This window comes from Gossypium arboreum, chromosome 10, assembly GCF_025698485.1.
Source record: "Gossypium arboreum isolate Shixiya-1 chromosome 10, ASM2569848v2, whole genome shotgun sequence".
NCBI classification, from domain to species: Eukaryota; Viridiplantae; Streptophyta; class Magnoliopsida; order Malvales; family Malvaceae; genus Gossypium; species Gossypium arboreum.
In genome coordinates, this window is record NC_069079.1 from 111,584,209 (window position 1) to 111,656,297 (window position 72,089).

Here is a 72,089-nt window from a genome sequence, read left to right on the forward strand (position 1 = left end):
TACAATTTTAAAATTCATCTATTAAATTCTCTATGTCACATTTTGAAATAATAATAATAATAATAACACTTGATAGTCATATAACAATAAAACAATGTTGAAAATATTGATTAATATTTTTTCTTAAAATACTTATTAAAACTCGTCATGTTAAAATAATTATTTTTATGGAATAATGTTCTTTAAAAAATTTATGTCATCATTTTTATTGAAATAGTTAATAATAATTATTTAGATTAACCAATGACATTACAAAAGCGAGATAGGTCAAATTATGTCAAAAGTAAAGTAAGTTGATAAATCTCAAGTTTCAGCATAGTTTAGAGGCTAAAATTGAAATTTGACTATTTTCCTATAATGTAAAATATGCAGCACAAATCTAAAAGAAATGGGAAGTTATGAGTTAGTCTCTAAGACTTGTACATGACAATCAAATTATATATAACCATATAATATTTTAATAGAAAAGTTAAAAATATTAATTATTTGGACTAATTGATAACATTATAAAAATACAAAGACCAAATTTTGTTATAAATTAAAGTATTGAAATTAAATCTCAATTTGGACGTAATAAAGGGACTGAAACTAAAATTTAACCATTTCTCCAAATGTACAAAAAAAAAAGAAAAAGAAAAAAAGAAGGTAAACTACACTAGAGATGACCCTAAAACAACATTGTTCCTATTTTAATCACTCTAAATTTTTTTTATCAATTTAGTTTTTATTGTTAGTAAAAATTGACCAAAACGATCGCTCAATCGTTAAACCCTTAACGAATTGTTGGCTGGACATGCAAAAAAGGAAAAAAATTTCTTCTAATCCCTTTAAAAATTACAAAAATTTTAAATTAATCCCTTAAATCTTCATAAAAAAATCCATATTAAACAACATTAAGAAATAGATCTAGCCTCCCATATGCTTCCGCTTCCCCCACTACCTCCTTTGTTTTCTTCTTTTATCTCGACATTAAGGTAAATTTTTTAATTACCCATATTTTTTCATTTATTTATTTTCTAACTAAATAATTTAGTTACTATCATTTTTTCAAATACACCATGATTTATGACAAGATGCTAACTCTTCGCGCACAAATTATATGTAACAAGAAAAAATTTTAAATGTAAAATCTTTTATTAACTCAAACATTGAAACTACGTAATAATTAAAAATATGTACAAAATATGGTGAGAGGTGAGATATCCAAATATGGGTAAGTGAGTAAAATAATTGGAAAATATTGAAGGCAAAATCTAGTACTGGTACATCGATTATATTTACACATGGGATGACTGATTTTTTATTGAACCCCCGATGGCTTGGCACATGAGATGATGGCCACACCGACCAATCATCAACTTATGATATTTTCTTCATTTTATATTTTTATTTTTAAAATAACTTTGAAACCTTTTTAATCTATAGATAAAAAGGCTACAATATTGGTTATGGACCCTCCTCTCCCCCACCGATTTTATTTATGAAAACGATAAAAAAATTAAAATATGATACAAATATTCCAACGTGATCAAATTTACATAAAAATATTTATATATTAAATTTAAAAAATTATAAAGTAAATATTATTTTGAAAATTACAGTAACCAACTCAATTAAACTCTATCTTTATAATATTATATATATTAAGATTGATTTAGTTTTTATTATAGGTCAATTAAATATTAATTTAGTATTGATTGAGTCTAAACTCAATTAGCATCGGTATTGATTGATTTAGTTTTTATTATATATCATGCTATTTGAAGTGTATTATCTTCCTATTTATGGGTTGAGGAGGGACTATGGGTAATTTTAAGTATTGTATCAAAAACATTAATTCAGTTAAATAATAATAATAATACATTTATTCTACAAAGTATATTATGTTATTTTCAAGATATTTTTATTATTTTATTTTTTATAAAAAAATATATACACATAATAAATTTAAATCTGAACATTTATATAGCTTTTAATACCCGTACTTTATCGCTCAATTAAAGCATCATTTACTTTTTATATCGATATTTTATAAATATATTTATCACATTATTCTATTTTCCATGAATGTATGTATATATATGCCCTTCTAAATCAACATTTTATATATAATTAATTACACTCCATTGCTAATTAATTTATCTCCCTCAAGGTGAGGCTTAAATAATTCAAGGGTTTTCTTGATAATGTAGATCTGAGAAGTTAGTAAACTAAAGGAGGAAAACAAAAATATATTTTATCAATGTGTTTGGTAAGAAAAATAATTCTTTTTCACTCTTTTGTTAATAAAATTGTATATAGTCATAGTTGGCTTACACCTCTCTAATTTTTCTCACCTTCTATAATTTAAATTTAAAATAATTTATTTTTTCAATACTATATTAAGTGTAGGAAATGGAAAAATACGATTTGAATTCATGTTAAGTACATGTCTGATAAAAATTTTAAACACCGCTTCATTCAGATTAAGATTGGACATATTTTTTTTCCGACTCAAAAACCCTTTTTCTTTTTAATACTTTTTTCGCTCTATCTTCCCATTCTCCAATCAGTAGAATTATAACTAATACATTCATATAATTATAGAATCTTTACATGTAAAAAATAAAATAATAAAATTAATGAAAGCTGTAATGGTGAATTTGAATAAGTATGAAAATTAAAGTAATAAATGGAAATATATTAAGAAGAGCTTAGAGCAGTTGTAAGTTGTGAGAAATGAGATGTATTATGGGTGGTATAGTTATTATTCTCAGTCGGTGATGGGTTGAGTAATTCCAACACCACATCTTCATATCTCATCCAACCCTTTTAAAATATGAACATACAAACACGTGAATTGGACCCAATCTAATAACATTATACAAATCCAATACCAGTCTGTAAATTAGTATGTAGATTATCACACCAATATTATTAAAAAATTAATATTTATATTAAAATATGATTTAATTTTGTTAGAAAAACAAAATTTACAAACATCTTTATTTTTTAAAAGGAAATAAAAACTTAATTGTTAATCTTTATTTGTTTAGATGAATCTCAACTTACAACAATTTTACCACTATAAATGTGACTTCAGTGTTTAATTTTTATTTTATTTTAATCAGGCATACAATTTAATCTTCTCTCGTATTTTTATAATATTTTTAAAAAAATTCATTTTTAATGGTTAAAATGTAAATTTATCAAAAGTCTACTATGGTCTATTGAATTTTTGTGTGGTTTTAATTGTGAGATCAAATAAAAGTAAACACTTAAATAATTAAAACCAAAATAAAATAAAATTTAAAATTTGAGATAGTAAAGAATAATATATATATATATATATATATATAATTAAGCCCAAATAAAGAAAGAAACAAGCGTAAATAAAATGGTTGAAAAATAGAAATCAGGCGTAAATGGCAAAAACTTGGGGGAGAAGAATATAAAAAGGAAAAAAAATAATTAAAAGTGGAAAATGAAGATGGCGTGTAGGGGAAGCAACCACAAGAGAAGGAAAGAATATACCAAAACCGCGTAAAAGACCATGTGGTTTGGGAAGAGAAGGTGGCCGTTGGATGGGACACGTAGGAATGGAAAAGAGGACAAAAATACACGTGTAAATGAAAAGAGAGGCGACATCGGCCGTGATTCGGGGACCAAAATGCAGGGGCAAATGTGGTTTCACGAAATCATTTTTATTACAAAATTACAAAACCACTTTTTATGTAGCAGCACAGAATGGTGGACAGAAATTTGTAACTTTTTTTCCACATTTTTCACTTCCATTTTCCTTTTCTTCTTTTTTTGGGATTTTCTCCGTAGAAGTTTGGTTGTACCTTTGAAAACACGATTACTATATTTTTATTTTGTCGGCAATGACAAAAATTGAAAATCCCTAGACGAAAATTCTCACATAAATAAATAAAATTAATATTATCAGTGAGTAAATTTAGTTATGGTTAATTAAAATAAAATAATTAAGTGATAATATGAAATAGTTATTTTATCTCTAAACTGAATAAGAAATAACAATGAATAAAAGAGTTTAAATTTTGTAGAACAATTAAATGGACAAAAAATTACTTTCACTCATGTGATTAGATCAAATGAAGTATCTCAAAAAGCTTAGAAAATCTTTATAGATTTCTCTACTTGAATCAATTTTGACAAACACTATAGTTGCTTTAAGGAAAAATTACATTTCAATCAAGTTTAATTGCGGAGAAAAAGTTAAAAATTATTTTTGAAAAAAATTACTTTTCAATTCAAATCAATCGAAAAAAAAGATGTCCAAATCTATTTTAAAAGCAAACCATTACAATACTAGAAGCAATTTGCATCCATCTAAAAAGCAAGTATAAACAATTACTAAATTGAAGTAAAATAGAAGAAAAGACACAAATGATATATATTTTTAGTATTGGATAAATTTCAAGAGATTATATAACTTTTTTAACTCTGAAATTTGTAAGACACAACGTTTGAATTTGCATGATGGTATTATAATTAGTGAATTTTGGTCGAATGTAGAAAAGCCAAAGTTAATGAATAATTTGGAAAAAGAATTTCGGATTGAATGAAAATTGAAGAGTTATAAATAAAAGAAATAATATAGACGGAATTCGGATTGAACCAGGTTATTTGATTTTTTAGGACAATGTCTGGTGAGGGGTGTGGGTTTTGTCGGGGAAGAAGTAGGCGAGTAATGAGTTAGAAACTCAGCTGACGCATACATTGGCTCAGCATTTCATAACGCGCTTATTTATTACTTCATTTTCCAATATCAGTTATAAGAGAAATAGAGTTTTTTTTTTTTAAAAAAGAAAAGAAAAGAAAAGAAAATTTCAGATATGGTGAGGTGGTGGCACCCTTTTCTCACTTTTTTTTTTTTAAAAAAAATGATATAGATTTCACGTACTACTTTTTTTTTAATATGAAGTTAAAAAATAAAGACTAAAGTTGGGTGGCCTTTGAAAAGCCAAAAAGATGGAAAAATGATAGAAAAAACACCTTAATAAATTGAAAGCAAAAATAGAGAAGAGATGAGATTAGGTAAGTTAGATTAGAGGTAGTAAGTAATTAAAAGAGAAAATATTTGTTTAAAAAATAAAATAAGAAAAGGAGTAAAAAAGACGGCCCCCGTCAACGCGTACCCAAAGGTAGACCTAAAAGAGAGGGGGCGGTCCATAAACAATAAATGCGGTCCAACACCGGCCTCCGTTAATCGCCACGTACCGTACACTTAATCAACCGGCAAATGCCGGTTCTCTACTCTTCTCCTATGCTTATACTATAATCCCAAGCTGTTCTCCAAATTCCCAACCCAAAGTCTTTTTCACATACACTTCACCCCATTTTCTCACTCTCTTTTTCTATCATTTTTTTTTTTTTTAAGAAAAAGTCTCTTTTTGGTTTAATGCAAAGATAAGAACTTTGGGTTTCTTTTGTTTCTTAGAAAAACAAAAAATATGGAGGAGAATATGTGAAAAAGTGTGTGGAGAAGAAGAAAGAGAATTTCATTTCCATGGCGAATTTAATATTTTCCGATGAGAATCCGTCAGCGGCGGCAGCAGCAGCAGCACCAGAAGCGACCAGTTCCGGTGGAAGCATCTTTGACATGGCAACTGGAGCAGGGGCATGTGATGGAGATACTAAGTGGGGGTCTTCTTTAGGTTTCATGGACTTGCTTGGCATCCATCAAGATGTCATTGCCCCTTCTTTATTCGATTCCTTTCAGCCACCACCGATTCTTCCACCACCACCTCCCTCAACATCATCTGAACCACTTCTTCACCAACAACTGGACGCGAAGCAGCTTCAAGCCCTTCCATCGCCGGCCTCCACCCTGCCGGAATCTTCTGAAGTTTTAAACAACCCTGCAACACCAAACTCTTCTTCCTTCTCTTCTTCATCTAATGAAGCTGCAAATGATCATGAACCAACCAAAGCTGAAGATGATGAAGAAGAAGAGCAGGATCAAGACAAGACAAAGAAACAGTAAGCTAACCTTTCTTTGACTATCATTTATGGCTTTGGATTCAATACTCACTCTCTCTATTTATTGTTTCTGTTTTTGAGTTAGATATTTGGGGTAGTGTGGGATAAACTTTTGGTTGCTTTGTATTGCTGATTTTTTAAGTAAAGGTTTTGTTTTTTAGCTTTGCTTTTGCTTTTATGGGTTTAGGTTGAAACCCAAAAAGAAGAACCAAAAAAGGCAAAGGGAACCGAGATTTGCGTTCATGACAAAGAGTGAAGTTGATCACTTAGATGATGGTTACCGATGGAGAAAGTATGGCCAAAAAGCTGTGAAAAACAGCCCTTTTCCCAGGTATCAATCAATATCTAATCTAATAACCCCTCTCCCTTTTCATATTGGTCCACTAATGTTCATTTTTAGTAAGCATTGCTATATTATATGGTTGAAAAACAGGAGCTATTATCGTTGCACCAGCGCTGGCTGTGGGGTGAAGAAGAGAGTCGAGAGATCCTCCGATGATCCCACCATCGTTGTCACCACTTACGAAGGCCAACACAAGCATCCCTACCCGATAACTCCTCGAGGAAGCATTGGAATCAACATGGATCCCTCCTCTAGTTTTGGCCCATCTTTTGTTGTTCCTCAACCTCAGTATTTACATCAGCAGCAACAATTGCAACCCTATATATATAACTCATCGCCTTCTTTGAACATTACTAGTATCACTACTAGTGGCTCTAGCTTCAATGCCTCGATCCCTGATTTCCTTCAAGACAGACGTTTTAATACTTCTCCTACTTCTTCTTCAGCTTCGTTACTAAGAGACAATGGACTCCTTCAGGATATTGTTCCAACACAGATGAGGAAAGAGGCAAAGGAACAGTAAGACAGTATGGGTTCTTTTTTTATATATAATTATATGATTGCTGGTATGTAGTTTCCTAATCCTTTACTAACTGATAAAAAACCCAATTCACTATATCTTTTTTTATTCAATCTATTATCATCTGTATAAAATCACCTGTCTTTTTATAGTGTTTTTGCAGGAGAACAAGTGGTTTTGTACTTGGTTTTTCTTGTGGTTATTATTCTTTGTATTTAAGGAGAATTCAATTATGGAAATATTGGGGTTTTTTTATTATTAATTTCTTCCATTTGTGCTACACGTTAGTCATTTTCTTCTCCTTTCTTTTTCATTGTATGCATTGTCAAGAGAGAAAACGTAGGTACAAAGAAGACTTTAGGGTTAGGGTTTTTTTCATGAAAAAGTCGTCATGCAGACTAGTTGTTAGCAAAGCAACATTTTATTGGATGGGTCAAAGCTCTTGAACTTGTAGAAAAAGGAAGCTGGGAAATCTACCCTAGGAAGCTAGAGAAAGAGAGAGGGCAGGGCAGTGAAAACAATGTGTTAAAAGTTAAATTATTATTTGAATGCCATATGTTTCATTGATGGAAGTGCAAAGAAAAAGATGAAAAAAAACAATGACTTGGTAGTCTAATTCACATTAGCCCCTTTTAAAAATCATGGATTTTTCTTCCTTTCCAAGCTATGGAGATACAAGTCACTAATTTATGGAATGTGAACATAATATCTCTTTCTACAAGTCTTCCCCATATTAGCTCTTACCACACATGCTTCTCTACTTATCTATGGGCAGAAACTATAATGAAAGCGGAAGAGGTTAGGGATGTCCAAGAATCGAGGCTTAGACCTAATGTCAATTATACGATCCGGTTTGACAACATGAAATCTGGGTTGGGAAGAAAATTTACTTTGAGGAGTAATGGCATTGTATCATATTAAATATCCCATCCTTTAGCTTTAACTTAAAAAAGAATATTTCATGTCATGTACAAACTATAGACCAAGCATATATGCATATATTCTTTGTTATCGAAAGTGTCAATATGCACACTTGAATTTCATAAATGGAAACTAAAGAGAAAGTAAAATCTTTTTGAATTCACTGTATATATAGCAGTAATATATACTCTTTTTATTTATTATTTGTTGTTTATATAAAATGAAAATAAAAAATTACAGTATTGTCTGTTAAAGCATACTGTGATATGAGAGTGCTCCAGGTCAAGATACTTATTATATCATGCATTAGTTTGGGAGAACCGGCCACCTCAGGGACAAGACATATATGTATGTTCGAAGATGTAAGAATAAAGAAGAAGGTGAGGCAAAGAATAATGAAAATTTCCTGGATTGTGTTATCAGTATCCCGTTGGAAGATTTTTGCATACAACAGCTGGCTTGAAATTTAGACAGCATCTTCTATTTCTGCTAATGTTAATTTATATATATATATATATACACACACCATCGATCCAGAAAGGATATGTTTTTTGGGGGGGTTAAAATTCTGAACCACGTGCATGAAAGAATGAGTATATTGTCAGCAAAAGTTGGCCGTCCAAAGCAGCATAACTTGTGGAAACTATTCTTGTTTCATATATATATAGAGAGAGAGAGTGTGTGTGTGTGTTTGTGTAAATATAGGATAGTCACTGGTTTACTTAATACCACAAAGAAGAAAGAGTAGAGAGAAACGTTTATGTAATTATCTCAACATTCAATATTTTCACCTCTATCATGTTGGCTACCAAAAGGTTCTTGTACTTTCTAATTTAGTCACTAATTAAATTGGAAGGGAAAATGTGGAATGCATACCATTTCAATTTGCAAAATATGATATGGAAGATCATCTGTCTTACACCTATATATCCTAAAAAGTTAGGTCTAGTGACTTTCATTCACGATTCATGTTTAGAATTTATGATTGTATTTCTCAAAAAAAAATATTCAAAAACATATGCACTCTTACTATTGCACCTAACACTTATTGGCATATTAAACATCTAAGCAAGAAATAACATACAAATATTGTTTCTATTTGATTTTACAACCCAATATAATTCATATGTATATACTATTAAAGGAAGATATATTATTATTTATCATGTTAATTCAAATTAAAAATGATTTAGTATAGATAATGTTACTTGGACTTCAATTATCAAATAAGTATGAATTAAATATGTGATGACACTCAAATAATTAATTTCTAATTGATGAGTGGTTAATTAATAATTAAAATTAAAATGTAAAATTGAGAGAGTAACTTTTTGAAATATTTATGTGTTACTTTGGAATATCAAAGTCACAAACTCAATTTTTAATATGTTAGATTTCAGTATGCTTTTGTATCTAGTTTCTTTTATGTTTTTGTATCTATTTTTTTTATGATTTGATATGATAAATCCTAATTAATAAAATAAACAGTTAAATTGATATTATATTAAGGATATTGTGTGTATATATAGTGAGAGAGAATTATTTTTTGTTCTTTTTTATATACAAACAAGTCTGAATTGAACTTCAAATTTACAAGCAAAAGTGATGCATTTAATGGTGAGCCATCGTTGGCTCTCCTCTATTTTTTTTGGTTTTGTAAACCATTCATCTTTGTTTAAGTCGACCTCAAAAGGGATATGGTAGGTTACCTTTTATGGATATATGGTTTTCACTTTTGACCAATCTTTTCACTATCATGCAAAATATACTTTCCCAAAACTTAATATTACTACCATCTTTTTAATTTAGTCTTCACTAGACATGATTAAAGTGAAATAAAACATAAAATTCAAAATCATTAATTGTCCAAAAAGTCACGAAATTAATCGTACAAAAAACAATAAATGTATGTAAAATTATTTTTAATTTACATTATACATTATATTATTGCCAAATGAGACTATCGCATTTTATTCAAAACTTTTGAAGCTAAATTCACTCATTTCTATTTGAGATGATATGCCATCATCCTTTCGCTAACTAAAAAATTTAGTGTTCAAAGAAATCAAGTAAGAAGTTTTAATAAATGATGAAAAGTTGTCTCCTAAATGCCAAGAGAATTTATAAATAGTAGTAAAGGCATCTAGGGTGAGCAAATGAGGTTCAAAATCAAATCTCGTCATGCAAATATTAAAAAAAGAAATAAAAATTGAGGAGAAGAATAAAGCTTTTATCTTTTTGAATTTTGAGCACTTGGATTCTATCTAAAAAAGGTTGCCACTATCTGGACTTGACTTGATGGCCATCGGCTGTTTTGTGTACCACTTGGGACCAGTTCTGTATGATTAATATTTTAATATGCATATCAAATTTTGAAATAATCAAAAGGCTAATAATCAACTAACCATTGGTACAATGATACCCCTTCCCCAAAATAAAGAACTAATGACCAGAATCTAACTTGGGAGGGTGATGTATGTCGACATTTCAGAGCAAAAACGAGAGTTCTTTTTTCTAAGTATCGGGTTATTATAGGAACTTATATTATGTTACACAAATACAGATGGCTTTCATTGCCCTAATATTTAATGGCAAAAGCATAAAATGCCTGTAACCAAGCAAAGGCTTTTTACCACACTAAATTCTGAGAAGATTTACTATTACATATATTGTAGCTTCTATTATTACACATCTCATCTGCCAGGCATTTTAGCTTAAAATGGGTTGCTGCTGCATCCATGCCATTGCCATTTGCCATGACTATTTGTGTTTTTATGATCGCCCGGCATTCTTCTAAAAGAAACACGATTCCCCCTAGGAGACTCTCCTCAGCTTCCAATTTCAAGTCCCTTAACAAAATGATGAATGATGCATTAAGCATACAATAAAAAAGCTTCAACTTGAGACTGATATTTGCCTAAGCAATCCAGGCTAACCAAGTCTAAACCGAAAAGCAAGCAAAATTAACCACCTTATGGCTTATTCTTCCATGCTAAATCCTGTACCATCTGAAGCCCCTGCAGCAAATAGACCAAAGAAATTAATAGTGTTGTCTATTGAGACACAATAATGAAAATTACGAAAACTTATACCTGTTGGAATCGTGATGGATCATTGGGTGATGGTGCCACTGGTAATTGTCCGTAACCAAGTTCCTGTAAAATCCAAAGATACAAAAAATGAGACTTATGAGGCAATGAACTATTACAGGAAAGTGAAAACAAGAATGCTTTACAAAACTGTAAAAGAAGGGTTGGAAAGGAAAACAAAGAATATTTATTGTAAAACAATTTGACAACTAGTTAACCCAGTGACAATCAACATGTTTCTTGAGGTTTTCTCGTTTTTTGGCTTGGCTGTTAATATAAAGTTTACCTGTGTACTTTGTTGATTTCTAACTCCAGAAGTTTTGTAAAAGAGAAGGGTTGCCAAAGAAAAAGAAGAAGAAATAAACTACAATTTTATTGTAAATCAATTCGACAACTAGTTAACCCGGTGACGATCAACTTCTTGAGGTTCTCTTTATTTGGCTGGGCTGTTAAATATAAAGTTTACCTGTGTACTTTGTTGATTTCTAACTCCAGAAGCTGGATACTGGAATTCCACAAAGTAGAATTAGCATTGCATAACGAGATATCTAATACAATAAAACCCAGTTAAAAAAAGTCAAAAACCAACCGCTGTGGGATAGATAGGCTGCTGTAACTGGTGAGGATGGCGAATCTGTGTCTGAAGCTGGGTTTGCAGCTGTGCCTGTTGTGAAGCTTGCTGAGCAGCATGTAACTGAGTTTGAGGTTGTTGAACAGGTGGCTTTTGTTGTTGCTGCTGCTGTTGTTCAAACAAAGTTAATTCTTCGGGCTTCTCCCACTGCATAAGGATTCGAATTGAATACATTAGTTAATTAAGAAATAATTTGCCAACAGTTAACCGGAAATCAAATTCACGTCTCACCTTGCTTTCACGTGTTAGACTGTTATGATAGTATTTGAACCCGTCAGGTGAAGTATGCTCTGTCCAATGACATTCTACTACCGGTTTCATAGCAGCAGATGCAGATGAAGGAACATCTGTACCAGGTGTTTTGGCAGGAGCGCTGCCAACAGCCTGCGGCATCATACCAGCCCACTGACAATGCACCAACCATAATCCTCAGAGTAAATTAATTACAGCACAACTTTCACAAGGCATGTTGACATGAATATATGAGATACACATGAAGGAGAATTACCATCCAATGATAACCCGGGCACTTAAAATCCTTAAATTTTTATTGAAGCAGGATACTTTTAGAAAATATTTTTTCTAAAGAACTCTTTTGAGCTGAAATTAAAATTGACTTGGTTTTTAGAAGCCTCATAGCCTCAATTTACCTCTAAAAATAATATAATTCCTGTGTGAATCCAACCATTATAGCCCCACATACCTGATGTTTAGAAGCCTGAGAATTCTGCTGCAATGTCATATTTTGATTTGAAGGTTGCATCAGCTGCAATTGTTGCTGCAGCTGAGAAAATGCCTGCTGAGATGATTGGAAGCTTGCTTGCAGAGTTTGTGTTTGTTGAGACAGCATCTGCGCTAGCTGAGAAGGGGATTGCTGAAGTGGTTGCAGCGGCTGCTGCTGGTTAGGAGCAGGTAACTGTTGTTGATTTGCAGCACTGGCCGCAGAATTGGGCGGTAAGTTGACATTCAAAGGGTTTTGTAGTGCTGCACCAGATGAAACATTCGGCTGAACCAGTGGCCGAGACGCAGACAACTGGCCACTCAAACCAGCTAAATGTTGTGAGGGAAGAGCTTGACTGAAGGGAGTATGACTAGCAGGAGGAACTTGAAGTTGACCAACATGTGAAGTTTGTGTCTGCGAGTATGACATAGGTGCTTGCGGGTGTAGTTGAAAGGAAGGCGGTAGATTCTGTGGTGAACCAAGGGGCTTCTGTAAAGGTGAAATCTGATGACCAACAGTTGGAATTTGTGATGAAGATTGATTAAATCCCTGAAATGAAACAAACCTAATTCAATCTTAAATGAAACATGAAGAATGCAAAAGCATAAAAAGCATGTCAATTTTTCACAAACCTGTACTGAAGTAGATGAAGATGAAACTGAAAGGCCAGGAAGAGAACCATCTGAAGGGCCACCAAAAGGAGCACCCTAGTGTTTTTTAAGCATAGTTAGCCAGGGTTTGCAAGTAAAACAAAATTAGAAATAAGAAAATTTCCAAACAACACCAAAATCGATGATTGACAACCTTTCAAAAGGCCAAGCATAAAAGAACTAATAGGATAAAGATGAAGAGTATGACCACAAGCTCATGGCTTTCAGGCTCCAATTATCCAAATGACAGTTAAATCTAATTATAGGTTATTTACAGTTCTTTAGAAAGAATCTTGCTTTGAAGGAAAGGAAAAGAAATTTAGCACCTCAATGATAACTTCAATAATAACTGTCCAAGGTAGATTGCTCAAACTAAAATAATAACTTCAACATAACATCCACAAAATATGTTATCACATGCCATTAAGGAGAAATATGGCTGATTAACACAATTTCATAGTAAAAATTAGAAATGTGCCAGCCAAGCTTTCTTACTGGATTTAAAGGTATTGCTAGGTCAGCAGACCTAGGTAGCAACTGGTTCCCCATACTCCGAATGCCAGGATTAGAAGTTGGTCCCATTTTCTGTGGACTCATAGGGTGCCAAGCAGTAGGTGGAACACGATCCCCCATTGCATCACCAAAGTTGGGTGCTGGTCTGTAAAGGACGACAAGAAAACAGAAGTTCAGAAATGCAAGCCAAACGATAAAAGGAGATAGCTTAGCCCTTGAAAACATTATACTTTTCTTGGGTACCTAGGCCTTGGTGTTTGGAAACGAGGACCAAAACCTGGACCTCCAAATGCAGCAGCACCACCCCTGGAAAGGAAGCAAGTTGAGAAACAGCCTACAATTAATTCAATCAAAGCGTAACATAGGAAAGAGGCTAACAGTGAATTGACAAACAGATAGACAACCAACTTTCATCTATAATGCAAGGTAAAAACATGTCCTTCAAAAGAAACATCGATAGCAAATCATCAAAGGCTGGCCCTTTCCCATTTACATCCCACTGTACAAGTTTACACATAAAGAAGTGCATTTAAGGAAAACCTTGAGTCTCCAGGTCCTTGCCGGGGCCTCTTAGGATCAGCAAAACGGACAGTTAATGGTTGATCACAACCCTAAGATATAGAAAAAAAATAATGAATAGGTAGTTCAATAATATAATCAACAAACACAACATTAAAAAAAGAAGTAACGATGCTTACTCTCATTGTATAAATTCCATTGAGAGCATCTATAGCTGCTAGTGCCATTTCTCTATCAGAGTATTTAACAAATCCACAGCCTTCAAAATGAATGTAATAAATATTTGAGAGAAGAAAAGTGGAAACATGAAATTACATAAACATATAAGATCTGAACATAGATTACTGAAAATAAAAAATAATTCATCAAATCCAAGATGGTCATGTAAATATAGAACTCAAGGACACACCACGACTCTGCTTTGATTCATCACGCATGAGGTAAACATCTTCAACTCGACCAAATCGAGAAAAAACCTGCCAATGGAACAACAATTACTAGTTTGGTAACATATATAAAAATGAAGAAAAAAGAACTAAAATTGACCAGTTAATAATGGCAACGTACATAGGTTATGCATAACAAGAAAGAAAAACCATATACCAATTGAAGTGATACCACAAAATGTCATTAGAAATAAATAATTTCTTTCACACCAGCATGTAAAAGCAACAGCATAATTAAACAAATAAAATATTTATATAGCATACTTCCTGAACATCCATTTCAGTAGCTTGTTTGTTCAGCGACCCAACAAACAATTTGTACTCAACTGCACCTGTCATTAAGGAAAAAAGAATCTGTCATGGAGAAATTAGACTATGTATGATAAGCAGCATAACCATGGACCATTTTGTATAATATGCTTGGATTGTGTAACACACAAGAGGATGTGCATAAACACGTCTAGACTTTGAAAAACTTCCACTTGACAACTACGTCTTTACAAAGAGATTACACTGCCTCCATTCTGACTTTAAAGGACATCAGAAAAATCATGGTAAATAAGGGATCCGCGTTAACAAGAGCATGCAGCATCTAAATTCAAAAACCACACGTCACTAAAAGTGAGTGCCATGGATATTACATGCATAAGGCTGGAAATTAAATGAGAATATACTGGCATGTAACAACCAAAAAGATCATTTATTGACACATTCACACATATAAATTACAGATCAAGCTTCAAAACCCTACAAATATGCAATAATTACCAAGGCGTTCTCGCTCCCCATCAGCATATCTGACTTGGATAGGACCCACTCCCTGTGAATATGACAACGAGAATGTACAATAATTCAGTTGTAAGAGTTCAAAATCATTTCAGAATACATACATGGACAAAAAACAACGCAAGAGGCAAAAGACCTCACCCCAGGGAGGGTATGTTGATTGTGTAAGGCTCTGATAGCCCTATCGGCTTCTTCTAAGGTTGCATATTTTATAAAACAACATCCTGCACAACCACAGCGTTTTAATTCTGATTTTGTTAGATCACTTGCACCCTCACAGATGGTGCAGATAGGCAGGCACATAAAATATCACAAAACCATAAAATACATGTCATGGAATTATGCCATTACAGTTGCATAAGAATGGAACTAGCGAAGGTGGGGAAATATCCAAAATATCCAAATTACCATGAAATCTATTTTCATTTAGCACAACCCACAGAAAAGTAAAATGAATGTCAACCACCACATCCGAATGTTCAAAAGAGAAACATCTTAAACCAAATCATTCGTATCTCTTTCAAGGCAGTGCACATGCCACAAATATAACAATGTACAGGATATCCCTGCCAGATAACCCCTTAACAGAACATAGCAGAACTAGATAATATGTAATATATAAGTGGCAGAGTTCTTTAGAACAATTTGTTGCTAAATCATAGTTTGCCTTCAAAAAAAAAAAAACAATCATTTAAGACAAGACAGCAGAGATAGTTTTCTTTTTATAAGTAGACAATTAATAGAAAAAGAGCCCAATAAGAACAACAGGGCATAATTCCTTCTTGCAGAAAATAGCACCATGTCAACATCCTAATCTTGTGACAATATACGCTGCAAACCTACATAGAAAATAGCTTTCAACCATGCAACTAATCAACCAACATATTGCTACTCCCAAGAAAATGACCCATAAGCACAAAATCTTGCCAGTAATTGTATTTTAAATCCATGCAATAATCCACATAAAGCTGGAAGCTGAATCAATTTGCCATGACAATAACCATCACTGTGCTTACAAGCAGAACTTCATGGGCACAAGTAGAAAGGAATTTTATCAAACATTAAAGATAACAGAAAGGCAAGCACCCATATATCATCTTATATTTCCACTCTTTCAATTTTCCCACAGATTGAGCCACACAGACATACGATGCTAACATACTCCAAAAGGAACCATCAGTCACTAACATTACAAGCTCACAACACAAGAATATTCAAATCTTAACTCTACCTCTCCCCAACCAGCTCCAAACAAATAACAAAAAGGTTTCAACACCAAGCACTAGTGCACGGAGAAGCGAGAACTCAACTATTTGTCACTCACATTAGACCACGTGACGGTATGTCAAGCTACGTTATAGCTCTCCCAATGGGCCCAAATAAGATAATGTGTATAGCACAAACACCAAGCACAACAGAAATCTAGGTTCCGATGAACCTAGAAACAAAGAACAAGCATTTTAGGCCTCCCCTTTATCAGTTGCTTCCTTCTCTATCCAAACAAATCTCTCACAATACATTTTCTAGGAATCTAGCTAAGCAAATAACATAAGAAGGCTATGCACATGACCAAGTAAGAGATTATGAGCAGCACTAAGCTTGCTTTGCAGATAAGACAACCGTCTTGTTTAAACTATTAACTCATTCATGTATGGAAATAACAAATTAACCTAGAAACGTCAGTTGCATACTTACAGTAGAAATATTCATACCAAACAAAAGGAATATGGGATTCCACCATCTCCACACAAATTTCAAGAATTAAATTGGTTCATCAAGCATATATTCTCACTTGACAAGCACAAGAAACCAAGTGCCATGCAGTAACTCTACCCAAAATTCATAATTGTACTGCTGCTTTGGATTTGAAAGAATAAATAAGAAAAATGCACAAAGATCAGACCTATTAAGGTTCTACCTAATCGTACCAAGACGGAATCATCAAAGCATTCACTTCACCAAGCATCTATGAGTATATAGACTTAGTCACTCAGAGAAGACATCAATCTTCACCAAACATACAAGTAATTCCCATGAGAATGGACCATAGTTCTCTCTGAATAATGTATAACCAAACCTGACTTTAAGGCTCACAACTATAAATAATAAATAAAAAAGAACGAACCAAAATGATAAATGGATTGAAAATAGCAGAGCAGAATTGCTGAAAATACAATAAAATAAGTGGAGAACCTAACAAGGAATTTTCATAAAAGGTTAACCTCTACTGCAGTGGTTAACCACAAGCAGGAGAAAAAATGTTTCACAAAGCCATCTGATAGAAAAGAACAACAATTTCAGGTAACCATGCTGCACAATTCTAGAATCCAAACCTCCATGTTGGTTTAAATTCAAACACATCCATTCCTCCTTGCACATTACAACATTCACATTACACAACAGCATTCAAACCATGAAAAAGAAAATGAGTTCCCTGAATGAGAAATCCATCAGCATTCTCACTCTCTGGCACAAAAGGCAAGCACTACTGATACAATCAACAATGGAAACTATAGATAAATAAATAAATAAAAACCAAGAAGCAACCAAAATCTGAGCAGGGCAGCGATTATATTATAAACAGGACATGACAGGAGGAATAAAATAAAAATCAATGAGTTCAAACTACACAATCCTATTGGTATCACAAAAATTTAGGGAAATTCAAGAGAAAAAATGATTAGTGCAACCACAAAGCCACCTGGAGCATAAGCGCAAATTTGCCGATTAAATAACCAATGCTAACTGCTGCATCAGGTTGCAGTCACAAGATACAGCAGCAGCAGCAACTAATTTTCTATTGTAGAAAAGAGAATTCCCACAGAACTTTTAGTAATATTATAAGGATAGAAATCGATACAGAAAATGAGCCGGCAACCAATATAGACTAGCCATCCAACTGATAAAAATAATTCAACCAACATGCCCAAATACAGAGTCACCAAAAAATCAACTCCCATGCACATAAATCAATCCCAAAAAAGTGTGATGCCTGTAAAGCTCCAAGTAACAAAGCATAGAATCAAGGAATTTGTAACACACAGAACTTAATAATCATCCATATCAGATAAACATCCAAATTCAAATCCATCTAAACAAAATAAAACTGGTCCATAGAAATTTCAACCCCCGTATTAAAATAAGAATTACCAGATTCTCCAAGATAGAAGTCAACCACAGAAATCCTCCAACCAACAATATGACATAAACCATTCAACACAACAATCATAGAGTTCCTTGTTTTTACATAATACAACAGCAGCACATCCTTCAATGTATATATGAGATATACTACAGTAATGGAAATAAACACTGCCATGAAAGTTTATTGTTGGCTAATGCCCTCACAACAGAATCCATTATTTCAAGGACAGGTTCCATTTCTGGTACAAGTTCCCTACATTTTTCTATACATAAACCAGTTTTTAGCGAGTTTACATTTCTCTCCTTGTTTGACAGGAGTGACATAAAAAAAGGTGGTAGCAACCAAAACCAACAAGCGCGGAACTTGTATCAAAAACAAACTGAGATGAAGATGAGCTTAAGTTTGCTCCTATCAGCCTCTCAGCACACCTGAAATAAGATAGGTATAATAACAAATATCCAAGGATGAAACAACATTCATACATACCTTGAGGTTGGCCAGTTTTTTTATCTTTTATTAAAGCAACCTCTATCACATCTCCATGTTCTTCAAATAAGTGCCGAATCTGACAAAAGATGAATAAATAATATCATTTGTACAGGAAATAATACCAAAAAGCCCAAAATGCAAAATAGCTTAATATTACATCGCATTAATGCTTAAATGGTATTCATTCGAAATATCAAATCGACATCCAGCATATGAAGATAAGTGAATCAAATTACATATCTGGAAGCAAAAGGAGAGTACAAACGGGAGTATGATAGTTTCAAAAGTATCATGCAAAAAATGAACTGACTTACATCCTCTTCTCTAGCCGTCCTTGGTACAGATCCCACAAAAAGTTTGGCAAAATTGCCCCCACCGCCAGCACCACCAAATCGATCTTGACAAAGCAAAAAGAAAATAAAAACAAAGTATAAGTAGATAAAATAAGTAATGTAATGGTCTGGGGATGCAATTATTATGGTCAGAAATCAGTAAAGGAGGATAAAATTCGAATATGGAAAGCAGAATTCAAGATAAATGATCTGTAGCTAAAACCATACATGCATCCAAGGAACAAAAAATTCAAGTAAATATTGAGAACTTGGTAAATTTATACTTCAAAATGGAAGTCCGTCAAATAGAAGCAAATGCTAAGGAAAATGCCCTAAAATCTTTGAATTGACGAATTATTCAATTAGTGGAAGCAGTAAATGAGTGAAAAATTACAATTGAAAAATATAAAATAACTTGGATTGTAAGCAACAAAACGAACCTCTGTTGGGGGAACCACCTCCACGGCCAGAAAATGGAAAAGGTCGTTTCTGTCCCGTATGAGCTGGCTGCAGATGATGCGGTGAAGGGTTTGGATAATTACCCTCAAAACCACCGGCCATAGGCCGAAACCCTCCCCCTCCTCCGCCACCTCCAATTGGTCGAAAGCCTCCACCTCCGCCACCGCTGTTGTGATGCTGACGAGGAGGACTATCGAAGGGACGATGTCCTCCTCCTCCTCCACTGCCACGGAAGTTGCTAGGGCTACGTCGACGGTGTTGGTAGGGATCTTGGGCATCGAACTTATCGTTGAAATTAGTATTGGTGTCGGTGTTAATGCTGTTATAGCGGCTCATAGGAGAAGCGTCGGAGAAACGCGAGGGTCCTCTATAGTAACGGTCGTGATTATTGTTATTATAGTAAGAGTCTTGGTTGTTGTTGGTGGTGGTGTTGTTGCCATCGCCATAGCGGTCGGCTCTGTACCTATCCAGCTTTGCTGAGTGTGTTTAAGCTCAAAGTTGAAGCCCTAAACTTGAAATTTGCAGAAACTAAAACAAAGAGAAAATGTTACTACTAAAAACAAGTTGAAAGAAGAAAATAGATAGAGACCAAAAAATACGCAAAGTGAAAGGGAATTTTGGTTGGAGTTTTCAAGGGGGCAAAGCGGGTCAGGTCACGGCAGGACAAGTCCCTTTATAGGAAGTAGTTTCTGGGCTCCCTAATAATGGCCCAATTTAATTGTTTTGACCTTTTAGAGGTCTCATTTAGCCCAATCTGAATGAAGTTTGAGTTTGGTTTTTCGTGCGATACATCATGAGTTCATTGCCATCTACCAACAAAATATCAGTTAACTCATACGGAGCTTCATTAGAGTCAAACTGAAAATTAAAATTCGAGTTTTGCTTTTCTAAATATATGCTTTCACATCCATTGTTGGAATCGGTGTAGGAAAACCCTGCAATTACCAAATAAAGTTTGTAAAAGGTGATTTACCTTAGTTGCATTTGTTACTAAGCTAATGACTGTCATATAGAGAGCAAGGTTGAGTCCATCCCAGAGGGCCCACAGTTTTGCTTCGGTGCTTGTAGCTCTCGGGATGCATCTAAACGACCCTATAACCCAATCCCTAAATAATTTCTAATAACAGTTCCCGCCCCGACACAACCAGGGTTCTTAAATGCAAAGCCATCCATGTTAACCTTAACAAGGCCAAGTTTAGGTTTTTGCCATCCAATAAGGATGAAACAGGCTTGTGGAACTCTTTTAATGCTACTAGCAGCAAAAAATTTTGTTGCTTTTCCTGTAGTCAAGTTGACGAGAAGATTAGGGTTTGGATTATTGGTAAAGAGTAAGACATTTCTCAATAGACAAATCTCTTATAGCATGAATGTAAACACTAAGGGCCACCGGGCTTTTGGCTTAACCAGCCAGGCTTTTTCAATGATGTTCAAGTCAAGCCAATAGGTCCATTTACTATCCCAATAGGATCTTAAGGGAGCACGGTTTTTAACAGTCGATCACCACCCCTTAGTTATTGTGCATTCTCTAAAGATATGCTCGATTGTTTCCAGGGAGTTTCTACAAAACAAGCAGTCCACGGTTTCATTTAATCACATTTCCCAGTGTCTGAGGAAGTCTTTTGTCGGGATGATTTTTTTGAAGGATTTTTAGAGAAAGAATTGAAGCTTGGGTGGTAGTTTTGCTGTCCAAATATTTTTCCAATGTTGTTCTGACTGGTTGAGATTTAAACTCCTGGTTTCTTGACCATGGATCATTTCATAAGTGCTTTCCAGAGAAAATCTTCCCGAGTTTGTTAAGTTCTAGCAGATTGTTCACGCTTTATATGGGGGAAAGGGTGCATAGGAAAATCTATAGTATATCCCTAGGAATTTGGAATGTTAAGGCCTTTCATTTTCATGACCGTAAATGAATGGATAGCATCATCACAAGTGAGTGGGCCGATTATGATTTTTCTCAAAGGGCCAAGGCCAATCAATTTATAAAGCTAAAATCTAGTATTTCCACTATATTTGATTACCCATCTCAAGCCCTCTTCATTAAAATGACTAGTCTTTTGAAAGGCTTTCGAAATAGGTGATGCGGTGCGATTATGATGATATGGATTTTAGGGTTTCATATACTTGGTAAGAAGAACTCTTACCCACAAACTCCCCCTCTCGTGAATAAGTCGCCAACTAAGGTTGACCATTAAAGCATGATTTCTCTTTTTTGCCTTTCTTATACTAATCCACTAAGGGGCTTTGGTTTAGTGATGGTATCCTAGCTAGTGAGGTGGAGTTTCCTCTTTACTTCTATTCCTCCCAAAGGAAGTTTCTGTTAATTTGGTCAATCATTTTTCATATAAAGGTTGGGAGGAGATTTACTTGCATGAAATAAATAGGGATAGAAGTTGTGGTAGCTTGAATGAGCGTAAGCCTTCTAACTGGGAAAAGAGGTTGGCTTTCCAAGAGCTAAGATTACCACTGTAACACCTTATACCCAACCTGATTGACTGGTTCGAATACAAGATATCACATTAACTCTGAAACAAACTATGAACAAATTTCAACTAAATTGTAAAACTAACATAACTAAAACTGCCAAATATGCTTTTATTAATCATACTTACCTTAGTTAGTTGAACTACTAAATGAACATACAATTATGAATATCTAGATAAAAAGTCTTAACAAGTGAACTTATGTACAATTAACAATAACAGTTCTAATATTTTTAATTAATTTATCTTCGTTGTAAATAAAATACTACAATTTATATTTAGTTACAAAAAGAACATTTTGATCTTACGGCTCAACCTCTAGGTCGCCCCACTATATGCATGTTACAGCTAAGTGTAACACTCATAACCCATACCCATAGCTAGATTAAGGTTGCGTCGTATTACCGTACAATCCAAAACAATCAATAACAATGGCATTAAGTTTACCAAAATAATTAACAATTTCATAAATAATTCAGACTGGAGTAACATATACATTTATGGGCCTTAAATCGAGCCTATGAAGCCTTAAACATAGTTTAGGAATAATCAGGGGCCAATTCGAAATAGATCAAAAGATTTAGGGAAAAAATGAAAAAAATTCAAAATAGGGGTCACATGGCCATGTGACAAAGCCGTGTGACAGAGCCTAGACCATGTGGCTCAGGACATGATCGTGTGGCTACTACGCACGCCTGTGTGATTACTCCGCACGCTCATGTAACTCACTGTGACCGTGTAGCTCAGGGTTACACAGCCATGTCATCAGGTCATGTAACTCTCTGTGCTCATGTGGACCAACCTATACCATAATACACTAAAGGCACGCGCCCGTGTGGGTTGCCCATGTGTGACACACGGCCATGTGGCTACTCGTGCCCCAGGCTATGTGTGCCCAAAAATGACCCAAAACAAGCTAAATTTTCATCCAAATGCTTAAGTATCTAAACCAACTTATAACATATGATCACAAGACTTCAAAACACATTTAAAAACGTCCAAAACATGCTAAATCAATCCATCTAAGACTTAACTCGTGTGTCATCAATGACACAACATCTTAATCATCCAACATTTCCTTACTTTAGTTGCATTACACACTCAAATATAACTTACCTTCAATTCCTTTATACCATACCTAATTCAAGCCACACTTACCATTTCATGCTTGTTCACTTATGCTTAAACATGAAATTATATATACATACCACATTTAACTACTCATACCATAATATTAAAATGTACAACCACAACATATTACATGTACTTATGAAACATTATAGAACATAATCGAATGCTCTTATTAGATGTCATATAAGCCAAATCGAATTCATAATCTACCAAAGAACCTTGGATAGCGTGATTCTTTAAGTTGATCTGATCTCTCGATTTTCCTCAAACGTTATCTATAAGAAAGCGCAAACAAACATGAGTAAGCATTTATAAAGCTTAGTAAGTTCATCGATTAAATGATAAAGCTTATCGAATTAAACATAATAATTCAAATAACAAAATTTATAAATAGAGTTCCTATTAACAAGGTTATTAACAGAGTTCCTGTCATTCACAGCTCACAACAGGGTGAGTAATGCTCAAACAATAGTACAAATTAATTTCCATATTTCAATAACATTCAATGATCATTAAAACAATGCCTAATGAACAATATATGAATACGAGTACACGGTTAACTATCTAGCACACTAGATGCTCGTATGAGCCAGACCAACCAAACACACCATGGCACCAAGTGCCTAGCCCGTAGGCTTAAATCTCTCATCATAGCACACCAGAAAACATTGTAATATAACACGATAGTCCGTAACAAATGTAGGACCTCGGCATATCCAATGAATAGAGAATATACAAAAATCATCTCCATTGCTCAAATCGATCCCATACTGTGAGCAAAATAGCCTATTGGCATGCCAATCGTACTCTATCCTACGTTCATCGGCTCAGAAGATATCATCAGTAATCAATGTTATAAACGATTATTTATTTCAATTCTCATTTACAAAGCATCAAATGTATTAACCAACATTTAAAAATTAAATCTCTATTCGATAAAAACGTAAAATGTATTAAAATTAAACTGAACGAACTTACCAGACTAAACTGTAATGATGACAAAGATACAATGACTACTCAGCAATTTCTCTATGCCTCGATTTTCATCCTATTCTTGATCAAGAATAATAATTTCATTCAATTAACTAATTCCAACAATAAAAGTAATTAATTTATGCAATTAAGTCCTTTTAGATATTTACAAAATTTCCCTTAATATTTTATTTTTATGCAATTTAGTCCTTAGGCCCCAAACTTGCAATTTAACCAATATTAAATAAAACCCAACCTTGCCGAATCGTGTAGAACTATACTACAGCCCATTTTTACAGTTAATTTACATCAATTCCTTGAAATTTTATCAATTTAACAATTTAGTCCTTAAACATTAAAATCATCAAAAACTACTTTACAAAATAGTCCTATTTGTCAACCAAGATTAATAACCTATCATAAAACTTCAAGAAAACACTAAAATCATAAATGACATAATTCATAACATTTAATAGTTTTATAAATTAGTCCCCCGATTAGCTAGATCAAGCTAATACGAGCTCGAAAACTTAAAAATTACTAAAAATGGGCAAGGTTTACCTATCAAACAAGGAACCCTAAGCTTGGCCAAAATCTTTCTCCTCTCCTCCTATGGCTATTCGATTTTGAAAGAAAGAATAGAGAAGATGATAGCTTTTAATTTTTGTTATATTTGATTATACTTATTTAATTTATCAAATTACTAAATTAACCTTTAATTTCTAATGAAATTTCAACTTATTAATCACCCAAACTGTCCACTAACTATACAAATGGTATAATTACTATTTAAGGAGGGTTTAATTTCACAATTAGTCCTTCAATTATTTTAAAATTTTAACTAAACAAGCTTACTTTCAATTTAACCCTAAACTAATTAGGATTAAATGAGCAAACAACCCAAAAGTTAGTGGATTAATCATATCCACCACCACTTGGACTTTTTAACCATGGTTTAATCACCATTTTGGTCCATTAACTAATTTAAATCTATAGCGATTAACTTTTACCTTTTTTACAATTTAATCCTTTTACCGAAATTAAGCAATAAATCATTAGAATTAGAACCAAACTTCAATTCACATATAATATGACTCTATAAATATTTAATAAAATATTCACGAGCTCGGTTTACAGAAACAGGGTCCTGATACATCTTTTTTTGAAACTACTTGACTTTTGGGACAATCATTTATACTAGCCATTAATTCAGTTAATTAAAAATTCACCAAATCAAAATTCAATATAAAATTATTATTGACTTGTATAATTTAAATACTAATTATACAAACTTACTTGTCAGATTTATGGTCTCGAAACCATTGTTTCTGACAACTTTGAAAAATGGGCTGTTACACTAAGAACATATGTTCGCCTGAGCTTGAACAAATTCTGGCTCAATCCCACTTCAGCTCCTTATATAAACCATTATACCTACAAAACATAACAAAAATTAAGTTCAAATGAACTTAGTGAGTTTCTAATATAATATACCGCTTTGTGAATTATAAGTAAGAATTTCATAGGTTTGATCTATTGTTTGACAACGTTTGCACAAGTAGGGTTCGTACATTCTTCCTATCATACTCCTGTCCTCCTTTAAGTTGGCTCAACTTAAAATTTTGTACACCTTCGGCATTGCTACAATCCTCTATTTCAATCGCTCATGCTACAAGCTACAATATGGAATGAATTTGCTCAGGTTTCTTACAAGATAAATCATTACCTCTTTTGCCAACAAACATGTGCGTATTACCTTAGCAATTATTATCATTGCAGACCAATGTACGGTGGATTGATTTTAAAAGAGTCATGCGTAGAGATTCACATGTGGAGAATTTTTACCTACGGTTTTACACTTAAAGTCTTACAAACTCATATTCAAGCATGGCAAACACATACTTGCAGACCATACTTGCAAATCATTTATATGCGAAATCATCATCATAGATTCATATATACAGATTCCTACTTGTGAACTCTTTCTTAAATGGTAGTTACTGTCTAACTCTTGTTCGACGGATTGTCACGACCAAACTCTTGTTTTAAAGATAATTCTTGGCGGATTCCTATATGAAAGAAGATCTTTTCAGTTTTGATTTGAGAAAAATAACTTATACAAATTCTACTAGCTTGAACATAAGAATAAGTTCCGGCGGTCTCTTGCTTGGATAATGTCCATGCTGACTCTTACGAAGGATAGTCCCTTTGATATCTTAAACTTGAAACATAAATATAAGATCAACATACTCTCATAGCTTGAATCATAATGATAAATCCAACGAACTGTCATACATATAGATTCATGTAGAAGATTCATGAATCCAAACCCTATATGGCGAACCCATGCCTGCAGATTCGTAAGCGAGTACTTACATATAAATGCGAATTCATAGAAGAAACTTCATAAATGTGGTGGATTCATACATGCAGATACATGCAAATTCATATCATGCACTTAACCTTTAAAATTTCTAATTTACTTATGCTTCTCGATAATTTAAACCGCACGAATATAATTTCTCTACACATAATCTAGAAATATCTATTGTTATGAATTTCCATTGACTATGTAATGTGACAGTTCTATTTCTGAGAACTTGAAAACTAAACTAATGTTTCTATAGAGAATTCAAGAATTTCAGGAAGTTGATCCAGAGTTACTAGTTAAATGATGACTTGTTAAAAATGATCAGACTTCAAAGTATAGTGTTATTGGTAATGGATATTTATGTTTTCGAAATTGTTTATGTCTGTACTAAACATTCAGACCTAAAATGAGATAATTTGCGTGGAACTCATATTAGTGCTTATTCATTTCAGTAGATCAGTATTAGAGTGTGTAGTTTTATGAAACAATTGTTCTTATGGTAAATTATGAAAAGAGAGATTTCAGAATATATGAAAAAATGTTTTATACGTCAGTAAACTAAAACTAAGCATTGAGTTCTGTCAGGTTTGTTACAACCTATGATGATTCTGGAATGGAGATGGGATCAAGTCAATGTAAACTTCATATAAGGTTTATCGCTATCACCGATAAAGAAAAACACAATCTAGGTTATTGTTAAAAGACTTACCAGATTCGTACATTTCATTTTGGTTAGAATAGATTATTCACTCGAGAAGTTAACTGAATTTTTGCATCGCAACAACTACCAATCATGTATTAAATATTGTCATATAAAGCTTTATACAGTTGTAATTGCAGAACTTCATTGTACTAGTCAGAATTAAGTGAAAGAAAGCTAGTTGGGATTAATTTGATTTGAGAAACAAAAAATAAATTTCGTATATCCGAAACTGTTTAGAAGCTGCTTCAGATCGTCAAAAATCATATACTGATCAAGAAAGAAAGGATATCGAGTCTTAGAAAGTAAAGCTTAGACCGAGGTTCATAGGATCGTATGAAATTATCGAGAGAATTAGACTAGTGGCTTGCAGTTTAGCATTGCCTCCGGAACTTGAACAGATTCACAATTTTTTTTTTTCACGTTTCGATGCTACGACGGTATAGGTTAGATCCTTCCCATGTGATTACTCCTAATGAGGTAGAATTACAGTTTGACTTATTATATTGAAAAGAACCGATAAAGATCTTGACACAATAAGTAAAATAACTTCGCAATAAAAGGATACAGTTAGTGAAAGTTCTATGGCATTGACACAGCATAGAGGAAGCTACTTGGGAAACAGAAGAATTTATGAGAACACAGTACCTAATTTGTTCACAGGTAAAAATTTCGATGACGAAATTTCTTAAGGGGGAGAGTTGTAACAACTTGTTTTTCAATGGTGTCGAAAACAGTGGGTTCGGGACCCTAATTCTGACGAGTGAGTCCGTAAATATTAAATATTATTATTTATGAGTCAATTATAGTATTATATTGAATTTTTATATAATAAATTTACTAATTGGACAGTTAGTTAAAGTACAAATGGTTTGACCATAAAGTTAGTGGTTTTGGAATATGAGGTGTTAGGACCTCATTTTCGTAAACTGAGCCTGTCGTAAATATTTAATATAAATATTTACATGGTTAATTAGGGTAAAAGTCAATCGCTGTTGATTTTTTATTAGTTAAAATGGTTTAAAGGGTAAATGTTTAAGGATTTAAGTGACAATTAACCACTTTTAAAAGATAGTGTACAGTAGGGACACTAATTAATTGAAAATTATGTTAAATAATGTTTAATTAAAGATTAAACATATGTTAAAATAAGGTAAAAAAGTGTTTACTTCATCATTTTTCTTCTTCTCATCACTGTTTCTTCATCAAGTGAAACTAGGAAAGCCATTGTTGATGCTCATACTTTTGGCCATTGCATGTAAGTCCTAAACAAGTTGATTTTTTATAATTTTTATGTTTTTGAGATTGTGTAACTTAATCTAGCTATCCCAATTACTAAATCGTAAAACTACCAAAGGTTTTAAAATTTTCAATTCATTATTTTTGAGGTTTTTGATGTTTAATGGTAGGATTTGAAGCTTGGAAATGTACTAGGACGAATTTGTAAAGTGAAATTTGTTAGTTTTGAGTTTAATGACTAAAATGAAAATATTTCAAAATTAACATGAAATTTCTATAATTATTGAATTTATAGGGCTATACAAGGATGAAATTAAAATTAAAATGAAAAATAGGGCTTAAACGTAAAAATTATGACAATTTGGTTTTAAGGACTAAATTGAATAAAATGAAAAACTTTAGAGAAATTGTTTAAAATGAAATTAAGTTGTCATATGACTTGAATAGGATGTTATATGGTAATTGGAATTGATAATTGGCAATAAATTATTATAGATCAGGATTTAAATAAATCAAAAGTTAATTGAAAAATAGGAGAAATTGAAAATTAGCCCCTAGCACTTTGTAGTTGTCGTTTTCTAGGTAAGTTCACAGGAGACTTATTTTATTAATTCATAATATGTTTGTGTTATATTGTGTAATTTTCTAGTTGTATTATTGTGATTATAATGTTTGGCATCAAATAGACTCAATCGTAAAATATATATTAAATGATAAATTTAAATAAGTATATGCTATTGAATGGATTTGATCATTTATGTAATTGAATAGTATGTATGTGATGATGTTTTAAGATTTAAAATGTATATGGATTGTTATTCAATTTATGAAAAGTGTATATACGGTTACATGATTAAAATGATATAGAAATTGTAACGATACCTAAATGAATTTAGTAAATGATTAGAATATGAATGACATACCATTAAGGTTCAAAAGGTAATCCAACATTGGTCAGGGATTTCTTTATCAATGGCTGAAATCCAACCTGTGTTGAGGATTCTCGACAGCTCGAGTGAGTAGCATAAAATAAAGTTGCAAAAGTAAACCTGACATATAACTTGTGTGACCAAATTCAAATATCACAACTTTTGTGAGCAAATCGAATTATTCTTTATTGATGCTTGAGATCCAACATATATTGTGGATTCACAATAGCTTGAGTGAGCATTATCAAATAAAGCTTGTATAAGCAAATCAACTCTACAGTTTGTGGAATTAAATTAGTTCCGTGTCTCTGAGTTCAATATTCTTTAATTTTTTGAGCGAAAATAGAAAGTGAAATGGATGAAATGGTGGTACATGAATGAAAATAAATATACATGTATGTGTTTGCAAATGAGTCATGAAATGGCTATTACATGTTATGAAATGAGTTGTTAAAACATGTATTTGATTATCTATTAAATTCATGTCATGTAAATGAATTAACCTCTGAATGTACTTATTGATGTACATGCGAAAATAATAGGATGCCAAAGGATTTCCATGTTAGCCTCAGTATGTCTTAATATTTTAAATTTTTGATTGATCAATGTAATTTAAGTAAAATTTTACATGAACTTACTGAGCATAAATAATGCTTACTTTGTTGTGTTTTCTCTGTGTAACACCCCTAACCCATATCTGTCACCGGAACAGGGTTACAGAGCATTGTCAGAGTTTACATATCAATTATAATCATTTCATATCATTTACTATTCATACCCGAAATCAAACATATTCATTTATAATATCCCTTATATGGGCCCCTCCAGACCCAATTTATGTATTAGAAACAAGTCGGGACAAAATCGGGAACTCAGAGAATTTTTCACTAAATTTCAAAATTTTTATTAGGTGCAGAGGACACACGCCCGTGTGGCTAGGCCGTGTAGACATTCGATATGAGGCACATAGCCATGTTCTAGCCCGTGTCCATACCCTTGTAACTCTCTGACTTGGGTCACACGGACATCTACACGCCCGAATGCTAGGTCGTGTGGACAATTTAATTTTCGAAAATTAGGTGTAGGGGACACACGGCCAAATCACACGCTCGTGTGCATGGTCGTGTGTCATACGCGGCTGAGACACACACCCATGTCTCTGCTATTGTGGACAAAAAATAGGCCATTTTCAGGCCACTTTTCTTACCAAATTCACCTTTCACCTACAACACCATCCAAACACATTCACAAGCCAATTCATAACCCTCAAATCAATGTCAATATCAAATTTTATGCATGACATATTATCTTATATGTTCAAGTGTTAAGCTTACCAAATACACATTTACGCTTATAGGCATACTTTATCAATTATGCTAATTCAAAACCATTCATCAATAGGTTTGTATACTCCCCATCATATCGCCATTTTATCACACATCAAACTTGTTAAGGCCTTATATAATTACATCAAAATAAGCCTTACACTAGCCATTTCAATGGCTAGTTACAACCAAAATATTTCATCATTATGCCTAACTGAGCTTATACATGTCATTATACCAAAAGATAGCTTGCTTTATATATTGAGAAGTCTGAGGGATAGTGTGTTGTGTTTCCGACCAAGTTCCAACCTTTACGAGCTTCCAAGTACTATGAAACAGAGGAAATAAGAACCGAGTAAGTATTTAATGCTTAGTAAGTTCGTATGATTGAAAATTTAACTTACCATTCATTTCTATTAAAGTAAACATACTAAATGCATCCAAGAGATTTGGCTAATCGCCTAAACACCCAACTTCATTAAACATGTTAGTCATTGTAATTCACACAATTGTCAAGAAACATGAATGAGCTGATCACGTAATAACTTTCATATACATATACTTTCCTTAACATATTTACTTATAACATGTACATTTTCATAACAAATCATCACAAGTTCAGCTTAGCCCATGTCAGAACTTTTCTCATTGAATTTATTGGAAATATCGATGGACACACTTGTAGTACACTTAAAGTGTACAAAACTGTAATTCGTCAATTCATATTCAGGGGTACTCATTAGAGCACAAAATCAGGAAGCACTCTCTCGAGCCATATAACAAGAAGCTCGTATGAGCCATGTAACAGGAAGCTTATCCGGGCTTAATAATAGGAAACTTATAAGAGTTTAAATCAGAAAGCTCATGTGAGCTTAACAGGTAACCCCGAAGAGCTATTATCAGGAAGCTCTGGATAGCCATATACCAGGAAGCTCATAAAGAACTATGGTATGTCCGTAATACATGTAAGATCAATACTGATCATATAAAAGGACGCTCACAAAGAGCTGTAGTATGTCTGCAACATATGCAGGATCAATACCGATCATGATGCTCCCAGAAACCATATAACGGAAAGCTCAAGAGGGCTTATAACGAGATGCTCATGAGAGCTATGGTGTGTTTGCAAGATATGCAGAATCACAACCAATTGAAAATCCTGTATTCATCAAATTCCATGTATTCAAACAGAATTTAACATTTATTGAGTATTGTCAGATATAATATTAATTTCATATTCATAGAAACAATACAATCACATACACAATATTCAATTCAAGCATTTAAATATATACAGTTTAGTTACACTATAACAGTCCAGTTTTGACCCTAGTCAGAATAGTAGTTTTGGGACCACAAATCCGAGTCCTAAAAATATTTTAATATTATTTTCTGTGTCTATGATATGTAAATTGATATGTGTGAAAGTCTCGTGCAAAAATTTAACTGTTTGTGTGCTTAATTTGCAAAATGACCTAATCGCGTAAAATGTAAAAGCTATGTGCTAGATGTTAAAGTGCCTATTTGAGTTGGCTTTCTAAAGTAAAGGTCCTTATGTGGTTATTTGACCATTGAAAGTTTGAATGGACATAAAAGGGCATGTATTAGGTGAATTTATAAATGTTTAATAAAGGTTATAATGGTCAAATGTTTAATAAATTAATATATGTTATAAAAAAACATGAATATAGGCATTATATGCTTTGTTTGTATCCAAAATTGAAGAACAAAAGAAAAGATAAAGAGTTCTAGGGTTTGGCTAGTTGGAAGCTTAATTCGGGTATGTTTTTGCTTCGATTTTTTATAATTTCTACGTTTTCGTGATAATTGCTAAGTGTACTATAAAGCCCATGCCTCAATTTTTAATTTTGATGGTGATTTTGAAATATTCCATTGATGAATACATGAGTTTTGTGTTGTTAAATGGTGAAATATGAAAGCTTGATGTTGGGTTTACATTTTTGTCTTTGGATTTTAGTTAAATTTGAGCAAATTGGACTAATTTGTGAAAATGTTATTTTGAGGGACTAAAATGTGAAATAAATGAAATGTGTGGACTTGTATGAGAGCCATGAAAATTCGGCTAAGCTTGTGTGCAAACAAATTTTGTGTATTTTGTGAATTTGTGAAATAGGGACTAAAGTGTCGAAATGTGATAATATGAGGACTAGTTTGTAAAATACCCTAAATATGTTTATGAATTGAATTAATTAGTGAATAAAAGGGTTAATTTTGAAAACCTATAGATCAAGAAAGGAGGAATTCAGACTTAGATCGAGGAAAGTCGAAGGTTATCGAGTAGATAGTTCGAGTCGACAAATTCTGAGTACGAGGTAAGTTCGTACTTAAAATGTGATGTTAAGTAAGTTTTGATGCCTTTATTCTACATGGGTTGTATATATTTGAAGTGGATAATATGGTGATGAATCGGAAGCTTTGGCACTAAGTGTGCGATTTAAACTAGCTTTGGCACTAAGTGTGCGATTTAACTAGCTTCGCCTACTTGAGGCACTAAGTGTGTGATAGCGACTTAGTCTCGGTTATTCGAGATGGCAGTAAGTGTGCGGAAATATTTAGCTTTGGCTAACCTTATAGTACTAAGTGTGCTGATGTGTAAAACACGAATAACTTATGGAAAGTCTTATAACATTCAACATGAGGTAAGTACAAAAGTGAATAAGTACGAGAAGCTTCAAGTATGTATAATGCCTAAGTGGTAGATGATGTTATGTATATGAATCTCTTTGAGTTGATATAGTTATATGGATTGAAATTGTGCAAATCCTCATAGGTTATCATTTTATGTTTATATACTATGAATGTGTTGAGTACGAGCTTACTAAGCTTTTGAAAGCTTACTCTATGTGATTACTGTCTGTTTAACAGTTATCGTAGCTACTGAAGGCTTGGGGATAGTCGAGGATCGTCACCACACTATCGATCTCATTTTGGTACTTTTGAAAATGTAAATATTTGAAGTATGACATGTATAGGCTAGTAGTTGTGAAGTATGTTTTGTGATGTATATATATATAGCCATGTGATTTGTCTAATTTGTGTTTGAACTTATGGTTGAAAAAGGTTTAGGATATGTGATGTTAAGTTGCAACTATGGTATGAATGATATATGTTTTAGCATAAAGAATGGTTGATTGGGTTGTACATGTATGTTTGTTTCCTTGTTGTAGGTTGACCCATAATGGGTGGCAAGCTGGCTTAAATCAAGCCTGCATTGTGCCACACGGTCAAGGGACACGGGCGTGCCTTGTGACCGTGTAAGAAAAACAGTATTCTCCTAAAAATTACACGGCCTTGACACATGGGCATGTCATATGGCCATGGGCTAAAGTCAATAGCTAGCTTAGTATCACACGGCCATAGCACACGGGCGTGCCTATTGGCCGTGGGTGAAAGTCAGTATGGTCATCCTGTTTTGGCACAGCTGGTTCACATGGGTGTGTCTGATACCCGTGTAAGGCACACAGCCTGGTCACACGGGCGTGTGACCTTAACAGAATAGAAAAATTTCCTAAGTGTTGAAAGTTGTGAACATGTTCGGTTTAGTCCCGACTTCTTCCTAATGCATGTTTAAGGTCTCATTGACCTAAGAAATGGACTCATGTTGATGTTTGACTATGATGCTATGATGTTTATAAAATGAATGCAAAGTGTTTAGATATGTTTGGTAATGCCGCTTAACCCTAGTCCGGCGATGGATACGGGCTAAGGGTGTTACATACACGAACTTACCTCAACACTTGTTCGTATACGAGAATCTACTAATCTGATACTTTTTGTTTTCCTTGATCCAATTCAATACTAGGTCTATCCGGATCTATACAAGTACATTTAACTCAATTTAATGAAATTCATATTCAATTCAATCAAATTCACATTTTAGGCAAAAGTACCATTTTGCCCCTATACTTAATTAATTCCAATTCCGTCCCTAGGCTCAGAAAATGAGATTTGCAATTTAATCCTTATTCCAAGCATAGCCAAATTTTTTATATAACAATAATAGTCCATGTACTTCACAAAAATTATAAATTTTTCATGAATTTTACATCTTTTTAATTTAGTCCCTAAATCATAATTTCATGAAAATTTGTTTTACAAAAGTTGTTTATTTATCAACAACCTTTCATTTTTTACCATAAATTTCAAAATTTCAGCATACTCAACCATGGAAAAATTTTAATACTTTGATAACTTTGCAAATTGATCCCCAAAATAGATAGATTAGGTTATTAGGATATCAGAAATGTAAAAATTACTAAAAACGGAACATGATTACTTACCCAATTAAGCTTGCTTGAATTTCTCTCTCTTAGCTAGGGTTTCCATAGAATCATTTTGGGAAGATGATGAAATAAGATGATATTTTTATTTTTTAGTTGATTATCAACTTTTATTTTCCCTATTTCCAATTTAGTCATTTTCTTTTCTTAAATTTCCATGGATGAATCATCATAAATATTTACTAACTTCTCTTAATGGTCTATTTGCCTTATAAGGACCTCAAATTTTGAATTCCATAGCTATTTAATCCCTCTAGCTACTAGAATTCAACTTTTTCACTTTATACAATTTGGTCCTTACTAACAATTAAACATGAAATCGGTAAAATTTTCTTATCGAAATTTTCAGACGTCTTTCCTATCATAATGCAGATCATGCAATAATATTAAAATAAATTTCCTTTCTTACTCGAATTTATGGTCCCGAAACAACTGTTCCGATTTCACTGAAAACGGGCTGTTACACTCTGCATGTAGTTATCTTTTGTGGAACTCAGTGGATCAGATCACTCCAAAGCTCACACTACCCAGCTTCAATCTCGGTAGACTTTTTAATTGTTCAAAACTCGATTTTGTGGCATTTATATAGGCTTGATATGTATAAGTGTCATTTGGATGTTAATAGTTATGATGTGCACATAATACTTGTGCTTGATGACTATATGATCGGTGTATAAGTTTTGTTAAGTGTTTAAATTCATTTGAATGGTGATGTTTGGATCTAGTTTGTGCTAGCATCGTAAATGTTTCATGCTTTGAAATTAAAGGTACATAAGTATGCTTAAAGGCCAATGTTAGCTTTGGTTGTTTCAGTTAAGGTGACATGAAAGTCACAAAGGAACTGATATATTAACATGTTGGCTATTAGAATGTTTTGTTTGAATGGTGTGGAAGACTTGTTTTTGGCATATTGGTTGAATGAATATTTAGACATGTTTTTGGAGTGTTTTTTTGCATGTTTGAATAGCCTTATATGTATCATTTAAGACTTTGGTTTATCTTGACACGAAATAGGTACATAATGACATATTTGTACCACACGGCTATGTGTCACACACGGGCTGGTGACAGGACCATGTGTATACTGCAAATTAGGAAACATTAAACCCACACGATTCCCAATTGTCACATGGGCTAGCTGCATGCTTGTGTAAGTACTGTAGATTTGGTCATTTAAGTTTCACACAGTCTTAGTTTGTTATACGACACAGCCACACGATCGTGTGACTTTTGATTAAATTTTACAATTTGATCCACACAGCTTCAGAGAGTTACACAACCTAGACATACGCCCTATTTTGCATAATTACCTTTATCTATTGAAAATGTTACAATTTGATCCCTGTTTGTTTCCAGGTCAATTTTAGAGCTTTCATAAGCTTGACTTAGACTCAGTTTTGTTTGTTATGCATGATATATGTAATAATTGCATGTTATTTGTTATTTTTGAATTTGTTTTTTCATGTAAATGTTTTATTAATTGCTGTAGCATCCTATAGCTTGAGTCCGACGACCGGACCGGGTGAGGGATGTTACAAAATTACCTTTATTGGTACTCTTAATATCTTAAAGTATATAGTCATATGCATATTTACATCCATTTAATTCTCATACATCATATATATACTAAATGAGCATATACATCCTTATTTTACTAACTTTGATCATGAACATGCTAACATGATATAACATGAACAATTGATATAAACAAAATATATTGACATTTACAAAATATAACATTCTTACCATTTGGACTAAAACGTCCAAAATGGACGCCAATAGAAATTCATGACCAATTGTTATAAACAAAGTAAAACTTACACAAACTTTATTGAGTTGAGAGTTGAGTTCTGGACGTTGTTTCACTCATTAAAACCTTAAAGATCTAACAATACCTGCCATAGAAATAAATAAATCGTATGTTGAGAAATAGAGCTTAGTGGTGCTAACATGATTTGAGCTAATAATCAGATGGAAATAAGATAACAAATACAATCAATAAGCGATCAACTACCAAATAATATCAAGTTCACATACCATATCTCATATGCCTAACTCCATACCAAGTTCCATTTGACAATTTCATACAAAGGCCATATAACCCCTTTATCATCAAATCTTAATTACATGTATGTCATGCCATGATTCAACATTCATTTCATTTTCTCATCTCTATTTCAAATCCAATGTATCGTTTTTTATCCGTATCGAACTTTTGGGCTCGTTTGAATTGGTTTGCATGATCTTTCACATGCCATCTTTTGCCATATGAATACTTCTATACAAGATAGACCGTTTGCTATTAGATTAATTACATATCAAATGTCAATTAGAAAAGTATAGATTTTATTATCCCTATTAACCAGACACGGACTCAAGATGGATACATGGATCATTTAACCATCACACTAATATATCTGGCACCTAGTGCATCATCGGAACGTCCGAAGTTTAAATTGTGCTCCGCGCCTCATTAGTATAAATTGAAGTATAATCTCGTACACTAATCCTATGACATGCCAACTATACTCGACACAGCCTGAGATAGTTAATAGGGTAACCAATGTTTCAAACTCATATATATTCATGATCTCATATCATAGTTTTATATAATACCAATTTATATCATGCTCATTCCTATCCAATTCAATTTATACCATTTCATATCATCACATACATATCACCACATCTTTTATGAGTTATCAACCATGAAATACTTACCAAATTCATGAGACAATAAGAGATTTTACCTCAATCAAGATTGTTTGATACAAGCCATATGAATATAAGTGTATGTATTGAATTCAAACCATGGAAGCACAAATCATAATTGTTACTCGTCTATGGCTCTTGCCCTTCCTTTCCCTCAGGATGACCTAGCGTCATCTTTAGCTACTTTCGGTAGTTCAATTATAAAAAATAATTTTAGATTCCACTCAATCACATGAAAAACATATAATCAAAAATATTTTGCATTTTATTAATTTTAGTCTCTATATACGAAACACTCATATTTTTCGATATCTGACATCAAATTAAAACCGATTTCATATCCTTTCATGAGAGACCTTATACTTCTAATCTATAGCATAATTTCTTAGTATTCAATTTAGTCCCTAATGTCACAAAGCTAATTATATAACTTAATTGAATTTTTCAATCAATTCCAACATTTTTCTCTACTTTTCAACTTTGACCTAACATGCTTAAAACTCATACTTCAATTTCTCATCAAAGTCAAACTCAATTTCATCAATTACCCATTAATGGAAACTTGACAAACATTTAACAACTGATAAATCCAAGGCATGGATAAGCTTAATCAAGCTTAGATGATCATAAAAACATAAAAATTTCAAAGGAAAAGCATGATTACCTTAGGGATTTTGGACTAAATTGCAAAAGGGAAAAACTTTATTCTTTCTTTTCTTTTCTTTTCCTCACTTGGACGACACAATAAAATGATGAAGGATGGATGTGTTCCATCTTTCCACAAACATGGCCTTAGATATGATGATTAACCAGTTAATTAAACTTAATTAACATTAATTTTAACCTTAAAACATGTTTAATTAATTATATCATCTTCCTTAATAAAACTAAGTAGATGTTATCATTATCATATCATCTTCCTTAATAAAACTAAGTAGATGTTATCATTATCATCCACTATCATATAATACAAATGGTCTAATAACTATTTAGGTCCTTTGATTAATTGCTAACTAGATCTTCAATCATTTTCTAAATTAAAATTCAATAGAGATTGTACTTTTAGAATTTAGTCTCTGAACTTTAATTAATGATTTATCGATTATTTACTAATATATTTTCACACTAAATTTGTGAATACTTCTATTCACATTTTCACTGGCTCAGTTCACGAAATTGAATTCCAAAACCGCATTTTTCAACACTATCAAAATTGGGTCATTACATTTTCAAAGGCAACCCAATATGGATATCATGATATGCTTATTATTTATCATCATGGTTAAAAAAGAATTGGGTTAATTCATGGAAGAAAATTATTTGATGCTTTACTAGTGGAGTTAAAAAAAACTCCACAAGTAAGGGAGAAATATTGTCACAAGTCATTATGTAATATTAAAAATAAATTAAAGCAAATACATTTCATTTATTTATACTTGTTCCATGAACAATAACTAAAGCAAAATATTTTCTAATTTAATGATCCAAAAAATAAGCATGTTTATTAATGAATTGCATTTATTATATCCGGCCGGTTATTAGAAACCGTTGTCAAAGGAAAAATTAGGGGGGCTGGGGCCTCGGGCCCCATAAAATGGAAAAAATTTTATTTGGACTATTTAAAATTTTTAAAATTTTAAATTAGTAAAGGTAAAATTGTATTTTAACCCCCTCAAAATATAAAAATTTAATTTAATCGTTTAAAAATTATAAAAATATAGGCTATTAAAAAGATGAAATTGCATTTTCGTTATCGTAAAAATTACAATATAATTTCGACTCCCCTAAAAAGATTTTTTAGTTTCTCGGTGACCATTGCTTAATCTTTATTGATCTAAAACAGAATTTGCATAATTTGTTACTACTAACATCAAATTTTTTGTTTTAAAATGAGGACAAAAATAGAAAAATAATGATATGAAGGGTGTTTTAAAATAAGATATTATTTCATGTTTGTTACATTTTATATACGTGTCTTGTCTGTTCTATTTCCACTTATAGTACTTTTCAAGTTCCCTATCTGTATTCTATTTTATTTTATTTTTTGAGTCAAAGCTGTTAATTACTCCAACATTGAATTTTCGTATGATGAATTAAGCTACGCTTATCTGGCAATCTATTCTATATATTACGAGCTTTTTTTGCAGATAAATTAAGCAAAGCCTATCACTTGTGACTTTGCGCTTATCATCGGATCTGGGTTCTTCTTCTTTCTTCACAAGGTATTTCCTTTTTTATCTTTCTTTATTGATGAATGTAGGGTTTTGATTGATACATTTTCTAGGTTTTCAATCGTTTTTTCATTTGTATGAATCAAAGTGTGCCTTTTGTCCATCTTTACAAGTTTTTTATTCATTTTCCATTTTTAAAATTCCAATCTTTGGCCTTTCTTTCTAGGCATTTTAGGGCTATTTTCTCTTATTGTCTTCTCATCATTGTCAGTTTATAATGTATATCTGTGGTGGGCTAATTCTTGACATTGAATCTTTTGCTTAAAGTTGGTTCTTTCAGCATTGGGAGAAGCTGATCAAATAAACTTTGATGGCTCATGGGGATAAAGATTTAAAACTTGACATTGAAAATGAACCGATCACTGGTGAAGAAGAAGAATACCAAAACCGAAACCCTATTTTAGGCCTTAAAAACATGGCAGAACTGCTGCTTGCTAAGGCTAGAGGCAGTTTCACCCAAGGGTCGTCGGACGATGGAGTGTCTTTGTCTAGTGATGCTTCGAATTCAGGTAGTGTTTATGCGAAGAACATGCAGGCAATGACGAGCATGAATGTTGTGGGACATGATCATAATATCAAAGATGATGGTAAAGAGAATAAATTAGTGAAGGAGAAATGTAAAAGTTTGAGCAATAAAAAATCCCCTAAGCCTCCACGACCTCCGAGATCGCCATCATTGGATGCGGCCGACCCGAAGTTAATCCGAGAGTTATCCGAACTTGCGAGATTAAAGCGCGCGAGGATCAAGCGGATGAAACCCTTGAAGAATATGAAGATTACTAAGGGAACACCTCCTCCTAGTAGAAATATGCTTGCCTTGTTGTTTACCATCCTTTTCTGTATTGTCATAATCTTTCAAGGTAATAAATATTTTTCTTTTTATGGGATTTTCAAATTCACCCACTTTCAACATCTCATATGCAAATCCTTTTTATGTAGGAATGCCATCCAAAGGTACACCAATGGCTTCCCAAGGATCTCATGTGCCGGTAAGAGCAACAGAGAGAGCTCCAACTTCAGTTTCATTCCTTCGAAACCCCGTAGTACGTAACAATTATTGTGGCAAAACAGTTTTAATTTGGATTCGAAAACGGATTTCTCATTTCTATTTCTGTTGTGCAGTCTAATGGACTTTGTTGGATAGAAATAAAAATGTTGTTGGTCTATCTATGGTCACAGAAGATAAATCTTTGTTGTTCAACATCATATGTTTCTATGGAGTTCACTTTTTGCTGGTAATTTATCCCTCGTTTGCAAGTTGAAGTTATGGGGAGGAGAGGGAGTGAGTTAAATTACCATGTAAAATTTTGGCAGTATGTTGTGGGATTATATCTATTCTCTATAAGCATCTCTCATTATGTAACTCCAAATTCAATTTGAATTCATCCTACCATTCTTTGGAACTTGTTTGAGTTATTTACAGTACATGATTAGGTGACAAGATGAGAATTTTATTCCTTTTCAGATAGTCCTCTTTTTTTGTTTTGAAATTTATGCTAGATTAAATTATGGTTACATCTCCTATATGACCCTTCAAAATAGGCCGCCCTTGGAGAAGCTCATGTATTAGATGATTGGTTTGATACAAGCTAAAACTATGGGCAACATTTAGTTATGGGAGTCTAAATTTTATAGATTTGAGAATTTTCTGTAAAAATATTTTATAAATTTTAAATATTAATTATTTATAAATTTTAATTATAATATATAAATTATATTTTAAATATTTAAATAAAAAGTAATTAAGCACTAAAAGTATTTTTAGGAGAGGAAAATTAAAATTTTAGTTTCTCCTTCTCAAAAGTGCTTTTTTTTAAGCCCTTAGTTATTCTAGATTTTATAGACTTGAGAATTTTTTGTAAAGAGATTTTCAATTCTTTAAGAGAAGTTTACACAGTGTAATTCCTTTGGAGTTGAAGAATCCCTCAACAAGATTTAGTATTATCCTTGGTGGGGGATTTTGCATTAACTCTATTGAGAACTCAAGTGCCTAAATAAGCAGTGGATTCATAGAACAAGATCCCCTTATCGAGTGTCATAAAAGTCGAACCATGCACAATGCCTTATAACTAGCCCAAGTGGTAGCATTCTGACTCATTAATTCCTTATATGCTATAAGGTATAGGTTCGAGTTCAACTATGCACAACACGTATGGTTTACCTTTTTAGATACCCAATAAGACACTTCCTCTTTGTAAATTTATTTTCTTTTTAGGCATTCGATCTCTCGATAGAGCCACTTTATAAACCAACTCAAGACCTCAATTGAATTGTGAGAAAAAATCCCCACAGAAAACAATATTTGATGTGTTGATAGTACGACCCAAGATCCCATCCTCAACAATAATATATTATTTTTGGTACATATTGCAAATTTGGAGGAAGATGAGAAAAAGATCCGAACCCTATTCTTTACAATGCCAACAAGGGGCTTACTATCCTTGTCGAAACCATTTTTTTGAAAACGGGAATAGACTTTATTTGAAAGTGAAAATTAGAACGGGAGTCGCTACCGATCTTTATTAGGTGTGATCGGATCACTTTTATTTTAATAAAACATTTTAGTTTACTAAAACGACAATTTCAGTCTACGAAACCTGAGAGAACGGATTCGGGAGTCAGTTACGTGCGAGGAAGGATTAGCACCCTCGTCACGCCCAAAACTGGTACCGAATTGATTACTTAGTGCCCAAATGTCGAAAATTGAAAATCGGGAATAGATTCAAGATACGATCCCTTTTTTGTCGATGTCGATTTTGAAAACGCTTGAATTAGCTCAAAATGATTGCTAAAGATTTCCTTGTCTCGAGATATCGGAGTATCACATTCCGTAAGTTAGGACACGATACCATGAACTCCCGAGCGCAAGTTTGTCTTTAATTTTAATTGTAATTCCGTGTGTTTTAAAACTCAAAAGGATATTTGGCTATTTAGAATCAATGAGAAAATCGAAACCCCGTAAGTTAGGACACAATTCTTCGATGTTCCAAAACGCAAAACATTGCCTTATTTAGAAAATTTTGTTTTTAAACCATAGCAAGTACGATACTTTAACGACGTGTATTATTTGTTTGGATTAAAACTGTCCATGTTTGGACAAATACATTTGAGGTCGATGCACGATATGATTTAAACGAAATAAAATAAAAGAGAGTATAGAGCATGAAATAATAATACAAGAATAACATCACAAATGTACGACAAATATAAAGATGCAAGTGAATGAATTAAGGGACACACAATGACAATAATCACTCAACATGCATTATTTAAATGTTAACATTAGTAATCAAGGAGCAAATAAAATAAATAAATAAATAAATAACATATATGACAATCTAAAAATATATAGTATAAAGCAAATTAAAACGAATAAAACATGAAAAATATTTAACATGATGATAACTAAGTTTTAAAAGTAAATAAAGTGAAAAATGAATCCTTAAAATCAATAATATATAAAATAATTTAAGAAAATATGATACATTTATTTACAAAAATTTAGATCAAATGATGCGTACATTTATATATGTATATATAAGTATAAAATAGGTAATAAAATGAGGAAATAATTTATAATGAGTAATAAATAAAATATTTAAAATAAATGAATTGAGTTCTAAAAGGGACATAAAACAATTTAAAGTAATAAAACAGTTTTAAATAAATAATACATGAAACGATTTTAAAATGAAAGGGCAATTTAAAGTAAAGAATATAAAACAATTTATAATAATTAACATATATAATATTTTTGGCACAAAATAAAGTAACATATATAAAGAAAACTTCAAATAAACAATATGTTAAATGAATCAAGATGAATAATACACAAAATAAATAAATAAATAAATAAAATAAAAATAAAAAGGACGCTTTAAAATAACTTACAAAAGAGCTTAAAATGAATAATGTTCAAAAATAATTTAAATAAATATATCTATATATATATATATAAATCCAAAATAATATATAAAAGTTTAAAATAAGTACCTATATAGTCTTAAAATTAATAATAATAAAGGTTTACAATAAATAATAAAAGAATTTAAAATAATTTTCATATAAAATAATGTAACTAAATAATATATAAAAATTTAAAATAGAGTTTAATTCAAATGACATACAAAATATTTAGAAAAATAATGTGAAAAAGAAATTTGATATAAGATAATGCATAGAAAATGTTTAAAATAAAATATATATATATATATATATATATGTATACATGTAATAAAATACCAAGATACGTATAAGAATCTCAAAATAAATACTACATATGATGATTTAAAAGAAATGATATGTATAAAATATTCAAAATTGGTAATAATTTAAAATGCATGATACATTCAAAAATGAATAAAATAATAATAATGACAACAATAATGTAAGTAAATATAAAAATATATATATATATATATACATATATAAAATCAAAAGGAATAATGTGTATGATAGTTTGAAACAAATAATATATATATATATATATATATATATATATATATATAAAGTTTAAAATGATCAATAGTTTACAATACATAATATGTAAGAACTAATAATAATAATAATAACAACAAAAATGATTTAAAATAAACAATAGAACAGTTTAAAGATATATAAAAGAATATTTAACAAATGAAATATGAAACAAATAATATATATAAAACCCGATAAATAAATAAATAAATAAATAAGGAATTAAAATCAAACCGATTAGGGGCTAAATTAAAATAAAATGAAACTAGAGATAAAAAACTAAAATAGAATAACAGAATAAAAATACGAGGTCGAAAATGAAAATACACACGAGGTTTGAGGACCAATCGGGCAAAAAGCCAATATTTGGACACGCGTCCGTGTTCCAGTGCACTGATGGGTCAGGGATTCGATTGGAAAGAATAACAAAGTCATAGGGTCAAATTTATAAAATAAAATGGTAAACAAAGGGGCTAAATCAAAATAACAACCAATTTGGAAGGAACCCGGGCATAAATAGCCCATTCACAGCAGAAGCACGCGGATCCTGATGGTTCGGGTTGGTCGCATGGGCATAGCATAAAACGACGTCGTTTTTGAGTTATTGGACTTAACTCAAAACGGCGTCGTTCAATATATCTATAAAACCAAAATTTTTTTGAAACATCTTAATTTCATCAGTGCATAAAAATAAAAAAATAAAAAAAAGGAGAGAGGGAGAGGCTTCTCCGGCCTAGGCGATTTTCGGCCATCAGATCGCGGCCCATTCGTCACCGGCGACCCCCGTGCGCTGCGGTCGGATGTGCAAAACGAAGCCCTTTTTGCCCCTTTCGCTCTCCTCACTCCAGATCTAAGCCCCAAGCACATAAAAAACCCTGAGCAAGTCGAAGAAAGCCAAAGGAGCCCTCCGATTCCGACTTCCCCGACTCGACGAAGGTAAGACCGATCATATTCTTCCCCTCTTTTTATCCTTTGGTTTTTAAAAATCGATTCGAGAGCAAAAATAAAATAAAGAAAAAAAAAAGGAACAAAGAGTGAAATTCCACCTTTTTGTTTTTTTTTTATTGCTTAATCGTGTGTTACAATTTTTTTGTGTTTGTGGCTATATAGCCGAATACAAAAATCTATTGTTTGCTACTGTTTTAGCACTGCTTTTTGCTGTTTCCCTTTCTTTGCCATGTTTGCAGGTCCATGGAGGGTCAACGGGCGAGGGAGTTTCCACTTCCATGCAAGGGCGTTGATCCTCAGGCGAAGTGCGCGCTGAGGCACATGGGCAGTGGCTGCGGCGCGAGGGAAGCTCGAAAACCCTAGGGTTTCTGAGTTGGCTTAATGTTTTGGGCTTATTGGGCCAACAGAGGTTGGGTTAAGGATTTTGGGTTGTGTTTGGGCCATAGGTGAATTGGGCCTGCTTGGTTGTAGCTAGCTGGGTAGTGTAGTGGGTTTTTAATGTTGTAAATGGACTTAAGTAACTTTGAATTTTATTTTATATTTTTATTGTTTATTGGTTTAGGCTCGGGCCGGGCAAAATAGGCTCGTTACAACCCTTTTATGTAGTTGGCAATAATAACCCTATTCTTAATTAATTGACGCTTTGATATTGTAATATGAAGATAATAATAACCATTCAGATTTCGACCATTTGATGTCTTTTACTTTTTATTTTTCATTAATATTATATGATAAAATAAATGTCCGTCTATTAACCCTCAAATCTTTAAATTGAAAAATAATAAATGTTTAAATGTTTTAGAATTTATTTATTTTTGTTATAATAATAACTTTATCTAATTTAAAATTAAATATTAATTTATCGACCCCAAAAATTAAAGCTATATTCAACTCCTACTCAATATGCTACACTTTTATTTTTTTATATATTTTATTAAATAGAATAATGATTTTTTATATTATGTATGTCCGTTTTTCTTAAACTGAACTTGATTAATTTGAAAATTAAACCTAACTTGACTTGCAACCTAATTTCAAACAAAAACCTAACCCCATCGAATAAAGTCAAAATCCATTGGATTCGAGCTTTTTTATCATCCCTAACAACAACATTATCAACTCAAGTAAAATTAAATTAAGTTAAATAAAACTGAGAGAATTTATTTATTTAAAAATTTTAAATGCATAATTATGAAGTACACTATGATTTTTAGAACAAAATATGTTTGGTTATAATTATATATATAAGTATTATTTAGGATAAATTTCAAAATTATACATAAATTTTGATTAATGTATAATTGTATATATGAACTATAATTTGGTGCAATTATACATATGAAACTCTAATTATTGTTTAAATGTATACTTGAAACTTTAATTTTAATTTAATCATACACATTTAAAGAAATAAATACATCAATTTATTTTATATTGGACAAATATAATTATTTTGTGTATGGAATATATAAACATAAAATGATGTTATATCAATAATTGTGTTAATAATTTACAAGAATTGGATCAAATCAAAATTTCATGTATAAAATTGCACAATATCAAAGTTCATATATACAATTGCACATTAAATCATAGTTCATGTATAATTTTAGCATTTATCCCTAAAAGTTTATTGCACTTTTTGGGGAGAACACAAATTTAAACATTAGAGATAATATTGTTAGAAAGGGTAACCACGAGCTCTAAATATAGACAATATATACTATAAAAAGATTCCCATAAATATGTTAAATTGAGAATTTTTACAAAAAGATTTTGTTAAAACTTTAATAGACGCGAAAAGTGAAATATTAATTATGACAAGTGATTTTATAGATCTTATCTTTAAATGATAATAAATTTTTGCTTTTTGAGAATAAATGATAATAAATTATTAACCCTTACCTATAAAAAATTAAAATTAGATTTATATTATCTTTAATACATTATTTGGTACCAAAGTTTAGTTTCAATGTTTAATTTAGCATCTGAATTTTTTTCTTGATTTAGTACTTAAGTTTGGTTTTAATGTTTATTTCGGTATCTAATTTTTATTTTGATATTTGAAATCCTTTTAGTCCTAATTTGGTACATAGTTTGTCTCCAATGTTTAATTTAGTATCTGAGTTTTTTTTTTTCAATTAAGTATTTATGTTTTCTTTATTAGAGCACACGTGTCAAACATCTATTTGGTCACATAATGTCATTTGGTTTGGGTACCAAATTAAATTTTGAAGCCAAATTCATGTATCAAATTGAACCTTGAGATCAAACTCCTATACCAAATGATAAATTAACCCGTGGTAATAAATATACGTCTAACTTGTTATGATTTACGTAATCTTAATTTTTTTTCCTCAAACAATTTTACATATTATATATATATATATATATATATATATATAAAATTAACCGTTATAATTAGTAAATTCTATTTAATTAGCATCCAAATTTTTTATTTCAACTGTTATGAAATTGGAGAATTAATAGAATTTGTCAGGACAGGATTACCTTACAACTTTTTTTTTATTTTATTGTAAAAGGCAATTACAATCTTTGGGCCAAAATTACGTATAGCAAATTTTTTTGCCTTATTTTGCTCCATATATGATTTCTTCTTCATTGAGAAAATTCATTCTGGAGCCTATAAATACGTTTTTTTGTTTTTAAACCAAAGCCATTTTACGTGCAAGTTAAGCGATATTCCAGTTACCTTTCAAATTCCCACCACCCAAATATGACCAAAATCATCTCTTTATTCATACTTGAAGCTGTATTTTGCTTCACATTTTTCACTGTAAGCTACTCAGACATCAACCTGATTCAAACCAATTGCAAAAAGACTCCATTTTACGATCTCTGCGTCTTGACTTTGAAATCCGACCCCCGGAGTTCGACCGCGGATGTGCCGGGGCTTGCTCGGATTGTGGCTGACAGTGTCAATGCTAAAGCCATTGCCACATTGAATCAGATTTCAGCATTGCTTAAAAGTGTCAAAGACCCCACCTTGGAAAAGGCCTTGGAAGGTTGCATTGTTTCATATAACACCATTATCCAGGCTGATATCCCAGTAGCAATTGATGCAATTGAGAAAAACAACCCCAAATTTGCTGTTCAGAGTGCAACTGATGCTGGAAATGAAGCTCAGGCATGTGAAAACAGCTTTGCAGAAAAGGCATCCAATTCGCCAATCTTTAGTGGAAACAAAGCTGTGCATGATCTTTCTGTTGTTCTTCAATCCATTGCCTCATTGTTACTCTAGGCTGATGTTAAGTCAGTTCTCTTTGTTATTAAATGATGATAAATAAATTAAAACAAAATGAGAAATTTATGAATTATCTGATGATTTTTTTCATGTTTGTTTACATCGATGAAGTATGCCATTACAAAATCGGTGTAATTAGCTTTTACTTTTTTAGCACAAACACTCAAAGGTGAAATAAAAACACAAAAAGGAATTTCTCACAAAGGAATCAAGTCGTGCTCTCTAAGCTCTCGACTAGCTAATCTCATGCCACTACTACCTGTTTATAGTCCACACGACTTCAACTAGAAGTAAAGGATAAGTGAGATAATATTTTGATAATACTAGCTGGTTTTTCACAACATAAATGGTTGACAAGTGACTTAAATTATTGTTCATATGATCTTCAATTATCTCTATTTTATCTTGATCAAAATCATCAAATAATCCTCAAGAAATACCAACTGAAAAATGCTTTAATTAAATCGGCTACACAGCGCCGATAATGCTTTGCTTATTCTTATGCTCCATATCCTCAGATTATCAACTGAGATACTGTCACCAAAATATTGTTATTAAACTCGAATATTTACTTATTAAATTTCGGGATTATCAATAAATTTTGCTTCTGATTTATCTTGAATAAAATCAAAATATATTCTCAATCAAAATTCTCAATAAGCTACAGTGTAAGTTTGGATTTTTGGTAAAAGTTCTAAAGTAGCAAAATACATTCACGACAGCATAACATGTGAATCAACTCAGGAATATTATTCAAGAAAGCAAAACACCCCTTAACTAAATTCGATTACACCTTTCTCCATCTTTTGAAAAAAAAATCTAAAGATGAATTGAACAAAGCATAGATGAAATGCACAACCAAACCTTTCCTCTTATTCAACAGTGAAACTAGTGCAAGGTTGAAGTATACGAATTCTATGTGGCGAATTCTATGTGGCTTCTAGTGAGGTAACATCAGATTCAACAACAAACTACACATCTCCTTCATCATATCAAAACTTCTCACCTATCATAGGGCTAAAAAATTATTAAAACAATCCATCAAAGAGAACAATAAATATCGTTAGGCTAGTTCCCGAGCAATATCATTTCAATAGCTCAATTTTCAATCAAGTCATAAAACAAATAAGATTTACTCTCCCTTAGTACTAAGGATAATACACTCCCCTTGCTCCATTTTAAAGTTCATTAAGGGGATATGACATTCTGCTATATAAAAAAGCATTCTAACTGGTAGAACAATTGGGACCTTTACCACCTTTATGATCTTCACAAATTTGCACACCTTTATCTTTATAAAACTTTAATTGAGTATTCATGGCAATCCCTTTATCTTCAATATGGTCTTCAAGGGTAACTTCACGTTTGACTTGAGCATCAATCTCTCGTTGATCTTCATAATTGATTGGATGTTGAACTTTTCTCACCCACATTTTCTTTTAAGATATAGGAACACTGTGTGCAACCTTTATATTTTTCTCCTATCTCAAATCATTAAGGAGCTTATAACATTAAGGTCTAATGTCACCAACTTTATCATAGTAATGATGTAACATCCCAAAAATTATGATGTCCTATGTGGCACTATTCAAGGAAGTGTAATAAAATTTCGAAAAATAAAACTTACATTAATTAGTAATTTTATAGTAGAGTGTGACATTGGGAATTATTATTGAAGTGTGGTAATAATGTCCTTGAGTGAGTCATAGACTTAGTGAGAAGTGTTTAAGATGTGCAATTTTACCATTAGAGGAGTAAGTTAGTCAATTTATAAGAGTTTATAATTGGAGTTATTAGATGAAGGTGGCATTAAATGAGGGCCATTGGATCATGGTTTTACAAAAAAGGTTTATTTTGGACCACTCTTTTTTTTTTTGTCGACTTTTGACCATTATTCTGCATTCAAAATAAAGAGATTTGACTTCTTCCTGCACTTGTTGTCAACCACTTGAAGTAGGAGGATAATTTCTTTTTCTATTTTCTTGCTTCCTTCTTCCATTCTTACCTCAAATTTCACCACCAACCTTGCTCTTTCTTAAATTCCATTCTAAAAACCTCTACTCCAGCTAGTTTCCTTCATCATTTTCTTCCAACCACAACTTAAAAGTTTGTTGGGTAGAGTGAGAAAGCTTGATTATGAGTAAGAGAAATGATTTTTCCATCATCTCATCATGTTTAAATTGAGTTTTTATTTGCTTAGAAAGTAGTTAAGCCATATTAATGGCTATTTATTATTATTAATATAAGTATTTATCGTCTAATAAAGAGAAAGAAGTAGAGAGAGGGACTACAAGCAATGTAAGAGAAAGCTTGTAGATTGAGGAGACTTTTCTCTTATTTTGGTATATTAATGGTAATTTCTTGTGGAAATTTCAAGTTTCTTTGTTTAAATGTGTTGTGTGCTTGAATGGGTGAATATAAATTAGCATATTAATTCATAATGGTAATTTTTAATGTTGGCCAAGTGTAAAGAGTGTTGAAATGGAGCTATAGTTAAACTAATGAGTTATCAAAAATTTTATATTGTTTTGCAGTGATATGTATGACTAGTGGACATAATTTCCATGATTGAATTATATTGTCTTAAATATGAAGTTTCATGAAGTGGTGATAACTATGGTTGTGATCATTGAAATTTTATATCAATAAAAGTGTTATGAAATAGTTAATGTGACTTTTAAAAAAAATGAATTGAGAATCTTATAATGCCTTTGTAAACTTAGTTAAATAGCTAGGATATGGTTGACATGTCAATAGGGTATGCATATGTTAGAAGATGCAGTTTGAAACCATGATTGATGCCATAAGGCAAGTGTATATAGATCCATTTCTATAGTATTCAAATGATAACGCTTTTAGCATAGTATTTTAGAGAGTTTGGTTGGTTTGCCCCAAATATATGAAATTTGTTTTGCTAAGCTTACTAAGGACAACAAAAATAAAAATATTGAAAATGGATTATTCGGAGTAAATTGAGTGTTATTGTCACTGTGATAAATACCATATTTTATTAGTTCTTATACCATGGATGGTATTAATGTAATTGCATAAATAATTAGATTTGTTACCTCTATATGAGAATTTTATTATTATTTTTTTTTACAATTCCTCCTCATTTATGCAATCATTATCAAAGAGTTAAACTTTACACATTGACCAAAAACATGGTGGGATGAGGTAAGTGTTTGTGATTTCCATTTGAACTTACTAAGCTGGTGCTTATGCGTTGTTTTTGCGCGTAGATTTTACATGAAGGTTTTTTGGCTCACCCTAACCCTTGGGACATCGCACCATTGTGGGGCTAGAATACTAGGAAATTAGTTTATATATGATTAGTGGCTAAAATGGAACGTACTAAGGAGTCTATTTCATTTATATATATACTAGTTTCATTACTTAAAAGTCTTGCTTTGAAGTGTAATTTTTAAAATTTGATCCTTGAAGCATGATGTGTTGGCAATATATTTTAATTGGTGGCCTTAGCTTGAACTTATTAACATATGTTCATCTTGGTTTTATGCTTTTGTTTTGCCAAATGAATGGTGGTATACTGAATAATTTTTTGTATTCATTCATCTTACTTCCAAATGAATGGTTTTATGCTTCTTCTTTTTTTTTTTTGCCATATGTTTGTGTTCATTCACCAAATGAATGGTGAATATTTGGTGGCCTTAACTTGAACTTATTAAGCATGAACATCGAGTAAAGAATCAACACAAAATTATCAGAAATTAAAATGACTCAGCTATAAATGTGACAGGTCAGTTGTAATATTTATGTTACAATGGAACACTGAGTGTTCTGATGATCAAACCCAAGAGAGATTAGGTGATAAAGTGACTAACAATGAAAATGCGTGAAATTACAAAGTCTAGCTAGCTACTCACTGAGTATTATAGTATGGAAAATTATCATCAAAGATTAATTACACTAACTTACACCTAGAAAGAATAAATTGCAAAATAGATAAAAGTATAAAAATATCAATTCAATGCACTAAAGTGGTCGGTTGGCTTTCATGTTGCTGGTCAATTATTAGATTAGGGATCTAAATGATTCGAATTCCTAATTGGTCCAATTTTACCTTTTGGTCATCATTTTGCCCAATTAGATAATTTAGTTTGGTTTATCTCTCAATCTCACTAAACTAAATCGGGACAATCAAATTGGTTCTTAATAGGTTCTCTTCTCGATCTCACAAATCTAAATGTTCACTTAAAGGCATCAATTCTAGGTTTGAAGTCAATTCCATTTAGTCCATCTGTTATGATTTAGTCCTTGACCCAAAAACTAAACATACAACATTTCCATCAACCAACCACCATAAGATTTAGTTACTATCCATCATCAATTTAGTCAAGTTCATACTTAAATGATTCATTAAAGAAAGCATAAAAAGTAATGTTGAGCAAAACTTAGTGACTTGAGATTGATTCTTTATATAAGATGATAGTAGCACTAGTGGTGATGAAAGCTTAACTAAAGCTGAGACTTTTACACTTTTGAAGCTTAACAAAGCTTAAATCTATAAGATGCTTTAAAGAGAAATCAAAATACAAAGAAGACTTTTTGTATCTAATTGCAAGAAAATGAAAGATACAATAAAAACTAAAGAAACTACCAGCTACAACTAACTAAGTTGAGAAAGGAAAAGACTTTAAAGCTAAAAATGAAGAAGATAAATAAAATAGAACCTAAAATGATGATAAAATTTGGCTCCTTTATGTTTGACAACAAAAGTGGCTTTAATACAACCAAAATTCAACCCTAAAGTTTGAAAAAAAAAAGTGGCTTTAATACAACCAAAATTCAACCCTAAAGTTTGAAAAAAAAATGCCCTTAGAGTGTATGAGCTAATCGGAGTTAGTGTTAGACACAAAATTGCCCTTGCGGTATTTTTCATTCGTTAGGTTTCAGTGTTGTGACACCTAAGCTTTGGTGTTACGAAATCCTCGACAATGGCCCTGGCTCATTCACTTCAACCATCAACAATGGTATCGCAACACAACACAATTAATGCCACAACATCTTCGACAGACTACTCCAGGTTGGTTTCTCATTAAAGTCTTTCTCCCTTGAGGTGATGGACGCTCAGATTCATGACATCTTGACATAAATGTCGTGATACCCACATCAGAAATAGTTTTCCTTAAGGTTTGACCGTTGTTGTCTCTCTACATAAACTCAAATACACCATTAGTCTCCCAATGGCACCATTTTACCAATTTGGGTCTCAAAATGATTAAAACTAAAGAAAAATAATCATTAATACTAAAAATTGAAAATCAACAAAAGCATAGAAAAGATTTGTAAATTGCTTGAGAGAACTCATCAAGTGTTTTACAGAGCCTAATCTAACATATCAAATTACGACAAATCAATTAGGTTTTAAAAGGTTTCTAAGAGTTACATTTGAGATATGGTTGTTTAAATTTAAGCTATGAGATGTTTTGAGTATTAAATTGAAATTTTGGTCCCCTTCTTCAAGGTTTCAGTACATTACTTTTAGGTATTAAAATGATGAAGTCAATCACTCAATTTTGGTTTTTGGGGTCTAAGGTATCAATACCAAGCTTGGATGTATTGGAACATGAAAGTCAATGAGCAATAATGAACAATACTAGAGAGAGGTATCAGTACTTCTTCCACATGTACTAATACCTCTACTCTAGGTTAAGCGAATTGCACTGTTTTGGTCCATTTTGACTATTGAGGACTCACTTTAAGGCCTAGACACCTCTAAACCACTTCTAAATCATTTTAAAATGTTTCTAAAGCTCATAAATTTTTATAAATTTGATTCAATAATTTCTTTAAATTGTTTTAAAGATTTACTACTTAGAGCATTATAAGTCATATGTTTAAGAACAAAATTGTCAAACTTATCTGACATTAGCACTCTTTTAATCAATTGGAGGATATTAGAACCCATACAAAGTAGCTTTTCTCTAGTAGATGGCTAAATCAACACTCAACCATGTAAATTTCACTAACTGCCCATTGAAATCTTTCCCATTCTCGAGGAATGCTCCTAATAATCCACCAAGTACTTTCGACAATGAGAATGAACTATCACAACCGTGCCATTAATAACTAGAAGGTCTATCGGTCTTACTATATTCTCCAACATTCTCGTAAATTTTTTTCATGAAAAATATAAAGTATTGGTCTCTGGTCTTCATTGTTCGACTAGAGCATAAATTAATCCTGTGGACACTTGAACTTGACATTTGACTAACGATATAGAAACTAGTAATTCGTAAGTAATCGAGAATTCAATCTCCAATAGATTTAAACTCTTATTTTAAAGGTACAGAAACACTCACAATTCATCCGTTATTGTTGCAATAGAATTGATATATCGTTCTTGCAATCTCAATACATCCATTCTAAAATTTGGAATATAGAGGTTAAGGCTTTTTAGTAATTTCATTAGGATATAAGTAGGTAGGATAGTTTAGCGTGAAAAATAAAAAAAAAATATGATAGGCTATTTTTAAGATTTAGGGTTAAGATTACGTTAGGGGCATTTAGTTGGACCTAGACACCTCAACGGCGTATGTCAAGGTTTATTTGATTTTTTTTTTAAATTGAGATTAGGGCTGGGTTTATGGGAGATAATTTAATTTCAAACCAAATTAATTGAGTTGAATTAGTAAATAATTTAAAATATAATAATTATGAGTCAAGTGAAAATCTGAAAGGTCAAATAATTAAGTGTTATTGAATTAAATCGGTTTTAAAAATAGTACGGGACTAAATTGATTAGTGACTAAAATGAGGGGAAATTTATTTCTAAGTTGATAAGTACCTTAAAAGGTAATTAAGATAATGATATTCAAGCAATTAAATCAATAATATGTATGGTTTACTGGGATGACATGTTATCAACCATTCATTTCCACTCATCTTTAGTAAATGTATAATAACCATAGATTAATATTGTTTATTAATTATGATTAATTAAAATAGGGTGAGAAAAAAAGAAAAATCAACCTTTCTTTCATAATTTCAGACCGAACAAGGGAGAAGGGAAACAAATAAGTTTCAAGTTCTCTTAACCATGTTCGTAAGCTCCAAGACCAAATTGTTAAGACTTCGAGACATTGAAAAGCAAAGGGAAAGGCAAAGCAGTCAACAAATAGCTAATCTAGTTTGTGCTCTCAAAATTTGAATTCATTAGATAATTATTCAAATATGTTCGATTCTTTAAATGCTCGAAAGTGGTAAACTTGCTATGTGATTGTACTTGAAAGGTACATAAATACCTGACTATGTGGATTATGATTATTTGATTACTTGATTATGTTTATATATATTTGCTTAATGAGATACAATATTGAAAATTGAAATATTGCCTTATTAACATGCTGGATAGAGTTATAGGTATAGTTGACATATCATAGGGTCTGTTTTGATGGGTGGGAGATTCAGCTTGTAACACTCCTACTCGTATCCATCGCCAGAATAGAGTGCAAGGTATTACCTAGGAGTACGGAAGACTTACATATAATTTAAATCATTTATCATTTAAATACGAGATTGATTATAAAAGTTCCTTTAACGGACCTTCGAGGTCCAAATCATGCATTAGGTTCGGGTCGGGACTAAATCGGAGTTGTATGAAATTTTTTTCATAAAATCCCAAACTTTTTCTCATTTACAAGGTCACACACCCTTGTGGTGTGGCCGTGTAGCTCACATGGCAATGTCTCTGGGGCATCTAACTTCTCTGACTTGTATCTATGAAGAAACTCAGGTCACATGACCTTAGTACACACCCGTGTTGCCAAGCCGTGTGTCACACACAGTTATGACACATGCTCCTGTGTCTACCCGTGTGGACAAAAATTAGGCTATTTTCCAGCCATATTTCTCACACATTTGATCCTTTATCTTCACTCACATTTAATACATACAAAAACCAGTTTAGGATATTCAACCGAACCTTACACTTAATGCCATTTGTTTGTCATACACTTCATGTAAATAACAAGAAACATATATAGGTTCAATTCCCATTAAATTTCTCTTGTACTTATGCTTTTTTTTATATTATATATTCGTATAACATATAACAATCATACTTTTGTATTTCATATACAGTTTCATAACAATTTGTCTTGGTTTCGAACAACTTCATATTTGAGTTTTACTCATCAAATCATTGGAAACATCATCTTTACACATATAGTGCGCTTGAGGTGCACAATTCTATAATTATAAATGAACACATTTATCAAACATATTCCATGTTTTTATATATATATCATAGTTTCATATTCCTATGTATCAATTACCATCACTTCCTTGTATTTCAGACAAAAACGTGTAACAATTCATAAACATACAATTCACTAACTCTTCCTGCCAATCACGATTTAAATTGACAAATCACTTATTGAGCCTAATTTCAATGTTCACTAAAATCTATCATATGAATTTGGATGTACGTATTCATCAATAAATTCCATGTACAGATATCATCATCTCATATTGCCACATACATTTACTTTCCACATTTATGAATTCAAATAACATATACAAGACATACTAATGTATTTCACGTACGTTTTCATGATATTTCATTTCGAATTCAGATTATTTCATATTAGAACATTTCTCATTAACTCATTTGTAATACCAATTCATACGGATAATACACTCAAGGCGTAGAAATATATATAATCACAAATGAACTCATTCATCAACCAAGTTTTATGTTCATGTCTCATCAACTCGTATTTACTTATATCACATAATTCCATGTAATACTTGCCAAACTTTGTCAAATTAGTGAACATCTTATGGAATTAGTCTGCACCGGTATGGACTGAATTTCACTGATAATCACTGATAATCACTGATGCCATAGCATAGCTATGGTCTTTTCACTAAAATGCCATAGCTCAGTTATAGTCTTACCGTCATGGTGAAACCATGGACTTATCCATCAATTCATCACCTTTTACTAAAATACCATAACCCAGCTATGGTGTTACATCTTATACACATATCACACTGACGCCATATCCCAAATATGGTCTTACACGGAAATCACTTGTCACTTTTAGCCGAAGCTACCACTATTCACTGATCAGGTAGCCGAAGCTACCACTTTTCACTGATTAGGTAGCTGAAGCTACCACTTTTCACTTGTCATTTGTCCTTGATCAGATAAGTGTAGCCGAAGCTATCACTTATCACTTTCACTTATCCTTGATCAGATAAGTGTAGCCGAAGCTATCACTTATCACTTGTTGCCATGGTCTAACCATGGTCTTTTCCGTCAATTCATCTTGTCACTGAACTGAAGTGCTCAATTTGATCATTTATTCAATTTTCATGCTTTTACATTATTCACGATTTTATCATCAATACATACGAAATAACACATCATGAAATTCATAAAATTAACAAATGATCACTAAAATTTAGCCATATAAACTCACAAGTTCGATTTTTGTATTATAACGATAATCATAATTTCATAATAAATATTCCAAATAAAACATTATATCATTTCTAATTCAACACTTATCGACTATAATCGGGCATGTGATCAATTTATACACGAGTTATTCATATATTTTTCCTCCTCCTCCTCTCCATCCACATCCTTAGTATAAATAACACACTTGTAAGTAACATTATTCATAATTTTCACTATTTACTTATGTGAATGTTAAAGCTATCCATCTGTGTCATAGTCACTAAATTATTTTTATCTCGAACTACAGAACTCCAAATTAAGATCCGCTAATTTTCCCTGAAACTAGACTTATGTATCTTCTTATTATAAAATTTTCAGAATTTTTAGTTTAATCAATAGGTACATTTTATTCTTTAAAGTTACCCATGTTCTGCTGTCTGACAGTTCCGACCCTTCTTCACTAAAAATTAATTTCACAGTTCATACAATTCAGTCATTGCTCAATTAACCCCTCAATTGAGCTAATTTTTATCAATTAATACTTTATTCTATCATTTTAAACTACTTCATAACCCTTTAAAATTAAAATTTTAGCACTAGACCTTATTTCCAAACTCTTTCACAATTGGGTCCTAAAAAAATTTCTATCAGTCTTATTTGATAAAATCATCATATATCAAAATTAAAGCTTCAATTATATGTTTATTCATCATATTCTTGCAGCACTCATCCATAACAACTTTAAATATTAGCCATGGAATCAAAAACTAATGAAATAATAAGTTGGACCCAATTGTAAAAGTCCAAAAACATAGAAATTTCAAGGAGAAAGCAAGAATTAAACCTACATGAAGCTAGAGTACGAAAACCAGCTTGAAACCTCTTCCATGGCTATTTTTCAGCTGATGAATATGAAGATAAATGAAGAGAATTCTAGATATTCCAATTTAGTCCCATTTTTATTTAGCTAATTTTGGCAATTTTCCAAATTTGCCCTTATTTCACCCATTTCCTGATTTTTCTCAGCTATTGCCGCCTAAAATATCTCCTTTGGGCTTATTTGCACTTTAGGTCCTTCCTCATTTAACAATTGAGCTATTTAATCCTTTTAGCAACTTTTACACATTTTCTAATTTAGTCCTTTTTATTTAATTAACCACCCAAACGTAAAAATTTTCTAACGAAATTTTAATACTTCCTTATTGACACTCTGTAAATATTCATAGAAATATTTATGGCTCGGTTTATAACACCGAGATCTCGATACCTCTTTTTCTCAATTTCTTGACCAAATAAATCTTTATAAAACACAATTTACTATTTCAAAAATCTTTTAAAAACTACATTTGGCTCGTAAATATTAAATAATATAATCTACGAGTTCATTTGTTGGATTTGATGGTCTCGAACCACTATTTCCAACATCACTGAAATTCAGGCTATTACACAACTCTATGCGCTTATATATATTGTAATAGTTCCTTAATACCCTGGGGGTTGAGAACGTTGCACCAACTGAAATTCCCTGGAGGTATGAGTGTATTCTGAAGTAGTTGGTAGGATCAATGCATTTATGCCCTATTAACACTTTAATACTCCTTTGGTGTGTTGGTGGATTGTCTGATATTTATTAATATAGATTAAAAAGGTATTAATGCTAACTGTATACATGTCTAGCTAAATGAGATAAAAATGTTGAAATAATACAATTATATGTTAAACTATATGCAAATACCTTGAGGGTGCATCGGAAACTATAATGAATAATCGAGCGAACCATTTATGTGAACAAGTTGAAATGATATATGATTTAACGATGTATATGTATTCTTCATGTTAATACTGAAATGGTTGTTGGTTAACTTGACTTATCTTGTTCTTTTTTCTATTTGATTTTGTTTTGTTTATAGTAGAATTCAAATTATGTAACGCCCTAAAAATTTGAGTGTTGTTTGTTAAATTCTGATAGAATTTAATCTTTATATCTGTGGTTAAGTGTTTTGTTTGTGTTTGAGATCGAGGGTTTAAGTCTTTCCTCCTGAATTTTTACTGTTTATTCTGGTTTAACCTTATTCTTAAATTCTTGACTTAAGTTTATTTCTGCGTTAATCTATGTCAAGAATAAGCCCATTGGTTTGATAGTTAAGCTTCTATATACTTTTTGATCCTGTGTTCGAGTATTTAGACATGCGTCAAGGAAATATTATTTCCATTTGGTAAATAAATTTAGGTTATTTTTTAAAATTAAATAATTTCTTTTTGCTTTAAACTTCTTCTTTTTGACGTTCTTCTTCTTTCCTCCTTATACCATTCTTCTCCAATTCTTATTGTTTCTTTTTCTTTTTCTTTTTTCTTACTTTTAATTGCTACCGTAAGATTGCTACCAAGTTTAATTGGGCGTTCTGTATGGTTCTTTGCTTCGATTGTAAGGTTTTTATGTAAGTTTTGTCGTTATTTTCTTTTTGTTTTCACTAGATTTCATATGGTTTGTCGAGTTCGAATGTTACTGTTAGTAATGCTCAACTCTTTGTTAATTGTTTTATTTGCTTTCGTTTAGGCGAAGATCTTGAGAGGTATGTTCCTCCAGTGAGTTAGTTCCACTTAGTGGTTGTTTGATCGTTGGTAAGTGAATAATTCGTGTTTAAGGGTTTTGCGTCAAAGTTTTCGATGTAATTCAATTCTATTGTTAAGTTAGCGAATTTAGTTTAGTTCATTCATTAAATTGGACATTGGTTGGTTGTTTTTAGGTTCGAGATTTCTCTGCGTTGTTCCGACATCAAAACTACATAAGGTGTGTAATGAAAACCCAAAACTCTGTGAAAAATATGGCTATCAATGCCACACAGCTATGTGGTAGACTGTGTGGTAAGCCATGTAACTCAATATTTTAGAATTAGAGGCACATGGGCTAGGGATACGAGCGTGTGTCCAGGTCGTATGGGTAAAATTTTCGAGTCTTGAGTCACACGTGCGTGTGCTAGACCATGCGTTAGACCTTGTAACTCACTATTTTGAGCCATATAGCCATATTACAGGTCGCGTGTGACACTAAAAAGGCCACACGGGTCAGTCACCTAGGTCGTGTGAATCCACTCAAGCGTGTGGGTAAAAAACCATTATTTTTCCCTAATGCCGTAACCATCATTATCTGAGAACCTGTCACTCAATAGTCTGTTATTTTTATATATAAAATATGAATTCTAATGAATAAGTGCGATAACCTTACATGGGTATGATCTGAATTGATATTTCTGTACACATATATCTAATTTATGTTAAATCTATATCTGCATTGGGTTTGGGATGGTGAAAAGAATGAAGTGTGGGCAGTTTAACAATTTTTCGAATTGAGTGGCTAAGCCACAAACTTATTTCTAATTCTGGCGAATTATCGCATTTTGATTTGGCAGCTTGACTGCAATCATTTTAGAACGTGGCGTCTATTCATTAAGTGGTGTGTAGAGATGGATGGATACTTGATACTATATGTGGTGTGTAGGGATAGATGGAGATGGTGTGTAGCGGTTGGGGTAGGAAATTACATCTGTATCTAAGATATTCTGAAATTGTGTATGATATTTTTTGTTTCTGTTTCTGCATCCGATTTTGAAAATTTACTGATTAATAATAAACTGTGACCATATTTGATATGTTGTTTAAATGAGAATGTAAGTTACGTACTAAGTTATAGACTCATTTTGTCTGTTGTTTAGCTTACAAGTAGGCCCCAGACTTAGATGGGTCGGTGTGGCAGGAGTTTGGCAATCTCTTTTCTTATTACTTAATATTTTATGTGGTCTTATACTTTTATGCGTTTATTTCAGAACTTAGTTTGTAATTTGGTTTTCTATGTTGGTTTATCTATATAAATTATTTCGATTGTTAAACTTTAAACAGTTAAGGTTAGATTTTTCTAATGGTTTGATTTAGCCTCCAGACTTGGTCTTAACGTCTAGGTCGGGTATGAGATATTATATTTAATGGTATCAAAGCCAGGTTTTCAAAACTTAGAATGTGTTTCTGGGATCCTATTTTTGTTAAATCTTGTTTTGAAGGAAAAATTTATTCAAGTAACTCTGAAAACTGATTTTATAAAATACCGAGTTTCTGGCGCCGAACCTATAAGTACTTCGACTTAGCTATATTATTTAGCTAGAAAATACTATAGTAATAGAACCTGTTGGCTTAGTTAAAGACTTTGATAGGAATTGTGAAATAAGATATATGATGAAAACTTTGAACTAATCTGTAAACTCTTGGTATTGTAGATAAGTTGAGATAATGAGTTCGCGTATTAGTCGTAGACGTGGTTCTCGTGAATGCCGTGAGCATCAAGGAGGAGTTCGAATAGAGTCATCCTGTATGAGCAGTATGCCCAATTTGAAGATAAGCGAGATTGTTAATACTCCTACTATTTAGACTGGGTCTCAGACTCCGACAGCCAGGGATAACATGCTGTCCTAGGCTACGTTGTACATTTTGGAGAGTCATTGGGGCCTATTCTGGATTGGTGGGCCGAGGGTTGTTTACTGAACGGCTCTAGTAAAATGGTGCTTAGTTGTTTAATGGTGTTACTAGAACCGCCCCTACTGTGGCCGAGTACTAGTTAGAAGCCACCGAGTGTCTTATGAATGACATTGATTACACTCTTACATAGAAATTGAAGGATGCTATATCTCTGCTTCGAGATGAGGCTTCTTAGTAGTGGTTGACGGTTGAGCAGGACGCCCAACCCGAACAGATCACTTAGGAATTCTTCATGAACGCCTTTCAGAGCAAGTGTATAGGGGCGAGTTGTATGGAGGGTTGTAAACGCGACTTTATAAGTTCGGTTCAGGCTGAGAGGTCTGTGGCCGAATACGAGGCTGGGTTTCTGACATTAAGTAAGTATGCTCGCGGTTTGGTTTCAATTGACTATGAGAGGATTATTCGATTCGAGAAAGGACTGAGATATGATCCGAGAATTCTGATAACTCTTCAGATAGAGTGGGTTTTACGGCCTTGGCTGATAAGGCAAAGATAGCAGAGAATATGAAGCGTACTAAGCACGAGAGAAGAGATTTAGAGATAGGTTAGAGTAAGCTCAAGAGAGATTGGGGTCCCACTAGTTTTGTGGAACGCCCTAAGAAACAGGCTAGATTTGAAGGGCCTCCGAGGACTGAGGCACTAGTTGCAACGAGTGAAATTCAGACCTGTAGTGATTGTGGGAGACACCATCCAAGCAAGTGATAGAGGAAGTTGGAGGCTTGTCTTTGATGCAGATTAATGGAACATCGTGTTCGAGATTGTATCTACGATCTGATCAGGTGCAAGCTTATGCACAGGCTCTAGCTCTAGGTCTCGTTCAGCCGTCGAGAGTAGCTTCGCAGCCATCTAGGGGCCTTGTTACAGTTAGAAGTAGAAATGGTTTTGGCCGATGACAGAGAACACTGGGCCAGGGTGCGAGTTAAACTGAGGCACGATAGCATGCCCTTGTGTGTGCAACAATGCTGATGTTATAGCGAGTAAGTTCTTTATTCACTATGTTCCGTATTTTACTCTGATAGATATTAGATCTACTCACCCGTATATAGCTAGCACTATTTATGTGGATCTGGGTATATCTATTAAGAATACTATTAGAGAAATTTCTGTAAGTAGTCCTTTGGGTCAGTTAGTCCGAGTTGATAAAATGTATAGCTGGGTTCTGTTAGAGATTCAGGCTGTTGTGGTTTCGACTAACCTAATGGAGTTGTCATTTGGAGAGTTTAATCTGATTTTGGGAATGGATTTGCTTGTGGAACATCGAGCCAGTTTAAATTATACCTCTAATAGGGTAATTCTTAGATCAGATGAGGATACCAATAATTTTCTAGTCGATGAGCGTCAATATTACCTTATTAATGTGATCTCCACCCTTGTAGCTGAAAAACTAGTTAGGAAAGGTTGTGAGGCATATCTGGACCTTGTGTCTTATTCTGATTCTACAAAACTTTCTGTTAAACACATTTGTACCGTAAGGGATTTCCAAGACATTTTTCCTAAAGAATTGTCAGGGATACCTCCAGATAGAGAGGTCGAGTTTGATATTAATCTGCTACCAGATACTGCTCCTTTTCTATTGCTCATTACTGCATGGAACCAAAGGCGTTTATGGAACTAAAGGCTCAGCTTTAGGAACTTCTTGATCGAGGGTTCATCTGACTGAGTGTGTTCCCGTAGGGAGTACTGGTTCTGTTTGTCAAGAAAAAGGATGGCACGATGATGATATGTGTGGATTATTGTCAGCTGAATAAGTTGACGGTAAAGAACAGGTATCCGCTTTCGAGGATCGACGATCTGTTGGATTAGTTCCGTAGGGCATCTATATTTTTCAAAATCAATATTTATTCTAGATATCATCTCAAGGTTAATATAAGACTGCTTTCAAGATTTGTTACGGAAATTACGAGTTTTTACTTTGCCCTTCGGTTTGACAATGCTCTAGCCGCATTTATAGATTTGATGAACTGGGTATTTCAGTCATATTTGGATCAGTTCGTCATAGTTTTCATCGATGACATTCTGATTTATTCTAAAATTGAGAGTGAGCATGATGAGCATCTTCGAATAATTCTGCAGATACTCCACGAGAAACAGTTGTATACTAAGTTTAGCAAGTATGAATATGATTACAAGTGGTTACTTTTCTGGGTCTTGTAGTGTCAGCTAAGGGGATCCAAATTGACACTAAAAAGATTGAGACTGTGATCAAGTGGAAACAGGTGAGAAATGTGTCTGAGATTCAGAGTTTTCTTAGTTTGGCAAGTTATTATTGAAGAGTTGTTGAGGGGTTCTCGCTTATCACAGCTCCCCTAACTAAGCTATTGCGAAAAAAGCACCCTTTGTATGGTTTGATGAGAAGGAAACAAGCTTTGAAAGGTCAAGTCTATTCTGACTCTAACATCTATTCTGGTACAGCTTGAATCTGGTAGAGAATTTTTTGCCTACAACAATGCTTTGCATGTCGATTTAGGCTACGTTTTGATGCATGATAGTAAGGTCGTGGCTTATACATCTCTATAGATTAAGTCACACGAGGGTAACTATTCGATACATAACCTGAGTTGGTTGTGGTTGTCTTAGCTCTGAAAATCTAAATGCACTACTTGTATGGTGAGAGGTGTATCATTTATACTGATCATAAGAGTCTCAAGTATTTGCTAACTCAAAAAGAGTTAAACCTTAGACAACATAAATGGGTTGATGTGCTTAAAGATTATGAATGTACGATAGAGTATCATCTCGGTAAGGCCAATGTTGTGGTCGATGCTCTTAGTCGTAGATAGATGACTGATCTGAAAGCAATGTTTGCTTGCCTGAGTTTGTTAAATGACATTAGTCTATTGGCCAAGTTGCAGGTTAAGCTGGCCTGGGCTGATCAAATTTGAGCTAAATAGTTAAGTGATAAGTCTCTGGTTTTCTATTTTTCTCAAGTTGAAGATGGTGGGACTTTCGATTTTGGACTAAACAATGATAGGGTACTGTGTTTCAGGGGTTGGATCTGTGTGTCTAATGATGTTGAGTTGAGATAGTCGATTTTGCGAGAAGTACATAGTAGTCTTTTTGCAATGCACCCTGGTGGGAATAAGATGTCCAAGGATCTCCGAGAGCTTTATTGGTGGCCCAGTTTGAAACAAGAGGTAACTAACTTTGTTTCATGTAGCCTGACATGTCAAAAGGTTAAGGCTGAGCACCAGCTGCCTTCAGGTCTGCTATAACCAATTAAAATTCCCCTTTAGAAATATGAGCATGTGATTATGGATTTCGTTAGTGGATTACTTTTGACACCTACTAAGAATGATTCGGTTTGGGTCATCATAGATCAATTGACTAAGTCTACTCACTTTCTTCCGGTTAAGACTGATTATTCACTTTAAAAATTGGCTAAGTTTTATGTCTCCGAGATTGTAAGATTGCATAGAATCTTGACTTCAATTATCTTTAAAAGAGACCTATGTTTTACTTCTCGGTCCTGGAAAAAGTTTGAGTGTTATTTGTTAAATTATGATAGAATTTAGCCTTTGTATCTGTGGTTAAGTGTTTTGTTTATGTGTTTGAGATCAAGGGTTTGAGTCTTTCTTCCTGAAATTTTACTGTTTATTCTAGTTTAACCCTTATTCTTGAATTCTCGACTTAAGTTTATTTCTGCATTAATCTGTGTCAAGAATGAGCCTGCTGGTTTGATGGTTAAGCTTCTATATACTTTTTGGTATTGTGCTCGAATATCTGCACAGACGTCAAGGAAATATTTTTACTATTTGGTAAAAAAAATTTGTTTATTTTTTTAATTAAATAAGTTCTTTTTGTCTTAAACTTTTTTTTGTCTCCTTCTCATTTTCTCTCTATAACATGCTTCTCCTATTTTTTTTGTTTGTTTTTCCTTTTTTTTCTTACTTTTAATTATTTTCGTAAGATTGCTACCGACTTCAATTAGGCGTTCTATGTAGTTCATTGCTTCGATTGTAAGAATTTTGCGTAAGTTTTGTCGTTATTTTCTTTCTATTTTTATTAGATTTTGTATGGTTCGTTGAGGTCGGATGTTACTGTTAGTGATTCTCAACTCCTTGTTAAATGTTCGATTTGTTTTCGCTTAGGCAAAGATCTTGAGAGGAGTGTTCCTCCAGCAAGTTAGTTTCGCTTAGTAGTTGTTCAATTATTGGTAAGCGAATAATTTATGTTTCGGGATTTTGCGTCGAAGTTTTCAACATAATTCATTTTGACTGTTAAGTTAGCATTTTTAGTTTGATTAATTCGTTAAATTGGACATTGGTTGGTTGTTTTTAGGTTATGGATTTCTCTGCCTTGTATCGGCATCGAAACTACATCAGGTATGTAACGAAAATTTAAAATTTTGTGATTTGCAAACGCCGAACAGCATGGCTATGGATGCTACACGATAATGTGTCAGGCCATGTGGTAGGCCGTGTGAGCTACACGGCCGTGTGTTAGGCCATGTGGCAAGTCGGGTAACTCACTATTTTAGAATTAAAGGCACACGGGCTTGTGTCCAAGCCGTGTAACTCACTATTTTGGAATTTTGGGTCAATAGGCTAGGGATACGGGCGTATGTCTAGGCCATGTGAGAGAAATTTTTGGGTCTTAAGTCATACAGGTGTATGCTAGACCGTGCACTAGACCTTGTAACTCATTGTTTTGAGCTATACAACTGTGTGTTAGGCTGTGATGACACTAAGAAGGCCATACGAGCGTGTGCTAGGTCGTATGAACCATACGAGCCAGTCTTCTAGGCCGTGTAAATCCACACGAGTGTGTGGGTCAAAAATCAAGTTTTTTTTCCCTAGGGTTTCGAATTAAACGTAAGCCTACTGTAGAGTCCGTGTGATCTTACTTAGGCCTACCTTACATGAGCATGATTTGAATTGGTATTTATGTATACGCATATCTAATTTCTATTAAATTTTTATCTGTATGGGGTTCAAGATGGTGAAAAGAAGGAAATGTGGGCTGTTTAACAATTTGCCGAACTAAGTGGCTAAGTCACAAACTTATTTATGATTCTGGCGAATTATCGCATTTTGACCTAGCAACTTGACTACAATCATTTTGGAACGTGACACATAGTCACTAAGTAGTGTGTAAGGATGGATGGGTACTTGATACCCTATGTAGTGTGTAAAGATAGATGGAGATAGTATGTAGCGATTGGGGGTAGAAAATTGCATCTATATTTGAAATGTTTTGAAACTGTATTTGATATCCTCTGTTTCTGTATCTGATTCTAAGAATTTACTGATTAATAATGAACTGTGACCATATCTGATATGTTATTGTTTAACTGAGAATGTAAGTTACGCACTAAGTTGTAAACTCATTTTGTCTATTGTTTAGATTACAAGTAACCCTCAGACTTAGGCGGGTCGGTGTGGCAGGAACTCAGTCATTTCTTTTCTTGTTACTTAAATTTTTATCTGGACTTATATTTTTATGTGTTTATTTCAGACTTCAATTTATAATTTGGTTTTCTACGTTGGTTTATCTATATAAATGATTTTGACTGTTAAACTTTAGACAATTAAGGTTGGATTTTTTTTAATGGTTTGATGTAGCCTTTAAATTTGGTCTTAATGTCTAGACCTGGTATAGGGCGTTTCAAATTATGTTAGCACCACTAAGTAACCATTACTCAACGTTCAAATTTATTTGTTTCTATGCGCAAATCCTTTCTGTACTTAGTGAGAAAACACATTCATTTATGAATGTGACCCATTTCTTTAACTTTATTATTTTTATTCATTTCTATTCATTTGGTTCTACATGTAATTTATTTCTGGTTTCAACAAGCTAGTGAAGGGTTTGATTGAACATATATAATTAGGACTCAAATAATTTATAATTAAGTTCCAGTTTTTTGCTTATTAACTATAAACTTATTTAGTCATGAAGTCATTCCACTATGGTATCATAACTGAACTCTTCCTAATTACATATCATTACGAAAGTTACTTAATAAGTGTTTGTCCAATGACCTTATCTTAAGTGTGTTACCCTTATAGGATATCCTTAATCTCTTTGGGATAAATCCATTCTCCCAATATGATCCTATTTTATCTCAAGGTAACCATTACATCTCCTCTGTCATAAAAAGTCAACTACTATCAAATAGTAATCAAGTCATTTATTACAAAGACAAAAAACCCATTACCATGTTTACTTTTCATCTATCATATAATGCTGATAAGAGGATATTATTTACCCATTAGTTGGGTTATGAATTTCACTATTGTAAATGATGTTACATACTATAGAAGTCGTATAACCAACACACCATCTTTCAGTTTCTTATCCATTTGAACTTAGGCTTTTACTTACATCAAAGTATACAACTCATGCACACATAGTCCATCATCCACTCAGGATTAAGGTATGATATACTATGAATGTCACAAGTGAATAAATCCATAAATGGATCTAGGATCTATTCTAATTAGGTCCTGTCCAATGTACTATCAGTCTAGTTAGTCACATTTATGTCTCTATCTTTTGGAAGTCATCCGCTCCGATGCTCAAGACAAAACATATTTCCAATTGGACTTAATAGGAAACATTTTATTCTTTCAATAGGTTTGCTCATTTTTTATTAGACTAAGTATGTGTTTAGGTTCATCTACTAATAGAATTTGTCTTTCCTTATTACGATCTGACCACGTAATATCGCTTAGTATTACTTAAATGTTAGATAACCAGTGACCCAATATTTGCTTCTATTTTGCTTTGTGTGCAAAACATCAGAGATAATATAAAAAGGATATTAATGTAATTAATGGATTTTTTATTGAACCATTTTTTCGAAAAATATAAGTATACAAAACAAATATACTACATTTAGGGCACCATATCTAATACATCCAACTCTCCAGCTCAGTCTAAAAGTCATTATGTTCCTATTTTGTATGTAAATATATAGTTTTGAGTTCATATAGCATGTACCTAGGTTGGTTTAGTATGTTACTTAAGTTATATTTGGTAAATTTTGTAAACTAGCCTAAAGTTATTATAGTTTAATTTCGCCTCATAATTATTAACTAAATATGTTTGTTTATATTTGTTTGATTGTGTGAATTGGTTGGTTAAGTGATGTTTGAATGTGTTTAGATAGTTTAATTTGATGATTATATTTTAAGGTAAGTTTGGGTTCAATTGCTTAAGCTTTTGGATACTTATAAGTGTGGAAATTTGACCATTTATGCATTAAGTCTCGAGATAGGAAGAACATCTCTTGAGACCATTAGAACAAATTTCACTTAGTTTTGCATTCAATAGACTGGAGTCTCGATACATATCTAGTTAGTCTCGAGACAAAAGTATATCGAAGCTAAATTAATTTTTCCCTGTTCCAACTCTTGTCTCGAGACATTCAAACATCGAAGGAAAAATATAAAAACAGGAGAGGTCTGTCTCGAGACCTAGTCTCAAGACATAAAGGACCTTGCCTCGAGACACTGCCTTGAGACACAACATGTAGTGCCTCGAGAGACGAAAACTTCGAAGATAAAATTTCTAAAATAATATAAGACTTGTCTCGAGAGATGAAGTCCCTTGTCTCGTATTATATTCCACTAAATCCTTGAATGATTTTATTAGGTACTAAATGTAATTTATGTGATTTAGTTATCTGAAATGTGTGCATAATTGATGTGAGTTGCTTTGGCAACGTAATGAGATGTCACACATTCGGATTTGACGATCAGGTCGAGTGCAAAGTGTCACATTTTTTTAACTACTAAACCTTACATCGACAACCCCTAATCTCTAATTACTCGAAAATTTTTATTTTATATTTTAAAGGAACTCCAACGCCCCTATGTTTCAAATTCATAGTTGTTTCGTTAAATAATATTAAATTGTCCTTATTTTGGAAAATAGAACTTACAATAATTATATAAAAAACTCATTAATTTATATCATATAAAAACTATTGATATAACGTATAGGTTAAATATATATATATATATATATTTATTAAGTTGTTCTATATTTTCAAATTTTGTAAAAGAAAAAGTTACATAAAATTATTAAACAATAAATTAAAATTAATATGGATAGGGTGGTGCACAAAATTCAAGGCACACTGAATATAAATTTAGATAGCTTTGGTAATGATTTTAATGATAAGTTTATTTTACTGATTCTTCTATCTTATATTTTAAATCCAACTAAAGGATTGCTAACGAATTTTGTACAACCATGAGTATTTCTTGTGATGACTAAATATATATATAGTATTATCAAAATTGGACCAAATCAATTAAATTGATGATTGATAGTTAAAACAATTCAACTAGCAATATAACACTGAAAAAAAAACATCTTTAATTAATAAGAAATTATTGAAGACTTCATTGATAAATTTAGGCTTATAATAATGCATGAATAGGAAGGAAAAATATGGTCAATTCTCTTCCCTAATCCCATGCGCCAATCCTAAGAAAAGTTCGAAAAAAAAAAGATCACCAAAGTAATCAAACTCTTCATTTTCTCTGCCCACAATGCTAATCCTAATTGGCAATAGAAGTATAATGACACTAAAATACCATTTCTAAGGAGTTCTAATAATTCACTCTTTTATGTATTTGTTCAATACATGTTATTTATTTCAATAATGATATATATCCAATTCAGAAATTTTCAAAGATGTGAATAAATTATTATTTTGAGTTGTAATAAAATGAATTTTTATATTTTCATTACTAATTTTCAGCTTTAAATAATCGATGTATTTGTAAAAATAAACGGGTAAATTATAAAATAATTACTTTTGATTAACTCGGATTATATTTTAATCATTTATGTTTGAAATGTTACGTTTTAGTCACTTACGTTATTATTTTATTACAAAGTGGTCACTCTACTGTTAAGCTCCGTTACCTTCTTAACAGTGGTCCTACATGGTAGTCCAAATGGATTTTAAATGCTAACTTGGATGTCCTACGTGGCAGTCCATATTAAATTTATTAAATTAAAAACTTATTTTCATCCCAACAACTGGACATCCAATTTGGTATTTAAAACTCATTTAAACTGTCACGTAGGACTACCATTAGGGAGGTAACGGAGTTTAACGGTAAAGTGACCACTTTTTAACAAAAGAATAACATAAGTGACTAAAATAAAATAAAAAATTTACTAAAATGGAATTTGAGACAAACAAAAATAACTATTTTTATAATTTATCTAAAATAAAATAAAAAAATTCTAATGTGTCATAATTTATCTTAGCTTTGATTTAAAAAAAAAAAAAACAGATTCAATTTTAACCAAATTAAATGCAGATTAATTAGGATCATAATAATAGTGTTCTGCCTTATTTTGGCGATGTCTTTTTTCCTTTTAGAAAATTCTCGAGACTATAATTACGATTTTTTTACCAAAGCGTATGAAAGTGATTTGAATTTCAAAGGCACCAATCAATTTTCTTTCAGATTCCCAACACCCGAACATGACCAAAATCATCTCTTTATTCATACTTGAACCTGTATTTGTCACTG

General features: G+C 32.4%; 4 protein-coding genes across 5 annotated transcripts; 3 read left to right on the plus strand and 1 right to left on the minus strand.

The window, feature by feature from the left end:
* Nucleotides 1–5,033: 5,033 nt before the first annotated feature.
* LOC108487513 (probable WRKY transcription factor 48) lies at nt 5,034–8,583 on the plus strand. The gene is made up of 3 exons (XM_017791870.2): nt 5,034–5,985; nt 6,173–6,316; nt 6,419–8,583. Exons 1-3 carry the CDS (start codon nt 5,513–5,515, stop codon nt 6,849–6,851), a joined length of 1,050 nt encoding a protein of 349 aa, XP_017647359.1. The 5' UTR covers nt 5,034–5,512; the 3' UTR covers nt 6,852–8,583.
* A 1,691-nt stretch (nt 8,584–10,274) lies between these two features.
* On the minus strand, nt 10,275–20,224 carry LOC108489196 (flowering time control protein FCA). Its single transcript, XM_017793542.2, has 19 exons — nt 19,531–20,224; nt 19,073–19,155; nt 18,756–18,834; nt 15,266–15,348; nt 15,107–15,158; nt 14,603–14,670; nt 14,302–14,368; nt 14,072–14,151; nt 13,914–13,984; nt 13,617–13,679; nt 13,356–13,518; nt 12,843–12,917; nt 12,193–12,759; nt 11,721–11,894; nt 11,448–11,636; nt 11,325–11,363; nt 10,862–10,924; nt 10,741–10,786; nt 10,275–10,618 (listed from the first exon to the last, which is right to left on the minus strand). Exons 1-18 carry the CDS (start codon nt 19,883–19,885, stop codon nt 10,742–10,744), a joined length of 2,316 nt encoding a protein of 771 aa, XP_017649031.1. The 5' UTR covers nt 19,886–20,224; the 3' UTR covers nt 10,275–10,618; nt 10,741.
* A 19,556-nt stretch (nt 20,225–39,780) lies between these two features.
* LOC128282413 (uncharacterized) lies at nt 39,781–41,343 on the plus strand. Of its 2 annotated transcripts, none has more exons than XM_053020613.1 (4): nt 39,781–39,931; nt 40,221–40,800; nt 40,880–40,983; nt 41,063–41,343. In XM_053020613.1, the coding sequence occupies exons 2-4, from the start codon at nt 40,251–40,253 to the stop codon at nt 41,177–41,179; spliced, it is 771 nt and encodes a 256-aa protein (XP_052876573.1). In that variant the 5' UTR covers nt 39,781–39,931; nt 40,221–40,250; the 3' UTR covers nt 41,180–41,343. The 2 variants fall into 2 exon arrangements, with proteins under 2 accessions (XP_052876573.1, XP_052876572.1); XM_053020612.1 differs by having other exon boundaries at nt 39,809–39,931; nt 40,208–40,800.
* A 6,629-nt stretch (nt 41,344–47,972) lies between these two features.
* LOC108488930 (cell wall / vacuolar inhibitor of fructosidase 1-like) lies at nt 47,973–48,699 on the plus strand. Its single transcript, XM_017793200.2, has one exon. It carries the CDS (start codon nt 48,102–48,104, stop codon nt 48,624–48,626), a length of 525 nt encoding a protein of 174 aa, XP_017648689.1. The 5' UTR covers nt 47,973–48,101; the 3' UTR covers nt 48,627–48,699.
* The last annotated feature ends 23,390 nt before the right edge of the window (nt 48,700–72,089 follow it).

Bases quoted from the DNA above. Each gene is read 5' to 3' on its own strand.
- LOC108487513 (XM_017791870.2), top strand. From the start codon at position 5,513: ATGGCGAATTTAATATTTTCCGATGAGAATCCGTCAGCGGCGGCAGCA. The intron at 5,986-6,172 runs GTAAGCTAACCT...TTATGGGTTTAG, and splicing joins CAAGACAAGACAAAGAAACA to GTTGAAACCCAAAAAGAAGA. The intron at 6,317-6,418 runs GTATCAATCAAT...GTTGAAAAACAG, and splicing joins AAAAACAGCCCTTTTCCCAG to GAGCTATTATCGTTGCACCA.
- LOC108489196 (XM_017793542.2), bottom strand. From the start codon at position 19,885: ATGAGCCGCTATAACAGCATTAACACCGACACCAATACTAATTTCAAC. The intron at 19,156-19,530 runs GTTCGTTTTGTT...TGCTTTGTCAAG, and splicing joins AGGTGGTTCCCCCAACAGAG to ATCGATTTGGTGGTGCTGGC. The intron at 15,159-15,265 runs GTGAGGTCTTTT...TCATATTCACAG, and splicing joins ATCAACATACCCTCCCTGGG to GGAGTGGGTCCTATCCAAGT.
- LOC128282413 (XM_053020613.1), top strand. From the start codon at position 40,251: ATGGCTCATGGGGATAAAGATTTAAAACTTGACATTGAAAATGAACCG. The intron at 40,801-40,879 runs GTAATAAATATT...CTTTTTATGTAG, and splicing joins TATTGTCATAATCTTTCAAG to GAATGCCATCCAAAGGTACA. The intron at 40,984-41,062 runs GTACGTAACAAT...TCTGTTGTGCAG, and splicing joins CATTCCTTCGAAACCCCGTA to TCTAATGGACTTTGTTGGAT.
- LOC108488930 (XM_017793200.2), top strand. From the start codon at position 48,102: ATGACCAAAATCATCTCTTTATTCATACTTGAAGCTGTATTTTGCTTC.